At 48.5% G+C, this 71,293-nt stretch overlaps 1 protein-coding gene and 2 non-coding genes across 3 annotated transcripts; 1 reads left to right on the forward strand and 2 right to left on the reverse strand.

Moving 5' to 3' along the window:
* Positions 1-18,710: 18,710 nt before the first annotated feature.
* On the reverse strand, positions 18,711-51,097 carry SLC47A1 (solute carrier family 47 member 1). The gene is made up of 17 exons (XM_059878508.1): positions 50,524-51,097; positions 41,417-41,518; positions 39,782-39,850; positions 38,150-38,298; positions 36,759-36,801; positions 35,128-35,172; positions 32,222-32,319; positions 31,923-32,020; positions 31,703-31,816; positions 31,553-31,620; positions 30,625-30,733; positions 30,456-30,531; positions 26,834-26,903; positions 26,475-26,607; positions 23,233-23,327; positions 22,153-22,231; positions 18,711-21,214 (listed from the first exon to the last, which is right to left on the reverse strand). The coding sequence occupies exons 1-17, from the start codon at positions 50,656-50,658 to the stop codon at positions 20,988-20,990; spliced, it is 1,710 nt and encodes a 569-aa protein (XP_059734491.1). The 5' UTR covers positions 50,659-51,097; the 3' UTR covers positions 18,711-20,987.
* Positions 29,759-29,831, forward strand: TRNAG-CCC (transfer RNA glycine (anticodon CCC)). Its single transcript has one exon. It is a non-coding gene; the product is annotated as a tRNA-Gly (tRNA).
* Positions 51,098-63,210: 12,113 nt separating the features above from the next.
* On the reverse strand, positions 63,211-63,282 carry TRNAW-CCA (transfer RNA tryptophan (anticodon CCA)). The gene has a single exon. It is a non-coding gene; the product is annotated as a tRNA-Trp (tRNA).
* Positions 63,283-71,293: the final 8,011 nt, after the last annotated feature.

Raw genomic sequence — 71,293 nt, forward strand, 5'->3', positions numbered from 1 at the left:
GGAAAACCTACTGAATGGGAGACAATATTTACAAATGATGTGACTGATACAGGGTTAACATCCAACATATATAAATAGTTCATACAATTCAACATCAAAAAATGGGCAGAAATGAACAGAAATTTTTCCAGAGACGATCTGCAGATGGCCAACAGGCACAGAAAATAGGCTCAACATCTTTAACCATCAGGGAAACGCAAATCAAAACCACAATGAGATATCACCCATACCTATTAGGATGGCCATCATCAAAAAGAATTTAAGTGTTGGCGAGGATATGGAGAAAGGGAGCCCTCCTGCACTGTTGGGAATGTGAGTGAGTGCAGCTACTGTGGAAAGCAGTACAGAGGTTCCTCAGAAAAACTGAAAATAAGATTGCCCAGTGATCCTGCAATTCCACTGCTGGATATGTATTTGAACAAAACAGAAACATTAATTCAGTAGGATCCATGCACGCCAGTGTTCACAGCAGCAGCATTTACAACTGCCAAGATAAGGAAGCACCTAAGTATTGATCAAAAGATGAATAAAGGTTTGTGTATATATATATAATAGAATATTCCTCAGTGATAAAAAAATGAAGAAATTCTGCCATTTGCAGCAAAGTGGACGGACTTAGAGGGCATTACACTAAGTGAAGTAGAGCATTCAGAGAAAGACATACTATGTGATATTACTTATATGTTGAATCTAAAAAATATAGGCAGTGAATATAACAAAAAAGAAACTGGCTTACAGATAGAACAAACTAGTAGTTAACCCGTGGGGAGAGAAGTGGGGGGGGGGGGGGCAAGATAGGAGTAGGGGATTAAGAGGTACAAATTATTACATATAAAATAAGCTACAAGGATATATTGTACAACACAGAGAATATAGTAAATACTTAGTGTTCCATTTACAGCTATTATAATCTTTAAAAGTTGTGAACTACTATATTATACACCTGTAACACAATATTATACATCATCTACATACATTATATATCACCTAACAAGTAAAAAATTTTAAGAAATAAAAAAGGACTATTAGAGGAAAATATAGAAAAAAATGTTAAAATCCTATTGTAGACATTCTTGCCAGAGAAATGAGGCATAAAAATTAGGAAAGAGTAAAACCATTTCTATTTACATGACATGTAATACATTTGACAAAATGCTCAACCATTTTTGTTGGAAACTTTCAATAAAGCAGACTCCATGGATATTTCCTGAGCATCATTAAGAAGACATGCATACATGGATTTATTAATACGTGTTTACACTGTATGTGTGTTGTTGTTTAGTTGCTAAGTCATGTCCAACTCTTTGCAACCTATGGACTATAGCCCGCCAGGCTCCTCTGTCCATGGGATTTCCCAGGCAAGAATACTGGAGTGGGTTGCCATTTCTCCTCCAGGGGTTCTTCCCGTGTATATGTGTGTGTCAGGCCAAAATCCAGCATGCTACTTAGAACTAGGGCTTCTGATATTTCTCTACTAAAGTCCTGAACAAGACAAGCATTTCTACTAACACCACAACAATTTATTCTACTACAGGCATTAGGCAAGAAAAGAAATGCGTGGTATAACCTTTGATAAGGGGAATATAAAAGTATTATATGATTGTTTGCCTCAGTGGGGCTTCCCTGGCAGCTCAGTGGTAAGAATCCGCCTGTCAATGCAGGAGACACAGGTTCAATCCTTGGGTCTTTGATCCCTGGAAAAGGAAATGGCAACCCACTCCAGTGGGAAATCCCATGGACAGAGGAGCCTAGCCAGGCTGTAATCCATGGAGTCGCAAAGAGTCAGACAGGATTTAGCAACTAAACAACAATGCCTGTAATACCCAGGAGTCAACTGAAAACTACTTGAGTTCAGGATTTTAACAAGCTACATTCACATACAGTAGTTAACAGGCCTCATACATACAAACAACCGCCACTTAGATTATGTAATGGAAGGGAAGGCCTCCGTCTGCAATGACAACAAAAGGATTATATGTCTGGGCGTAAACAAGAAAAAGGAAGATGATGAAAAGTACACTGAGCAGAGCCTAACATTTCCATAATGCTCGTCAAATATTTTAAGAGCTGAGGTTGTCAGAGGGGCGGGGCGCCCATTTTATAAGAACACAGGTGTCTTCCAGGCCAAGGATCGCCGGGCAGCTGGACTTAGAGATCTCCTGGTGCTATCCTGAGATGAAACCCAGGAGGGGAGAATTTCCCTAAGGAAGAAATGAAGTGTCCGGAAAACAGAATCTGCCTCAAGCACCTCCCCTCTGCAGTCCCCCAACAGGAAACTGGGTACTGAGCAAGACCCCCTTAATGAGTGTAATGCATAGCACCTGAGTGGGTGCTGTGGTTACTGCAGATGACAAACGCTAAGGTAAATGCCACAGCCCTTACAAACTCTCACCTCCTTGCCTCTGAAAGTGCGATGAGATCTCACAGTCAGAGCTGGCTAAGACTTGGCAGCCTGACCTGGGCAGAGTTCCCGCCTGGGGGCCTGAACTAAGACGTCAGTGAGACCGCCTGCGGACATCTGGGCAGCCAGGAGCTTAGGTACCAGTTCTCACCTGGGGGTCTGAACTAAGACACCAGTGAGACCGCCTGCGAACATCTGGGCAGCCAGGAGCTTAGGTACCAAGTCGGGTCCAGAGCTGAGAGCCCCGGGCACCAGGCTGAACCCCACACCTTCCAAGGAGGAGAGTAGGGACAGGACAACAAGAGGATCATCTCAGCCCTCAGGGAATGCCTGCACCCTAAGAGCACAAGGTGGGGAAAGTGCCGAAGAACAGAGGAGTAAACACCAAGAGCCTGGGGTGAGCTCAGAGCAGACGGGGATCCTGCCTGCTTATCTTTGTGTTCCCTGGGTTCCAGCACTGCCCAGGCCGCCATGCACAGGTGTCAGTGAGTCTGCAGGGTGAATGAGGGACTCAAACCTCGGGGAGACCACGCACACCATGGTAACTAGAGCGGCTCTAGGGGCAACTGTCTGGGCTCAAATCTTGTCTCCTCACCTGCTGTCTGTGAGAAACTGCTTCACCTGTTCAGGCGCCAGCTTTTCCAGGTGTCAGATGGCACAAACGGGAGATGGTATCTGATATCTTCATAAATTTCATAAACAACATAATGTACATAAACAGCGTATTTCTGCAAAGGCCCTTCAGGAAAAATTATCTCACATCCTGTAAATTATAGCTGTACTTTTTTTTTTTTTTTTTTTTTACTGCACCACATGGCATGTGGGAATCTTAGTTCCCTGACTGGGGATCAAACTGGCACCCCTGCATTGGAAAAGCAGTGTCTTACACTGGACCACCAGGGAAGTCCCATTTTTTAATTAAAAATTAAAGTACTGCTGTGTAATGACCTATTGCAAAAAAAGAATATGTATGTGTGTAACTGATTCACTTTGCTGTACAGCAGAAGTCAACACAACATTGTAAATCAACTGCACTCCAATAAAAACTTTTTAAAAATAAGTAAATGAAACTGAAAATTAAAAATGTTAAAATCCTATTTTAGAACAATAAGGCTAGAAAAAATAAAGGGCATTGAAATTGGTAAAGAAGGAGTAAAACTATTTGTATGTGACATGACTGTATACATAGAAAATCCTGAAGAATTAATACACACAAAAATACTAGGACTAATTAATGAATTCAGCAAACTTACAAGATCAACAACAAAAATCACCTGTGTTTTAATACACCAGCAAAGAACAATTTGAAAATGAAATTAAGAAAATTTTAGGAGCATCCAAAAGAATAAAATATCTAGGAATAAATTTAACCAGGGAAGTCAAAGACATGTACATTGAAAACTACAAAACATTGATGTAAGAAAGGCCTAAATAAATGGAAAGACAGTCTCTGTTCATGGGTTGGAAGACTTAACATGGCAGTATTCTCTCCAAAGCAAACCAACAGATTCAATGCAATCCTAATAAAAACTTCAAAATTCTCCACAAAGCCATCTGAAGATTCAGTGCAACCCTGATAAAAATTCTAGAATTACCTGGAGGTCCAATGGGTAAGAAGGACTTGGCACTTTGACTGCTAAGGGTCCAGGTTCGATCCCTGGTTGGGGAACTAAGATCCCACAAGCTGTACGGCACAACCGAAAAAACAAACCAAAACCTTCCAGTGGCCTTTCAGGGAAAATGGAAAAGCTGATCTCGTATGGAACTGCAAGGGGCCCCGAATGGCCACAACAAAAAACTGAGAACAGATTGGGAAGATTGGAAGACTTCACTTTCTGATTTCAAAACTTACTGCCTAGGAATCTTAAATATGACAAAAGTGAAAGTGAAGTTGCTCAGTCATGTCCGACTCTGTGACCCCATGGAATGTAGCCAATCAGGCTCCTCTGTCCATGGGATTTTCCAGGCAAGAGTACTGGCATGGGTTGCCTTTTCCTTCTCCAGGGGATCTTCCCAACCCAGGGATCGAACCCTGGTCTCCTGCACTGTAAGCAGACGCTTTACCGTCTGAGCCACCAGGGAAGCTCCATGACACAAAAGAACTTTCCTACAAAACAGGAACAGAGACATAAAGAAGAGAGTTGGGGTTCCTAGGGGTGGGGGCCTCGGGAGTTTGGGATTAGCAGATGCGAACTATCACATACAGGATGGATGAACAACAAGGACCTATTGTATAGCACAGGCGACTATATCCAATATCCTGGGATAAATCATCATGGAAAAGAAAATGAAAAAGAATGTATATGTTTGTATAACTGAGTCACTCTGCTGTAGAGCAGAAATCACAGCATTGTAAATTAACTCTACTTCAATAAAAATTTTCATAGAAGCAACTTGCACAGCTACAGTAATCGAGTGTTGTACTGGCATGAGCCAGACAGAGACAAATAGAGCACAACAGAGGCCAGAAATAAACCCTCACATCTCTGGCCCACTGATTTTTGACAAGGGTGCCAAGACCATTCAACAGAGAATCTTTTCCAACAAATGGGGCTCACCTTGTCTAGTGATTCTAGACATGTCCTAGATCTGAGCTACTGAGTCATGACTGAGGGAGTTGTTCCCAGCCAGCTCCCTCCAGCCCATCACAGGTGCTCACAGTGTTCACATCACTTAACCCAAATGGAGTAAGTGTGTGATTACTTACTAGATCCTGGTCTCGTCCTGAGGGCAGGGTCATGTTTATTTTCCTCAAGTGGACATTTCTAGTGTTTTTGTGTGCTTAATACACAAACTGTTCTTGTATACCAAATATACAAAGTGTAAATGCTATATGCAAAATATTTAGGGAGGAAATAATTTTTCCTATTCCACACGGGTCACTTTGCAGATGACTGCTTTGTATCTCAGTTTACCTTAACGTGACAAGCAGGATCCGAGGCAAGTCACCTTGGACTCTGACGCATACCTGTCATCCCACGATTAGCAGCAGACATCAGAGATGTTCCAGGGAGAGAACCACACACATAGTAACCAGTGGCACTCAGGAAAGCACCCTGCTCCTCTCAGGACTCCACCAGAGGTGCCCCAAAGGGAAGGAAAACAGCTGATGTTGCAATCATTCATGTGTCACCAGGTCAAGTCAGAACACCACCTGGCACTTCACGCTCTGAGTACAGTCACACATCCTATCTCAAAACAGGGCCCCGCCTTAGAGACAAAGGAGAACATGTGCTTCTAAAGTTACATTATCAACAACTACAGCAGCTTTCATCAGAAGTCCGCCAGATAACAGCATTTAAATCTCTATAAATATAGTTCCTAAAGGGAACTCCCTGACAGTCTAGTGGTTAGGACTCTGCACTTTCACGACCAACAGCCAAGGTTCAATTCCTGGTCAGAGAACTAAGATCCCATGAACCTCATGGTTTGGTCAAAGAATAACCTATCAATTGACCAATTTAAAAAAACATAAGAATAGTTCATAAGTGTTTAAAAAATGTAGAGGTTTCATGGATGGAACTCTCAGCAAAAACTAGTCTGATATCATAGCTGGAAAATATTAATGCAGTTGGGCTTCTAGAACGCCCACAGCCAGTGGGATGATGACTATCTCACTCTGTCACATTCTTGCCGTAGCCAGTGTCCAGTCACGGGCACCAGGTCTCCAGAGTGACTGAGACACAGCAGAAAGATGGCAAGTGGACCCAGAAATCATGTCATGAGGACCCATTGGTAAACCAGGAATAAGCTTCACAGGATGACTCTAGGGTTCAGCAGAAGGGTCTTCAAATACCCCTAAGCCTACAGAAGATCAGGCGGGAGAAGGATCTTCTCATTGTCAGGACTGACTCCAAGGTAGCACGGCCTGCCTTGGAGGTGTCACCACATGGCCAGAGTTACAGAGTGTCCAGGCCCAGACACAGTAGGGGAGGCCGGCTAGCCCGGGACTCTCCTACCCCAGATGCCACACATCACATCACCCACCTGTCCCTCCAGTGGCTCCAACCATGTGAAGCTAGAGCTCCCTCTTTTTGAAAATTAAATCATAGGCATTTAATTAAAAACCAGAAACACAAAGTGTGCTAGTGTGGCAGACAGTAAAACCACCAGTACTCAGAGCAAGTGCATCAAATAGATGAAAAGCAGCAAAGATCAGCATTACCTGGCTCACTAGGGAAATAATGTCCCTGTTGGAGGAAAAGAAAGTAGTTGTGACCGGAAACCCATGGCTCTGTGCAGTCGTGGTTACCTGGCAGAGTGGCCAGTCCACCCAGGCCAAACACTTCTTTCCTATTTGAGAAAATGAGGGCATCATAAAACCTCACTGGGCTTCCCTCCCAGTCAAGTGGTTAAGAATCCGCCTTGCGATGCAGGGGACACGGGTTCAATCCCTGGTCCAGGGTGATGGCACATGCCTTGGGACAACTAAGGCCATGTGCTGCTACTGCTGAAGCCTGAGGGCCCCAGGGGCTGCTCTCCAAGACAAGCACCGCAGTGAGAAGCCGGCCCACACACCACAACTAGAGCAAGCCCCTGGCGCGCATCAACAAAGACAGCACAGCCAAAACAAACAGACACGGTAATAGTTCAGCCAAAGTCCATCAGGTAGGACGAGGCACAGTGGACACAGTCCTGCTCTAAGTGGAGCTGCGAGCACTGCCTCCAGGTCTGTATGAACTCAAGATGGTGGAGGCCCAAAATCACACAGCTTCCCCAACTCCCAGCTCCATTTCCTCAGCCCAAGCACATTCCCCCGTCTGCACTTTGTCCTGGAAACCGCTCCCCTGTGGTAAGCCAGGCAGCCACGGGCTCCCCTCCCTGCTGCGCCTTAGATCCACGTGTGCCACCTGTGGTCCAGAGTCTGAGAGCCATTTTTTACAAAATAGATTTTGTCTAGATTTTTAGCTGCTTAGGAGGGTAAATCTAGTTTCTGCTCCTCCAGCTGACCACCTCCTTAGTCCTGAGATTCTACGTTTTAAGCTCTGGTCTAAAATCAGTGACACGAGATGAGCACACTTTACAGCAGTAAAGCCAGATTTCTTCAAAAGCATAATCTGGGGCAACTGTGAAAATTACTGAGGTGTTTTCATGAAGATTTGGTTTATTCAGGACACTTATTAGTAACTATCTAAATAACTATGCAAACACATCATCACAGAAAATGTCGTGAAATTCAACCTAAGATTGAGTCAGTGGTCTGCGCAAACACCGCCCAGGTGATTCAGGAGGGCTTGCTGTCACAGCGTGCCCTGGACAGGAAACTGCCTGTCTGGGGGTGAGGTTTTTCCACACTCTGAGCACAAGAGAAACCCCACTTTGGTTTGATAAATGATTGATTGGAGGGATGGAGGGGGTTTCCTCAGGCTTCCTTCATTCAAACCTGTTCCAAGTTTAGCTCTGGTTCTCAGTCCTGGCTGCACTACAGATTTTCCTGTAGAGTGAAATGCCACTCACCTCTCAGAGTGAGAAAAGTACAGTGAAGAAAGCAGGCATAAAATCTACACTGTAGAAGATGTATGTACATCCAGAAGATGTACATACCTGTCCTTGTAAATGCAGAGGCAACCACATCCTTTAAAGCAGCAAGTAAGATCCCATTACAAGGGCACAGACACCTGGAAGATACTGAAGAACCAACAGGAAGTAAAAGTAATCCTAGTACTGACTTCTCACGGGACACCTCTGTCAATGACTTAAGAAATCTAAGTGTTTCTTCTGACTGTCCAGGAAAAGGCAGCTAAAGTAACCTTTAAATCACCTAAAATCACTGAAGTGATTCTAACTCCTTTTTCTCATAGAAAAGATGCTCAGTAAGATGACATCTTCTCTAATTGCTCAGACTCCAGAACATTCAGACTGCCCAGGGGTCGAAGTGCAGGGACCTGGAGGGCTGGGCACACATGCTCGTCAGAAAGGAGCCTGCACATGGTCACAACTGCCTTTGCAGTGATTCCCTTTAGGGCCCAGGAGAACAGTATTTAGTTGGCACCTGATAACAGAAAATCATAATCAGGAGTTTTATTTAACTGAGTAAACTGGAGACAACATGAATAAAATTTCAGTTGAGTTTACATATGTAAGCCAATTCCTGGAGAACTCGTGATACACAAATTTAACTCAGATAAAACTCAGAAGGCAGCCTCGAGCCGCATCACACTTACCATGCACGGGAGGGTGGTGACGCAGGAGTGTCGCTCCTGCACTTTGTTTCCCACCCCCAGGGCATTGCCCACCTGGACACTGGCCGCCACACTGAGGCCAGGGGGCACCTGGGAACGAACAACCACAAGTCACGAGAAGTCAGGTCTGAAAGTCAAAATACCAGCGCACTAGGGTCCACCTGCATGGAAACCTGAGGTGGAGTCAGAGGTCTGGGATCCAGACCTGGTCCAGTGTGTCCTTGCTGTGTGATGTAAACAAGCGGTTTGGCCTCACTGGCTGTTACAGGCAGGTAACAGGCAGTGCCCAGACCACTCCCCCGTCAAAGGCAGCCACGTAGGGGCTTCCCTGGTGATCCAGTGGTGGAATCCACCTTGCAGTGCAAGGGACACTGGTTTGATCTCTGGTCCAGGAAGATCCCACCTGCTGTGGAGCAACTAAGCCCCTGCACCACAGCAATTGAGCCCCTGTGCTGCAACTACGAAGCCCGTGCACCTACAGCCTGTGCTCTGCAACAAGAGAAGCCATAGCAGTGAGAAGCCCGAGCATTCAACAAAGGGTAGCCCTTGCTCACTGCAACTAGAGAATGCCCTCATACAGCAAGACCTACTACAGCCAAAAAATAATTAAAAAAAAAAAAAAAAAACGGGCAGCAGAATAGGAACCTCTTAAAGATGCTGGGTATGAGGGCAAAGCACCTCCCTTATTAGCTAAACACAGACTCTGAAAAGTCCATTCAACCTTGCTACATTCTACAAGATTTAGTGAACTGTAAATATAGAAATAATATGTAAAAATTAAATGAACCAGGAGTTCCCTCAAGTCCAGTGGTTAAGAATCTGCCTGCCAATGCAGGGAACACAGGTTTTATCCCTGGTCTGGCAAGATTCCACATGCTGTGGGGCAACTAAGTGCTACAGATGCTAAGCCCACACGCTGTAGAGGCTGTGCTCTGCAGGAAAAGAGCCGCTACAAGGAGAAGCCCAGGGACCACAGCTAGAGAACAGGCCCTGCTCACTGTAGGTGGAAAAAGTCTGTGTGCAGCAACAAAGACCTAGCACAGCCAAAAATAATTTTTTTAAAAAGAGGTTCAGTCCAGTCACTCAGTCATGTCTGACTCTCTGCAACCCCATGGACTGCAGCACGCCAGGCTTCCCTGTCCATCAGCAACTCCTGGAGCTTACTCAAACTCAAGTCCATCAAGTCAGTAATGCCATCCAACCATCTCATCCTTTGTTGTCCCCTTCTCCTGCCTTCAGTCTTCCCCAGGATCAGGGTCTTTGCCAGTGAGTCAGTTCTTCATATCACGTGGCCACAGTATTGGAGCTTCAGAAAAAGAAGTAAAGCCTTTTAAAAAATTAAATGACCCATGTGAAACAAGCACTCAGAACAAACCTGGCACTCTAGGAACATCACAAAAGCTGATGAAATCTGACCCCATCACACATTATGTGTCCAGCATTCCTTGTGTCTAATTACCCACTAAACTGAAGTATGGCCCTTCAGATGCCAAAATTTTTAATTGGTTATAGAAATCTGAAGCTCTAAGCTTGCCTGCTTTTTAAATAGACCATTACTCAACCTGCAGGATTATCTCTGTTGTCATTCCTGTGATATGGTTGCTGCCCTCAGGGGCTGTTAGTGAAACATGGATGGTAGAATAAACTGGCTTTAATCTCATGTCAGAGTTTTGCCAAGAGAACACACTGGTCATAACAAACACCTTCTTCCAACAACACAAGACTCTACACATGGACGTCACCAGATGGTCAATACCAAAATCATACTCATTATATTCTTTGCAGCCAAAGATGGAGAAGCTCTATACAGTCAGCAAAAACAAGATCAGGAGCTGAATGTGGCTCAGATCATGAACTCCTTATTGTCAAATTCAGACTGAAATTGAAGAAAGCAGGGGAAACCACTGGACCATTCCGGTATGACCTAAATCAAACCCCTTATGACTATACAGTGGAAGTCACAAATATATTCAAGGGGTTAGATCTGATAGACAGAGTGCCTGAAGAACTATGGATGGAGGTTTGTGACATTGTACAGGAGGCAGTGATCAAGACATTCCCCAAGAAAAACAAATGCAAAAAGGCAAAATGGTCATCTGAGGAGGCCTTACAAACAGCTGTGAAAAGAAGAGAAGTGAAAGGCAAAAGAGAGAAGGAAAGATACACCCATTTGAATGCAGAGTTCCAAAGAATAACGAGAGAAAAGAAAGCCTTCCTCAGTGATCAATGCAAAGAAATAAGAGGAAAACAATAGAATGAGAGACTAGAGATCTCTTCAAGAAAATTAGAGATACCAAGGGAACTTTTCATGCAAAGATGGGCACGATAAAGAACAAAAATGGTATGGACCTAACAGAAGCAGAAAATATTAAGAGATGGCAAGAATACACAGAAAAACTCTACAAAAAAGATCTTCACAACCCAGATAATCACGAGGATGTGATCACTCACTTAGAGCCAGACATCCTGGAATGCGAAGTCAAGTGGGTCTTAGGAAGCATCACTGCAAACAAAGCTAGTGGAGGTGATGGAATTCCAGTTGAGCCATTTCAAATCCAAAAAGATGATGCTGTGAAAGTGCTGCACTCAATATGCCAGCAAATTTGGAAAACTCAGCAGTGGCCACAGGACTGGAAAAGGTCAGTTTTCATTCCAACCCCAAAGAAAGGCAATGCCAAAGAATGTTCAAACTACCACACAACTGCACTCATCTCACATGCTAGCAAAGTAACGCTCAAAATTCTCCAGGCCAGGCTTCAACAGTATGTGAACCATGAACTTCCAGATATTCAAGCTGGATTTAGAAAAGGCAGAGGAGCCAGAGATCAAATTGCCAATATCTGTTGGATTGTTGAAAAAGCAAGAGAGTTCCAGAAAAACATCTGCTTTACTGACTATGCCAAAGCCTTTGACTGGATCACAACAAACTGGGAAATTCTTCAAGAGATGGGAATACCAACTACTTTACCTGCCTCCTCAGAAACCTGTATGAAGGTCAAGAAGCAACAGTTAGAACTGGACATGAAACAACAGACTGGTTCCAAATTGGAAAGGAGTACATCAAGGCTGTATGTTGTCACCCTGCTTATTTAACTTATATGCAGAGTACATCATGAGAAATGCTGGACTGGATGAAGCATAGGCTGGATCTAGATTGCTGGGAGAAATATCAATAACCTCACATATGCAGATGGCACCACCCTTATGGCAGAAAAGTGAAGAAGAACTAAAGAGCCTTTTGTTGAAAGTTAAAGAGGAGAGTGAAAAGTTGGCTTAAAACTCAACATTCAGAAAACTAAGATCATGGCATCTGGTCCCATCACTTCATGGCAAATAGATGGGGAAACAGTGGAAACAGAGACTTTATTTTCTTGGGCTCCAAAATCCCTGCAGATGGTGACTGCAGCCATGAAATTAAAAGACGCTTACTCCTTGGAAGAAAAGCTATGACCAACCTAGACAGCTTATTTAAAAGCAGAGACACTACTTTGCCATCTAGTCAAAGCTGTGGTTTTTCCAGTAGCCATGTATGGATTTGAGGGTTGGAAAGAAAGCTGAGCGCCAAAGAATTGATGCTTGTGAACTGTGATGTTGGAGAAGACTTTTGAGAGTCCCTTGGACTGCAAGGAGATCCAACCAGTCCACCCTAAAGGAAATCAGTTCTGAATATTCATTGGAAGGACTGATGCTGAAGCTGAAACTCTAATACTTTGGCCATCTGATGCAAAGAACTGACTCACTGGAAAAGACCCTGATGCTGGAAAAGATTGAAGGCAGGAGGAGAAGGGGACGACAGAGGATGAGATGGTGGGATGGCATCACTGACTCAATGGACATGAGTCTGAATAAACTCCGGGAGTTGGTGATGGACAGGGAGGCCTGGCGTGCTGCAGTCCATGGGGTTGCAAAGAGTCGGACACGACTGAGTGACTGAACTGAACTGAATCTCATGTCTGCTTGTAATTATTTACATGTCAGCTTTAACTTCTTGTTCCTACTAGAAGCAGCATCCTCCAAAGAACCGTCTAATTTGTTGCTATTGGAGAGCCAACTCAAGTGAAGTTGATAAAAACATATGTATTAAAAATCATTAAGAATCTGAGAAACAATGGACCTCATTATATAGAAATTTACAAGACTTGTGGGTCCAAAGTATATGTATTGGCTTCAGCTCATGATGAACGGCCAGCTCACATGCTTATCCCCCTTCCTTCCCAAAATGCCACAAAAATGTCAGTAAAGGTACTTAACAGAAACGAAATCCATTAACAACACTGAACATAAGTGAGCAGCCAAGCTTTAGCAAGAGAGAAGGACCACAGAAAAGAAGGCTAGGTCCCACCAGTCCTTCCCAGGGGAGCCCCAGGAGGCAGTGGTAGGTGGTGCTGGGGACTCACTTCTGGGTCACAGGCAGTTCAGCCAGACCTCACTGCTGACCACCCCTCCCTTGAGGTCACTGCACAGAGACTGGGCAAACAAAAGCAAAGTGCCAGAGCTCTCTGGTTCTGTGAGCACCTCAGAGCTAAGCCCTTCTCTTCTCAGGGGATAGGAGGTGGGGTGAGCTGGAGGGGGAGGGCAGGGCTGCTGCTCTCTGCCACCCTGCCCCCCACCTAAACCCTAAAGTAAAGATGTCATGGGACCAAGCCCATCTCTGTACTGAGCTGCCCACTGAGCCTTCCTATGTAGTGGAGAGGTCCGCTGGAGAAAAATCCACAAATAGGACAGGAAAGCCATGTCAGCCATTCAGTTTCTAAATCAACACATTTTCCTTTTCTTGCCTAATTGCACAGGTTAGAATCGCTAATACAGTGTTATTATTGCTGAATATAATATCATTACTATCACTTCAGTCTTCTTCTGGTCTCATCAGTGCCTGAATTCTGCATCCCCACCAGTAGAGCCTCTCCCTGTGGAATTCCTAGTATATGTAAAACAGGTCTCCATCTTTCACATATTCCAGTTCTACTACTTCTCATTTGTATTTATTGTGGCAAAATACATGTAATGTGAAACTCACCATGTTAGCCATTTCTCCGCTTCTTACTCCAGTCGTGACTATGTGGTGTATTGTTTTAACATCATAACCATTTTAAAGTTCACACTTCAAGACTTCCCTGGTAGCCCAGTGGCTAAGACGCCACACTCCCAATGCGGTGGGTGGGAGGTTCACAGTGTCAGGGCAAAAGCTCCGAGACACCTCTGCCTTCCAGGAAGAGAGAAAGATGAAGCATGTCAATCTCTCAGAGAGTTTTATATTGAATAAAAAGTCACACGTGAACCTTTTTTGGAAGTATTTTTTGTGTGTGTGTGAATGTTTAGTGGTTTATTTGTAATTATCCAAAACAACCAATGTCCCTCAGCTGTAAACAAGCTTATAGTTATTAAAAAGGAACAGGTTACTGATACATGCAAAACAGATCATCTCAAAGGCATCATGCTAAGTAAAGAAACCAGATTCAAAGGCTACATATGGTTATCAATTCAGGTATGTGACACTGCTAAAAATCGAAACGGGGAAAGAATATAGGTCAGTAGTTACCAAGAATAAGAGGTAGAGAAGAGTGATTGACCATACAGGGACGTGGGGAATTGGGGAAGGGGAAAAGTGACGGAAATATTCTATACCATGATTGTGGTAAATAAACTGTTTTTTGGTAAACTTTATCAAAACTTGCAAAATGCTTTTTACAGGGGAAATTTTAATGATAAGTTGTAAGAACTTTAAAATATTCCGCTAACTTTTCTATTATTGCTTACTTGAAATATTAACATGCTCTTTGTTGTCACTGAGCACTCAAGGCTTGGTGATCCATGGACCTGCTGAAGGTTGTCCAAGGTATATGACAAACTCACTAATCTCACTCATTTCTATTAACAGCAGGACTATGTAGCATAACCTGTTTAGAAAAGAAACCCATATGATCCTTTCCAAGTTTTCCATTGGATCAGAGGTCAATGACCTCTCAGAAGCCATGTGGCAGTTTCCAAAGTTTTTTCTAAATCACTATCACCTGAGCAAGCAATGCAACTTCAATTGTGATTTTAACTAGTCTAGGAAGTTCCCAGAGGCCTGCAAACAAAGGACTCTGATGCCACCTGGGTGAGAGAACCTCTAAGTTTGGAAGAAAAAAGGACAGAAGTCATGAAAACCAAAACCAGATCAGGAAAAGTTTCAGGAACGTTGCAAATAAAGGAAGATACATTTCATTCCACCTTCTCATATGGAAGAGCTTGCTCTTCTCATCACAAGATTGAGAACTCATGCTGCTCATTCCTTTTAAGATACAAGGGAATAACTAATATACCTTTAATAATTCCCAAGTGACTATACATCATCTTGCGCATTTCACAAGGACATCTAACACCTATCAACAGAAAACATAAAGGGACATCTTGACACACAAGTTTTCATCCCTTTTCTAGAGCTGCCCATTTCAATAATTGTATATAGAGCCAGAAACAGCCTGTTTTTGGCAGGAGCTCAGTGCTCAACCTAACAAAAGGTAACCAAGGTAAATACATTTTAATAAAAATATCTATAGTCCTGTCCTGGTATTTATATACCCCATTCTGCAAATTACTAATAATCAAGCTCTTTAGTATATGCAATCTGCTTTTGGGCAGACCAGAACCCAACCACATGAATTGTTCATGCTCTTGAAAAAACCCCTGAAGCATAGTTAATCTGGCCAAAACTCAACTATACTGCCTATTCTGGGAATAGGATTAAGAATCATTTTTTCAGAAATCATACTGCCTCTCATATTCTGAAACCACACAAGAATTCCTGGGGCCAAGTTTCAACAAGATTCCATTTCAACAGCTAGGCAATTTTAAAAATGGGGTTTAAGGTCAAGCACCAGTTTGTTTTATAAATCTTTTCAGTCAGTTCATATTCAGAAAGCAACTGTATAAAAAACTGAGCAAAACATTCATCCTGAATCTAGAAATTCATGTTTTAAACTAGTCTGTAGTGACCACCAGTAGGTGGCGCTCACAGCAATTCTGTACAGACAAATCTATGGCTCCAAGCATGCCAACTGTCCTGCTCTCCTTAAACTTCCACTTAAAAGCTATTTTCTGCAATGAAACCTTCCTTGTGAAGACAAGTCTTCACCAGCTATTTACTAGCTAGCAATCTTTATTCATATCTCCTTTAATCAGTTAACACCATATCTGTCAAAACATTAAGGAACAAGCTAGGGACCAAATCCTTTGTCATTTTAGAGTCCCTACCAATGGCCATATAAATTATTTTTATCCTGGAAGTATTTTTATAAACCAGCTCAAATGCTTTGTGGAACAAGGTGGGTATATAGAAATGTTCTCTTAAAACCAAATACTCTTGTGAATCCTGTCATAATATATTCAGAATTTTCTCACAAGGTAAAAAAATAAAAAATGTTAACTGTGTCTGGCTTTCATAAATAGTTTTCTCAAAATGAGCCTACTTCTCCCTAGCAATTCGCTATCTTGCCACTCATACAGAAACCCCTTATCTGAGACTGTGTCCACAGAAACGCCTGCCTTTGCAACATACCTGCTTCCCACATGCTCTTCTCAGGCCTATCTGTATAATTTTAGGTTTGTATTTATTGCATTACTGAGATGTAGTGTAGACTCTCTGGCAAGGGATGTAAGAGGACAGAGGCTAGAGAGGAGTGGACAAGAGACAAGTTTTTACAGAAAATGAGACCTGGATACCTTTATCATAATTCAGCAGGACTAGTTAAAGGGAAGGGGCTGGAGGAGAGAGGACAGTTCTGTGCCCAGGTGGCAGGCTGGTCTCAAAGAGGAGAGCGATGGTCCAGGTGGCAGTTCTTAAGGAAGAGGAAGGAGGGGTGGTCAGGCAATGACTGGCCCTGGGTTCTGGGAGGGGACCAAGCAGGGGGCTGCAGAGGAAAGAAGGGTGAAGGGATCAGGGCACAGAAGACCCCACGAGGGCAGAGGCCAGGAGACACAGGTATGAGGACTAGACAGGGCTCCAGGGATAAAAGGAGGTGAGTGGAGATGTAAAGTTCAAAGCTTCTACTGTGGGTGCAAGTGGAAGGCTGGGAATGTGCAGGGTGGGGGACCCAAACTGGATTCGGGGGTTCTGGAAGCCGGTGAAATGGAGAGAGGTGAACCAACACAGCCAAGGAGACAGGCACTCGGGTCCTGAGGGTGTCAGTGAACATAGAAGAGGCCACCCAGAGATCATCAATGAGGAAAAGTATAGGATGGTGCACTGGATGGACTGTCCAAAAATGGACACTGGGAAAGGGGAGTCCACGTGCAAAAGAATGAAACTGGACCCCTATGTCACACCACACACACAATCAACTTAAAATGGGTGAAAGAGCTGAAGCCATAAAACTGGAAGAAAACTTGGGCAGTAAGTTTTTTGGGATCTGACATCAAAATCAAAGGCACCAAGTAAAAGTAACCGAGACTCCATAAAACTAAAAGCTTCTGCACACCAAAGGAAACCATCAAAAAATGAAAAGGCAGCCCACCAAATGGGTTCACAATAACAGACGTGAAAAGAAGACGTCTGAGTCCATGTGCCAAGGTCGTCATGATTTAGGGCTGTACATCCATCTAGGTGGGGACAGAAGGGACATTTTCTGAGACTGGGAAAGACCACCTGCCATCACCAGCAGGAGTTTCTCACCTTTGAAGGCCTTGATGAAATGCAGGAGACAGGCAGCTGTCCACGACTTCACCAATAAAAAAGCAGGGATGTCATGGTGGTTTCTTGGTTTTGGCCATGCCACTTAGCTTGTGAGATTTTAGTTCCCCAACCAGGGATTGAACCCATGCTTCTGTAGTGAAAGGGCAGAGTCCTAATCACTGGACCATTAGGGAATTCTCCAAAATGCAGGTCTTCAAAGAAGGTATAATTTCAATCCATGGTGGATGGGAGACACTTTACTATGAGGCTGAAATAGGGACAACAGAGGATGAGATGGTTGGATGGCTTCACCGACTCAATGCACATGAGTTTGGGTAAACTCTGGGAGTTGGTGATGGACAGGGAGGCCTGGCATGCTGTGGTTCATGGGGTCTCAAAGAGTCCCACACGACTGAGTGACTGAACTGAGTAAACTAATTCTAACTAATGGCAGCCAGTCTAGATGTAGATAAGTTACCTAGTTTAACTTCATAATAAAGGGGGAAATGTAGTTCTTCATGTTCTACCTGCAGAGTTGTCTCATGGCTACAAATTTCTTGCGTAATTAGAGGTGGGGCCTCTTGGCAACCCACTCCAGGACTCTTGCCTGGAAAATTCCATGGACTGAGGAGCCTGGTGGGCTACAGTCCCTGGGGTCACAAAGAGTGGGACACGACTGAGCGACTTCACTTTCACCTTCCCCTGGGGCTGGTTTGAGAGTAAGGAAAACACCTTTCCTATGTAGGTAGGAACCCTATAGGATAAGGGAACCCTTGGGGCAAGCTCTGACCCCATAAAGGTGCAAGTGCCAGACAAGACCATTTAAATTCCAGGTTTTTCCTTCTTCTCAGTCCTAATGAAAGGAATGTAAAAACCTACCGAGACAGCTCGACCTTGCCCAGGTATCCGCAGAACACTGCACTCGCTGTGCGGCTCGGGGAACTGGTGGGCGAGGGCGGAGGCAGCGCGTTACACCGACCCCCGGGCCCAGACGGAGCCGGACACTGTCCACGGGCCGGACAACGGGGGCGGGAGGACATGGGGGTGCCGCGGGGGACAAGGGGTGTCCGCGGGGAGGGGCCATGGGACGAAGGACCACGTGTGACCGCGGAATAAGGGACAGCGGGGGACACAGGGTGAGCGCGAAGAGGGGAACCGCGGGGGTGGGGGCGGGCTGCACACTCACCACCGGCCCGGAGCGCCGCCAGCCCCGCCGTCTGGACCCCAAGTCGGGCGGCAGAGGTCCTTGCAGAGCCTGTAGGTGTTCGCGCCAGCGGGGGGCCGCAGGGGTCTGGGTGGCAGAGGGGGCAGGGGTGACCATGCTGGCGCCAGAGGAGCCTGAGCTCAGGCGCCTTCGTTAGCCCAGGGAGCACGTGGGAGGCGGGGCGGGGCAGGGGGTCGGGTGAGGAGGGGGCTCCACTTCCCGCCGCCCCCCCCCCCGCCCCGCCGCTGCCGACTGGGGCGGGGGGACCCCTCGCAGTTCCGTGACCCCCTGGGCTTGGTGGAGGGGTGGCCTTCGTGGGGGCGCGTGGGAAAAGTACTGGAAGAGGGGAGGCCTGGAGTCAGCATTCCCCCGCCCCGCACCGAGTCAAAGCATTTTCTCCTGGGCTTGCCCTCCCCAGGTGCCAGCAGTTTGCAGATCGTTGGACTTGGCGCCCGTGAGAAACCTCGGCGGCTAGGGTGCGGGGTGGGGAGGGCACGACAAACCGGGACGGGGACATCGCTGGGGCCCCATCGCGAGGGCCCCCTTGGGTGCAGCCTTCGTCTGGAAGATGGCCTTCCACTTACTGACCCAAGAGGAATGAGGGCCTTAATAAGAGAACTCCTCCACCCCACACCAACACACACCGAAAACCTGCCCCGCGGTGTCTTCACTCAAGAGGCGCTCACTTTTCTCCTTTCCTGGTTACCTGGTCTTTCCCAGCAAAGGCCAGGTCTGGTTGTTGGTCCCCACCCCGCAGGCAGCGAACTTAGTAGGTCCTGATGCTCGCTTGGCTGACAGCACACCTTCCCCCACCCCAACCCCAGGCTGCATCCAAGCTTCACCCCTTAATCCAAGGCCTCTGTCTGTCCTCCTGCCCACTAAGAGTTAGGAGTAATGGGGTTTTCATGACTCCAAGACTTTCCCAACGATCCCCAAAGTTAAGGAGAAGGGCATGTTCATTAGAATCTCATCTTTTTGAGATGGGTCCACCCGGAATCTTCTGGATATATGCAAGTAAGTGTTAGTTGCCCAGTCTTCCCTGACTCTTTGCTACCCCATGGACTGCAGCCCACCAGACTCTTCTGTCCATGAGATTTTCCAGGCAAGAGTACTGGAGTGGGTTGCCATTTCCTTCTCCAGACAATCTTCCCGACCCAGGGATCGAACCCAGGTTTCCTGCACTGCAGGCAGATTCTTTACCGACTGAGCTACAAGGGAAGCCAGCCAATAAAAGCCTGTGCCTTTTCTAAGATGAGAACCACCCAAACAAGATGAATAGGGCCTGTCCAAGATGTAGTGTAGTCACGTAGTCCTGTCAAACTCTTTGAGACCCCATGGGCTGTAGCCTGCCACGCTCCTCCGTCCATGGAATTCTTTAGGCAAGAATACTGGAGTGGGATTGCCATTTCCTTCTCCAAGGAATCAAACCCAGGTCTCCTGCATTTCGGACAGAGTCTTTACTGTCTGAGCCACAAAGGAAGCCCTCCTGGGATGTAACCTTCCCCTCTCCTGAACACTCTTCATTTTTGCTGCTTTTCAGCTTTTTCAGCCCTTCTTTCTGTCAACATAGGAAAAGGCCTGATTTCTCCCTCCAGTTTGCCTGAATTAGCTCTTTGAACCCTGTATTTCTGTCGATTGTCCACCATTTTAGAAAAACCAAGTGCTGGGACTACCCTGGTGGTCCAGTGGTTAAGAACCTACCTGCCAATGCAGGGGACACGGGTTCAATCCCTGGTCTGAGAGGACCCCACATGCCTTGGGGCAACTAACCCCAAGTACCTCAACTACTGAAGTCTGTGTGCCCTAGAGCCAGTGCTCCACAACAAGAGAAACTGGCGCAATGAGAGTAGCCCCGCAACTAGAGTAGCCCCCGTTCACTGCAGCTAAGCCTGAGCAGCAACGAAGACCCAGCACAGCTAATAAATAAATTAAAAAACACAGTACAGGTCCTTCATTTCCCTCCCTGCTGCCTTCCCCCACCCCCACCACAACATATTGGTCTAAACCAATGATCAGACAGGCCCTGAATACGAGGCAAGCTAACTGATGCCACCTGACTCCTTTCTTCTTGGTAATCTGTCTTCTCCCCTAGAAGTTTCTTAAGCACATCCACCACCCTCGGTACCTGAGATCTGGAATCCAAAGGAATGTTAACAAATATCGTTTTCTGCTGAATAATAATCTAAGGCATGAGGAAGACATATTGTAAAATATATTTTAAGTAATTCAAATAGTAAGAATCTTTAAGTGCTCAGTATATGGGTTTGTGGCTTAAAAAACAGTAAGCAGAAGAAACATCAAAGCCCTACATGATGCAGCCAGTACACAGTGGTCCTTGGTGGAAAGGATGGTGGATGTAATCTCCCAAATGTTGTCTTGGACTTGCACATACTTTTTACCTTCGTTCGTTTTCTTCATCAGAAATGTATTTTGGAACTCAGTTCTTGACATCCATGAGCACAGCTTAGTAACATTTGGGCCAATGAATTTCTGTTCGTTTAAGCTCAGAAGCATCCCTTGGCCTGACTTTCTCTCTCTCTTGCCATATCACGGAACTCTGACATAGACTTTCACTAAAATCCCCACCAGTAAGATGACAAGGACCGCCAGGAGCAGGAGCCCCCGCCGCAGCACCAGCTGTCTCCCGGACAACCTCCATGCGGCCCTGGGATGGACTTCGAGACACTCTTCTTGGCGCATCTGCTGATCCGACTGAGTCTCCTCTTTCTGTCCAACATCTCTTATCAACATTCCTCCACGGTTTTCAGGGCCCACTGGAGGGGAAAGTGAACTCAGCACTTTAAAAGGATATTTTTCATCTGTATAAAAGGAAAAGCACGTATGCAGTACCTGCTGGGAGAATGATAATTCAGGAAGCAGTTGCTTCCTGACCACGAATAAAGAAAATCCTGACTCAGGTGTTGTCCATGAATCCACAGACACTGACTAGATCCTGGTGGGGTCAGCATGGGCTCTGCCCCATTGTGTACAAAGCCAAGTAAGGTAGCTCTTTAGGTTAACAGTTTTGTTGTTTAGCTGCTAAGTCGTGTCTGGCTCTTTGCAACCCCATGGACTATAGCCTGCCAGGCTCCTCTGTCCATGGGATTTTCCAGGCAAGAATACTGGAGTGGGTTGCCATTTCCACCTCCAGGGTATCTTCCCAACCCAGGGATCAAACCTGCGTCTCCTGCACCAGCAGGTGGATTCTTTACCACTGAGCCACCAGGGAAGCCCTAGTTTAACAGGCTTAGGGGAAATGTTCAAGGGGGCCAGCACCACCAATTAGCATCTCAGAAAGAAAATAAGGTCAGTGGAGGAAAGGATGACCTAAGAGGTGATTCAAGAGCGTTCACAGCACGTTGGCAGGGGAGATGCAAGCCTTCCCGTTAGAGGACCCTCTAAAAACCGGGCAGGATAGTGACCCAGACCTAGGTTTAGTCTCATGGTACTTCAGAAGAGGAACAGTAAGGAAAACACCCTAAATGCTTGCACCTGTACTGAATTGATCACCTGCAACTCTTAATCATCTATGGCAGCATGTCTGAGTCAGCAATTAAAGCAAACAAACTTCAGCTGTTGACCTGAAGCTGGATGCTCCCTATCGTTTGTTTCGGAGGCATTATTTCCCTATTTAAATGGGAGCTCAGCACAGCAAATCTAGTTGTGAACACCTAGAGGGGCCTTTCCAAGAGCAGGGGCAGATGTATCATACCTGGGCAAAGTGGGTCCTGAGGGAGCGTGGCCATCCCATTGCCGGCCATTCTTCGCTTCAGATTGGCGTGTTCCTGAGCCTAGGAGAGGGGATGCATCAGTCCATAGGCTCCATCACAGTGCAGCCACACACCTGGCCGTACCCTTGCTGAGGAAAAACCCAGCCATTTTCTCTCACTGACAGGTAACACAGGAGCCTCTCCAGTTAACAAGCATGGAATCCTCTTTTCTAATGATTGACGCGAGGCCAGTGCATGGGAAAGGTTGGCTGTAAAAAAGACGAGGAAAGTTGGGGACCAACCGTAGGATTCTCCCTTCCTCTTCCTTCATTCATTTTCTCTGTCACCTACTTAACACACTGCCCTGACCCTAGAAAGTTCATAAAGAAAGATGCCCACAGGTATCTTAATGAAACTTTGTTGTTCGGTGGGTAAGTCATGTCTGACTTTGCAACCCCGTGAACTGCAGCCAGGCAAACAGGATATAGTTGCTGGCATCCCACCTTTCTCTCCACTTCTAAATCTTGTCCTGAAATGGGCTGTTCAGGAGCAAGGCAGACGTCTAACATAGGACCCAGGGGGGAAAAGACCTTCTGTTCTACTGAATGAATAAACAAAGGGGAACAGATGTCCTTCACACCTGAGTTAATAAGCCCAGTTAAAACAGCAATGATATATACTCAATATTTTGTATTAGGGAAAAGAATCTGAAAAAGAAAAGGGTCTTCCTTGGCGGTCATGGTTAGGATGTTGCACTTCCACTGCACAGGGTATGGGTTCAATCCCTGGTCAGGGAACTAAGATCCCACATGCCACGTGGTGCGGCCAAAAAATAAAAATATTTTTAAGATTTAAAGAGTATATATATATATATATATCTGTGTGTGTATAAATGAGTCACTGTGCTGTACACCTGAAACTCACATGACATTGTAAATCAATTACACATCAATAAAATAAAACAATGATAAAAAAGGTAGCATTTATAATAATAATAATAATAAACCTTCCAAAATAAGGCAAAGAAAGGCAAAGCTGGTTCTGTGTGTTTTCCAGGGCAGGACGGCAGTGTCCATAGTTACCTGCTGGCAGGCTTTTTTCCAGTTTAGCCGGGCAATGAAGCCGAGGAAACACGCAGCCTGAGAGATGGTACAGATGGTGATTCCTGACCACAGACCTGGAGGTGGGGATAATTAACAGAAGTTAACTCGGTGGAAAGCCAGCTGCCCTGGGGAGTGTGTTTCTCCTAAATCACTTCTGAGAATCTGTTCTTATAGCAAAGGAGGGGCCCACAGTGAGCCAGAAACCTCCACCCTGCTCACTCTTGGTTTCCAGGAGGTTCCAGGGAGCCCAGAACCCTGAGGCCACTCTTGGGTTTGTGGATCTCAGAACAAATATCTGCAGGCTGTTTTTGGCCTTTGCAACCATAATGCTTGGCTATTAGGAAAAGTGAATATTCCAGGACAAACTGCTTTCTAGCAGCACCTGCAGACTCCCAATACCTTGTATCATCTTCCTCAACCAAGCAGACTCTACAAACTCTGCCACTCTACAAACGCAGACGTCGAGAATTCCCTGGCAGTTCAGGTGCTAAGACTCCACACTTTGACCTAAAAACCCTGCCCCAGACACTCACACAGGACCCAGAGGGGGACCTGAGTGACGAGGGTTCTGCCCAAGAGTGAACCCACAGCAGAGTCAGAAACTCCAAACTGAGAGACTGAATATCCAAGCTGACAGTAGTCTCAGTTGTCAGGTCTTACACAAAAATAGACCTCTGACCCACAATCTAAAGCAACCTGTCTAGGAAGCCAATCCCTTACCTGTAACTGACAGGCGAGAAGCCAGTCTGCTTCACATCAGACTCCTGAGAGGCCAGATCATTCTTTAGGGATAAGCTAAACAATTTCTGCAATAACTGATGCAAAATGTCCAAGCTTTGACTTGTAACTGACAGCCTCCCTAATTTCTGTCCTGGTTTCCCACTTAAGACCACCCAGAGAAAAGCAAACGTGCCCCCTGACCAGGCACACAGGATGCCCCACTTCTGGGCCTCCCCTTTGTCCCACCGTGGCTCCCTCCCCTGCCCCTGCCATGTAGCCGGCTAGATCTGGGTAAGGTGACAGGGGCTGGATGGGACTCATGCTTTAAGGCTTGGGTGGCCAGATCTCATGCACATTTTTCAACTCTGCTCCTTGGTACCCATCAGCCCATATTGTACTTTACAGGTGTGATCAGCCTGATCTTTAGAACAGTCAACCTGTCACTCCTACAGTGGACCCAGTGAAAGCAAAGCCTTCCTCTTCTGAAAATTCCCATTACACAGAAACCACAAGCTCCTCCACCCATCTTAAACATCAGATAACCACCTACGTGTGTGTGTGCATGCTAAGTCGCTTCTGACTGTGTGACTCCATGGACTGTAGCCCACCAGGCTCCTCTGTCCATGGGATTCTTCAGGCAAGAATACTGGAGTGGGTTGTCATGCCCTCCTCGAGGGGATCTTCCTGACCCAGGGACTGAACTCGTTTCTCTTGCATCTCCTGCTTTGGCAGGTGGGTTCTTTACCACCAACATTACCTGGGAAGCCCATAACCAGCTACCTCCAGCTGTATTTTGAAAGCTAGGAGTTAAATTTCCAAGGATTTCACTATACTATTGAAAAGATACCTGTTTGACTCAAGGAGGAATGCTGAAACGGGATGGTTATCAGGATTCCCTGGACAGGACCCAAAAAATCAATGTTGGGAAAGCCTCAGGGATTTAGGATGGCCATTGTGATTTTCTGGCCTTGCCCGTGAGAACCTGTAGCTCCTGACACTTCTCAGGGCTCCTGGTGTAGGTGGACAGCACGTCCTGCCAGAAGGGATACGAGTTTCAACACCAGTTGGTACAGGGAGTGTCCACTGTCTTCTCACAGAGCCCTCACTTCCTCAGAGTCCCCAGCTTTTTTTAAAAAAATTATTAATTTTTATTTGGCTACACTGGGTCTTAATTGCAGCATGTGGGATCTAGTTCCCCAACCAGAAATCAAACCCAGGCCCCCTGCATTGGGAGCAAGGAGTCCTATCCACTGGACCCCCAGGGAAGTTCCCCCCAACATCTTTTATATATGAATCAATATATAACATTATATTATTTCCAGTGTATAACACCATGATTCAATATCTGTGAAATGACCACCTCCATAAATTCAGTTAACACCCATCACCTCACATAGCTACACAATTTTTTTTGCTTATGATGAGAACTTTTAAGATCTACTCTCAGCAATTTTCAAATATACAATATGGTATTATTAACTACAGGCTTCCCAGGTGGCACAGTGGTGAAGAATCCACCAGCAAAGCAGGAGACGCAGGTTCAATCCCTGGGTTGGGAAGATCCCCTGGAGGAGGAAATAGCAACCCACCCAGTATTCTTGCCTGGGAAATCCCATGGACAGAGGAGCCTGGTGGGCTGCAGTCCATGGGGTTGCAGAGAGTTGGACAAGAGAGTGATGGAGCGGCTGTCACCATGCTGTAGATCACACCCCCACACCCCCAGGACTTATTTTCCAACTGCAAGTTTGCACCCTAACATTTTTTTAAGGTGATCCTTACCTATGCCTATGCTGTACACTCTGTAGGTGAGCTTTTGTTAAACAGCAGAGCGGGCCTAGTACAGCTCTTGGGACATAGATCTATACTTCAAAGTGAATTTCTATAATATTAATATTTTCCTTAGCTATGTCACTGGCAAACCCCAAAATATGAATAATGCCAGGAATTCTCTGGAGGTCCAGTGATTAGCACTTGGCACTTTGACTGCCAAGAACCCAGGTTCAATCCCTGGTCGGGAAACTAAGATCTCACAAACTGCCAGAAAATAAGATTTAAAATGACTTTCAAAAATATGAATAAGGCCAGAAACTCAGAATAAATAATTTTCCACACCAATGAAGTTTGCCTTGGCAACTCCATTCTTTGGACATCTCCCATATTTTTCATTAAAATATTATTGAACGAGAAAAATGTGCAACATACAAGACACATTGATCTGAAAGCTGAGTCTCCTTATCAGATGACGCCTCTGCCTCTGAGCTAGCCAAGAGCTGAGGGATACAGATGAGCACTGTCTCCACTGAACCCAGCTAGTGTGCTCAGGTTTTAATGTAATCACGTATTAACGCTGATGTACACCCAAGTATTATTTTAGAAATCAAAGCTGGGCAGTCACCCGTTTCTCTGTTCTTTTAAAGCGGCGTCTCAAAATCTGTCTCCGAGCTCTGACAGCCACCTCCCAGGCCGTGATCCCGGCTCTTCCTGCTCTGGGGGAGGCTTACCCAGCAGTCCAAGCCCAGCAGCAAACATGAGGGAGATCCCGATGGGAAGACCGAGCACGTAGTACCCGACAGCGTTGATGATGGCGCCCGCCTTCTGGTTCCCGGTGCCTCGCAGGATGCCTCCACAGGTGCACTGCAGGCAGACGCCAGTCCTGTGAACACGGCTCATGCTGCCCCACGACGCCCACCCCGGCACCCCCCACCTCAGGGGACTCTGCCTCAAGTCCAGGGCCTCGTGAAGTGGACGTGAGAGGAATATCCCACCTCCCCGCCGCTCTTCTCTGTTAAAATCTACCATCGTCAGCAGAAACTCGTGGATCGTAAAGGCGGCTGAGGTGGTACCACCGCTCAGTACTCACAGCCAGCCCTTCGAAGAGATGCGAAACCGCGTAAATCGGGACCACCTGGGCCACCAGGGAGACGATCTCTCTGTCGGGAGAACAAAGCAGAGCATGACTGGGAGGCGGACGTGGGCAGAGAGCAGGGCAGTGTGGCTCCTGGTGACCGTATTCTGACCGCCAGGCAGGGCTCCGCGTCTGTGTGGAGCCAACAGGCTCAGGTGTCCCGCCAACAACCTTTTCAGGGACAGTCCTACCTTGTTTTGGTCTGCAGTGGAAACTACTGTATCTCAAGACTTTTAGAAAACATATAGTCCCTGTGGTCAACATAAACAGTTCAGCCATATGATTTCACTAAAAAAGAATGCATATAATGTATACATGTAGCTGATTCACTTAGCTGTACACCTGAAATTTAACACAACACTACAAATCAACTAGACTCCCAATAAAGTTAAAATGAAAGTCAATCAAATGATTCTGTACTCCTCTCCTGCACCCCCCAAAATAAAATGGGGGTTATAGAGCCATCCTCCTTTTCACACAATTCCATGCACGTCCCCTCCAAGTGTCTGAGTGACGCACAACAGGATCAGGGTCAGGCTCCCTCCAGGGAACCAGGCTGGCAAGTTCTAAAGGCCACAGATAGAGTTTACAGAGCTGGCCTTGACCCTCACCTCTACAGCTAGAGACAGAAAGACACTGCCAGGGGCCGAAACGGCCGAGTATTCCCAATTCCTTCAAGTGGTTAACGAAGAAATGGCTGTCTGGCAGTAAATGTTGGTTGAATGAATAAATAATTAAGACATCCAGCACAGAACAGGATGGTCCCCCCTCCCTGCCAAACAAGGACAGAAGTACAGTTCTTTTATTCAAATGTTATTTTGCTTTTAATAGGTAACATATGCCAATGGTTAAAAGAAATTAAACAACATGAAAAGCATATGGAGGAAAATCTTATTTCCATTCCTTCCCCACTCCTCCCGTGACCTGCCCCCAAACCAAGGAACAGTTCTGGGCACTGTCTTTGTCCAGTGTTCATGAAAATAAAAGCAAGCACAAATATATATTCTTCTTTCCCCTTCTGGACCTGGTGTATGATTTCATGTTCTGACATTCTCTTCATGATGTTCTGTACCTTGACTTTTCTGCCTCGTGTATTACATTCACTTTTTAAAAATCTTATATATTTATTTTTGGCTGTGCTGTGTCTTCGTTGCTGTGTGGTATTTTCTCTAGTTGTGGTGAGCAGGGGCTACCCTTCCTTACAATGGGGGAGCTTCTCATTGCAGTGGCTTCTGTTGCAGAGCACGGGCTCTAGGTCTCGTGGGCTGGTAGTCGTGGCTCCCGGGCTCCAGAGCACAGGCTCAGTAATCGTGGTGCATGGGCTTACTTGCTCCATGGCAAGTGGGATCTTCCCGGACCAGGGTTCAAACTTGTGTCTCCTGATGTGGCAGATGGACTTTCCACCACTGAGCCACTAGGGAAGCCCCTATATTCACATTCCATCAGGATATATTATTATGCTGCTGAATCCTATCTACTCATATTTTATTTTGGATTTTAAAATTGACATTAATTAGGAAGATTGGCCTGTGGATTGCTTTCTTTTTTTATGTGAATACTTTGTCAGCTTCGGTACCGACATACTTGCTTCCTAAACAGAATGAGGAAATTTTCTTTTTTCTGGAACAGTTAAGGCAGCATTGGGATTATCTACGTCTTAAAGATTTCATAGAATTCTCCTTTGAAACGCTCCGGAGCTGGTGCTTTTATTTTCATTTTTGGCTGTACTGCGAGGCATGTGGGATCTAGTTCCCCAACCAGGGACTGAACCCGGGACCCTTTCAGTGGAAGCACAGTCGTAACCACTGGACCACCAGGGAAGCCGCTGGAGTTGGTGTTTTTTAATACATATGTATATATATTTTTTATTTGGCTGCACTGGGTCTTAGTTGTGGCATTCGGGATCTCTTAGTCACAGCATGTGAGATCTAGTTCCCTGACCAGGGATAGCACTCAGGCCCCCTGCATTGGGAGCTTGGAGTCTTAGCCACCGGACTACCAGGGAAGTCCCCTGGTACTTTAAAAATAACTATTTCTTATTTCATCTAAACAAATTGATCTATTTAGACCTATGTTTTCTAGAATAATTTTTTAATTAAAAATTTTTTGTAATTTGTATTGAAGCAAAGTTGATTTACAATGTGTTAGTTTTAGGTGTTAGCACAGGGATTCAGTTATACAGATACATGTGCATATACTTTTTCAGTATATACTGAAAAAGTCTTTGTTGGTAGCATAAGTTTTGAGAAGTTATTTCCCCACGTTTTAAATGTACTTGCAAAAGTTGTGCAAACTAGTCTCTTCCACTTTAAGAAAACTACGGTTTTTCAGTCATTTCCCCGTTTCTGACTGCATAGAGGTGCACACTGCCTTTCTGCCCTTTGTTTGGGTCAGGCATCTGTGTCATCCTCAGAATGTGTCATTAGTTCTGCCAGTTTCAGCTGAGCTTGGCCGTATCACAAATAATTTGATTTTGTGAGTTTTCTATGTCTCCTAATTCCATAAAAAATCCCATTGGTGGGACTCTTGTTTTTCACTCTATTCCCTGCTCTATTTGATTTTCCAAAAGTGCACAGATTGAGAATCAAACTTCCTACCAGGTTCTGCTGAAGCCATCCTGCAAGACAGACTTCTGATCAAGTGAAGAAGCTGAGCATGATCTCTGGCTACATCTGACTCACTCTGATGTGAGGGATATTCAAACATTTCACAGCAAAACGGCAAAGGCTGAAAGGTGACAACCCACCACCAGAAGTCAAAAGACAGATTCCCGAGGCATAGTCTGAGGGTCAGTTCCATCCACACCACCTGCTTTGTGAATCTAGGAGGGACAAGTCAATTCTGCATTTTGTAACTGCTGACGAATCCCAGTTACGGACTTCCCCGGTGGTCCAGTGGTTAAGACTCTGCACTCCCAATGCAGGGGGCGTGGGTTCGATCCCAGGTTGGGGAACTAAGATCCCACATGTCACATGGTTCAGCAAAAATAAATAAATAAATAAAAAGAAGCCCAAGGAAGGGGTAACAGCACAATATAGCTACCGAGTCAGCATACACTGTGGCCTCGTGGATGAAAGCTATCAAACCAACCTAACGGGATCTGCAGAGCACGGGGGACTTTGCTGGTGCAAGAATTCTTCAGTGATTGATCGATAATGTGATGTGTGGAGACAGCTCAGGGGTGAGAGTTCCACTTCAGTTCAGATGGACAAACACATTACAAGACTACTGCCAGCCAGGCACTTGGGCAGCTTCTGGGCCACCAAGATGACTCATGTTGTTGGGAAGGAAGTACTTTAGTGAAGATGGAGGCAGTGGTACCCAAAAGGAGTTACCATCTTTAAAAGATGTGAGTACTCCACTAGCAGAAACATACACCCACCACCCATGCCCACTGAGTCGGCTTCTAGATTATAAATTAGTTCCTACATCCTATCCGTTCTTGCCAGGTAACAACTGCATCTCTGATCTTGGAGGTGACTCAGGCTCCCCACCAAGATGCAACCATCCAGGAGGCCCAGTGTGAAAGCAGCTCCCACCGACCAGATTTACATCCCAGGAAAACCTCCACACTCACTGGTCCTTGGTGAAAACGTAGCCCACGACATCCTTGCAGCCTAACAACAGGACACAAAAGATGACAGCAAAGAGCCCTGGAGATCAGATGGCAGGAGAAGCACACGGTGAGAGAGGGGGTCTGCAGGGAAGGGCGTGGGGGCTGTGGGCGCATCCCCGAGTCTAGGCACCTGTGACCAGCAGGGCGACGGCGGAGGACGTCTTGGCCTGCTCGATGTCCCTGGCCCCCAGTGCATTCCCCACCCGGACGCTGGCGGCCACGCTGAAGCCTGTGGGGACCTGAAATGAGGACGGTGATGCTGAGACTCAGTCCTCCAGTTAGTCCTACATGCACATGCACACCTGTGCGTACCCTGGTCCTTCCCACACCACAGGCCCTTCTGTTCCCACGTCCCAGGTGCATTTCTAAGGCGACACTTGGGGAGGACAAAGCCCTTCAGAATATCCAGCTGATGCTTTCAGTAAAAGAGAGTCAAAGGGAAGCCTTTGATGACCAGGGTTCTCCTCCAGAGCTTCAGCACCCTCTTCCTTCCTCTAGCTGAACAACATCCTGCCCACGCATGGGGTCCACTCAGCCATCCTCGGGCACGTGCCTGGGCACGTGGGACACTGCCATCTCTTGGCAGTCGTGAGCAGCGCTGCTAGGAACTTCAGTACAAACATCTGTTTTCATGCCTTGGGGGTCTAACCTACAAATGTCACCGAGTATCCACAGGCAACAGAGACAGGCGGGAGTGGAGCTCAGCCCTGCCTGCAGCACCGTCAGCTTTATCCCCCACCTGTCCCCACCGCATCTGTGTCATGAAACAGGAAAAGAGTTGGCATGTTTGACAAGCGTGTCATCAAACCGAGTCCTTCGGATTGGGGCCGCGTTAGGAGTCAGAGGACCGGGAGCAACCCAGTCCTCTGGACCGTCTCCCCAAAGCCCTCCAGCTCACAGGGAACACCGCCTGCCATACCAAAAGGACCCTCCCAGGATCCAGGGTGAAATGTGCCCTTCAGGAATCATTTTACAACCTGTACGCGCTGACCGCCTGTGCTCAGCAGTCTTTGGAGGGAAGCACACAGCCCCGCCCCAGGATGGGCTCATACACTCACCATGTACACGATGACGGCCAGCTCATACGCAATGGACTGGGCTCCCAGCTCAACCATGCCAAGGACACCTGTGGGAGAGGGGTGGGTGACTGCGTGCTTCCCACGGGCCCTGGCTGTCCCCCAGCCGCCACCGGCCGGCCCCATGCTGACCGCTCAGGAAGCTCCCGATCTCGTAGGCCCACCACTCGATGCACAGCATCAGCATGCTGGGGACGGCCAGGCGGAAGAAGGGGCCCCAGTCCTGCAGGCACTCCCAGGACCAGCCTGCAGGCGGGACACAGATGCGGTCGGTTGCGACATGAATGGCCACCGGGCAGGGGCTCGAGCCGAGACAGGAGTCGTGTCCAGGCAGGAGAAAGGCGGCCTTTACCTCCCCAGGTGTCCTGGTGCAGCCTCTTGGCGAGGATGTACAGGAAGAGGAGGAGAGCCAGGGTGAACTGGGAGACCGTGTTCGCCAGCGCCGAGCCCCTGGGCAGAAGAGAACATGCTGACGGGTACCCCACCTCTCCTGCTGGTGACACAGCAGCCCCGGTCACCTCCTCCAGAGCAGCATCCCCCCGCAGGGTCCAGAGCGGCCCAAGGAGGAGGGTCAGCGTGGACACCCCACCCCGCCCTGGAAATCCACAGGAGGCCACCCTGCTCCCTGACCCAGGACTCCCTGGGACTCACATAACCCCAAGATGCATCTGATAGAGGAACAGGTAGTTGGCGAGGGCGTTGACCAGGTTGGCAGCCACACCAGTCACCATCTGGGGCAGAATGATTCCCTGAAACGAGAGGCCGTGCTGGAGACCCATAGGGACCGCGACTGCCACCCAAACAGGCGCCCTCATGGCCAGCAGGGTGGCTGCCACAGCTGCCGCTCCCGTCCACTGGGCATTCCCTCCTCTGGGTCGGCCGGAAGGGCATCTTTCTGGCCACGGACACGCGGCAGGAGAGAGGGAAGCGGCAGAGAGGGAGGACGAGAGGTGGCTCGTGCACAGGAGCAGCGTGAGCACATCACCTTCCCCGGACACCTGGACCAATGCTGAAGGTCGGGAACTAAGGGGACGCTATGACCCTGGGATGGGCGACAGACCCGAGCAGGTCCAGGCCTCCCACATTTCTGACCGACTGAAGGCATGAGAGTGAAGCGACATGGGACCAGGGCTGACGTCTCTCCTTGCAGCATCAGGACAGAAAATGGACGCAGAGAAAGCCGGCTGTGATGAAGGCAGAAGCACTGCTTCCCCCGACTGGAAGGGGCCGCCCACCGCAAGGGGGTCACCTCACTGTACAACGTCACCTTTCAGATGAGCAGAGAGAGAAGATGTGGTGTGTATATACAATGGACGATGACTCGGCCATGGAAAAGAATGACATTTTGCCATTTGCAGTGCACGTGGAAGGCATTATGCTCAGTGAATTAAGTCAGAGAAAGACAAATACTATATGCTTTCACTTATGTATGGAATTTTAAAAATAAAACAGACTCACAAGCCCAGAGACCAAACCAGTGGTTACCAGTGGGAAGAGGGAAGGGGGAGGGGCAATATAGGAGGAGGGAATTAGGAGGTAGAACCCGCTATTAATATGTGAGTTAAATAATCTACAAGGACATACTGCACAACACAGGGAATGTAGCCAGTATGTTATAACAACGATACATGGGAATTAAAAATTATGAATCACTATATTGTATATCTGTAACTTATAGAATATTGTACATCAACTATACCCCAATTTTTAAAAAGTGCTACCTCCTTGTAAAGCATCATGCCCAAAATCATAGGCTGTTTGAAATTCTGCTCTTTGAAACCACAGTATAAATCAAACATCTTAGGACTCCCCTGGTGGTCCAGTGGTTAAGTATCCGCCTGTCAATGCAGGGCACACAAGTTCAATCCCTGGTCTCGGAAGATCCCACATGCTGCAGGTTAACTGAGCCCGGCCACCACAGCTGCTGAGCCTGGGTGCTAGGGCCCCCTCCCCACAACTAGAGGAAGCCCTCGAGCAGCAATGAAGACCCAGTGCAGCCGTCATTCATTAATTAATTTTAAAAAGCAGTCTGGATTTCCCACAGGAGCCACAGTGTCTCTGGACACAGCAATTGGGGAGGGAGGGCTTGGTCACTCTGCAGGGCAGGCGGACACTGGCCACTTGCTTATGGCTCCTCTGCTCCGCCCTCCCTTCACACCGTCCTTCAGATCTCCCACCCCACCTCCACCCCCGCTCTGTGCCTGAGACCCATGCTCCCCTGGCTGCTCTGCATCCTGCGGGCTCATGGCTGCAGGCTCAGAGGCCAGACCAGGACCTTGCCAAGCACTCTGTTTACCGGGAGCCCTGGTCTGTTTCAGCAGGAGAGGCAGGTGACCCGATGGTTAGGTAGAGGCTGTGGGACCACCTGGCAGAGGGGGCCTGGGTGGGATCCCACTGAGGGAAAAGAGGAGAAACAGCGGAGGCACTGAGGAGGGACTGAGGCTAAGGCCCGTTGCACAGCTCCCTCTGCATCCCCACAAGCCTGCCCCTCACCTTTCTGCATCCTCCGCCCTTTAGTGACCCCAGTAACCTGTCCTCCACGTGTCACATAGGCAGCGGCTCCATCCTTTCCTTTTCTCCTGCATCTAGTCAGCCTGGGCAACCCCCTTCCATGTCCAGGCTCCCACTGCACCCCCCCAGTCTGGGTTGCACCCCCCTCTCCTTCCCACCTTGGGAAACTCACGTGTTCTCCACCACTCGAGTCCCCTTCCTGACCCCATGGCTCAGGACTCCTTCTTCTAGGTCGTCTCCCCTGCCTCAGGGCCTTCAGGGAGGGGTCCTCATACCCACTCCTCACTCAAGCACTAAGGAGCCCCACGTTTGTTGGGGGGCTGACAGGGCAAAGGCCCTCAAACAGGGTAACAAACTATGAGGGGACAGCCCAGAGTCCAGGGCACACGCTGGTTTCTGCCTCTTTACAGGCATTTCAAGTATACAATTCTGATACTAATAAAAACGTGGAACTTGTGGAAATCTTGTTCTGTTACGAGGATAGCACCTTAACTTTAAGGATGTTAAATAGGTAAAAAGCTTCCTTCTCCATCATCCTGCCCCTGTCACACAAGCCCGGGAGAGCCTGCCCTCATGGGCTGGTACCCTACCACCACCTGGCACCCTATTTATCTGGTCCTTCTGGAAGGAAGTCGACGGTCCCACACATGACTCCACACCTACAGAGCCAGGCTCTGGCCACTGCTGTTAGTCACCCACCAAGAGTCCTGATGACAGGAGGCACTTTCGTGGGGAAGCGGGTGCTTTCACATCCCCAGATGGCGGGAGCTGAAAGGTCGCCCCCAACCCCTCTGGAGCCAGGTGATGGTGCAGGGCCAAGAATCCTCCCTGCTGGCCCACCAATAACAATATTTCCAAATGGGAACCGGATCCAACTTTTCCAGTGCCAATAACAACCTATCCTTTCCTTGACTCCTCAGCCCTGCGAGCACCCCTCGGGGAAACACCCCACAGGGGCTCCGGATAGGCGAGCCTCTCCACCCGGTCTCCCTGACCCCTGAAAGGAGAGATGTGCTCACCCCCACAGGACAGGAGAGTCGAGTTACCTGGTTGAGCAGGTACTTCACTTGTAACGTGTAGAGGAAGGTCGCCTGCAAGACAACATGGGACAGAGGTCAGCACCCTGGCCAGCCTCACAGTGGAGAGCTGGGACCTCGGCCGGCCTGCCCTCTGCTCTCACAGGAGGCCCAGGCTGGGGCCCTCTTGGGAGGCTCGGGGGCAGGACAGGAACCCCAAGTCCGGACATCTCTCTTATGGGTGAACATGATCTAAGCACCCCTGGGGGAGCTGGGAGAGTGGTTTCCTTGGGTGCTTGGTTGGGACTCTCCTGGGGGCACTGGGCTTTGCAGGAGGCCCATGCAAACTCTGGATGGGTGCCCCCTTCTATAGATTAGGCTGCAGTCCTATTTGGTGGAATAAACTCAAGAATATTCAGTTCAGGGACTTCCCTGGTAGTTCAGTGGTTAAGACTTCACCTTCCAATGTATGGGGTGCCAACTTGGTCCCTGGTCAGAGTGCTACAATCCCACATGTCTCAGGGTACCCCCCTCCAAAAAAAAAAAAAAAAACCCAAAACATAAAACAGAAGCAATACTGTAACAAATTCAATAAAGATGTTAAGTAAAAATCTTAGAATATTCAGTTTAAAAGGAAAAAATAAAGACCACGATCTCAATTATGAGGGCAAATGAGTGCTTCTGAGGTCTGAATTACATCCCCTCCCAGTTCATATGCTGAAGCCCTCATGCCCAATGTGACCATATTTGATAAAGTCTTTAAAAGTGAAAATGTTAGTCGTTTCTGACTCTTTGCAACCCCATGGACTGTAGCCTGCCAGGCTCCTCTATCCATGGAATTCTTCAGGCAAGAATATTGGAGTGGCTTGCCATTTCCTTCTCCAGGAGATCGTCCCAACCCAGGGATTGAACCTAGGTTTGGTCCTCCAATCTACATTGGAGGCAGATTCTTTACCATCTGAGCCACCAGGGAAGCCCAAAGTCAATTAAGTTTAAATGAGGCCACTGGGGGGGCCCTGATCCAGCAGGACTGGTGCCCTTTCTGGGCAGACAAGCAACACTGGGGGTGGGCCTCCATGCCAAGGAGAGAGGCCTTGGAGGAAACCAGCCCCGACACCTTGACCTTGGACCTGCCAGCCCCCGAGACTGAGAAATCGGTTTCTGTTGTCTAAGCCTGTGATATTTTGTTACAGCAGCTCAGCAAACTAATCCAGCCACGTGTTTAACTGAATGAAATAGCTGTGCTTATTCACCAAGCAGGTAGGCCCCCCCCCGCCGAACACTAACACACGTGGGTTCCATGCCTCAGGCTTAGCAAGCAAGAGCCTCAAAGTTCCGGGCGGGGCCCCTGGGGGTCCGTGGTGGCAAGGATTCACCGTCTACAGGAGAAGTCTGAGCTCCTCCCTGCGGGTGAGCAGAGGCCCCTTCTGCTACAGGAGCGGGGACCCCGGCCTCTGCAGCCCTCTTGACCCTGGTGTTTCTTGAGGGATAAAGGTTTGTGTCTTTCCTGAGTGTGATGAAAACTACGCTTCCTTGAAGGAGCCAACTCCTCATGTGGGCATCATCGCAGGGCTGAACCAGATCCCTGAGCTCAAGGCATCTCCGCTGCCTTTTTACCCATGAACCTCAAGGAGGGACCCCCTTACCCCGTGGACACTTACAGGAAGAGCTGGAATGAAGATCATGACGTAGGTCTGGGTAAGCCTGTACAAGGAAGAGGGAAAAGTGACAGAGTGCTCCGTTTCCAGGGGAAGGTAGGCAGGACACAGCAACACTACCTTCACGTGCTTGGCTCTTCCTAAACGTACAGGCTGAAGCTGCTGGAGCACTGTCAGAATCTACACAGAACATGTCATCCTATGACCCGAGTGGCCATTCTTGGTTCTCCCAAGTCTCTCCAGGTCCAGGACACGGGGTTCAAACTGGGCACCCTGGCTGGGTAATTCTTGCCGTGGAGGCAGTCCTGTGTATCCCAAGATGGAGCATCTCTGGTTTCTACCAGCAGCGACACCCCCATACCAGTTCTGACGTCCAGAAACGTCTTGTAACATTCCAAGTGTCCCCTGGGTTCAGAGCCACTGGTTGAGCAGAAAGTCATAAAAGGTCTTTATCAACTAAACCAGCGGCTCTCAAACCTTGCGTCACATTTTAGAATCATCTAGGAGAGCTTTGAAAGACATGGACACCCAGGCTGCACCCCAGGCCAATTAAACCAGAATGCTAGGGACTTCCTGGTGATCCAGTAGCTAAGACTCTGTGTTCCCAATGCAGGGGGCCCAGGTTCGATCCCTGGTCAGGGAACTAGATGCTGCAACTAAAGATCCCCCAACTAAAGATCCCACAGGTGGCAACCAAGATCAAAGATCTCGTATGCAGCCAAATAACTAAATATTTTAACAAACAAATGAAAAGAACAACATGCTGGGGGAGGGCACCAGAGGAGGGGAGGGCGTTGTTTTTTTGTTTTTCTGCCACACCATGCTGCTGCTCCTGTTAAGTCACGTCAGTCGTGTCCGACTCTGTGTGACCCCACAGACAACAGCCCACCAAGCTCCCCCATCCCTGGGATTCTCCAGGCAAGAATACTGGAGTGGGTTGCCATTTCCTTCTCCAATGCCACACCATGCGGCTTTCAGGATCTCAGTTCCCCAACCAGGAATCGAACCTGGGCCCTTGGCAGTGAAAGCACAGAGTCCTAACTGCTGCACCACCAGGGAATTCCCCAGCGGTGGGCTTTAAAAGCATTCAGGTGATTTTAATATTGACCAGGGCCAAGAATCACAGAACCGGGAATCAACACCATGAACCACCATTTCATGTGGAGGGTGTTTGCAGATCATATTTCACCCAGAACTATTTACCTGAAAGTTACCCAAATGAGGACCAGGTATGTTATCCCATGGGCCAGGTATGGAGAGTCAGCTGAGGACAGCTTAACCTGCTCCTCATGCATGGCCTGTCCCTGGCCTTGTGAACCCCCAGAGTCTGAACCTGGCTGGCACCATCTTTCTGCCGGGATGGACCCATCCTGCCAGGGGGTGGCCCATCTCACCTGGACACGGCCGGGTCCTGCCTGAAGAGCAGCAAGATGAGCTGGGTGTTGAGGAAGAGCGCCCAGCAGGGCAGACAGCAGAGCAGCAGCACCAGCACGCCTCGCTGCAGGATGACGCCCACGTGCTTCTTGTTCTGGCTCCCAAACGTCTGCGTGCACAGTCAAACCAACACATTAACACAGAAACGGCACCCTCACTGTCCCCCAGAGGCCTCCAATCACGCCCCACAGAGAGACAGATGGCCCCAGAAACTGCTACATTTTAGGTATCAGTGGTTCTCAAACGTCGCTGCTCATCAGAATCACCTAAGGAACATTTCTTATATCTCTGATATTTCATTGTTAGGGTATAGAAACACAACAGGTTTCTGCATATTAATTTTGTGTCCTAGAACTTTACCAAATTCATTGATGAGCTCCAGGTGCTTTCTGGTGGCGTCTTTAGGATTTTCTATAGCATCATGTCATCTGTAAACAGTGACAGTTTTACTTCTTCCTTTCCATTGGGATTTCTTGTATTTCTTTTTCTTCTCTGATTTCTATGGCTGAGACTTCCAATACTATGTTGAATAAAAGTGGAGCAAGAGGGCATCCTTGTCTGATTCCTGATCTTAGAGGAAAAGGTTTCAGCTTTTCACCATTGAGTATGTTAGCTGTGACCTAATCATTGTTTGGTCACTCGGTCATGTCTGACTCTCTGCAACCCCATGGACTGCAGCACACCAGGCTTTCCTGTCCTTCACCATCTCCTGGAGTTTGTGCAAACTCATGCCATTGAGTCAGTGATGTTATCTAACCATCTCATCCTCTGCTGCCCCCTTCTCTTGACTTTAATCTTTCCCAGCACCAGGGTCTTTTTCTGTATGGTCTTTATTATATTGAGGTACGTTCTTTCTGTGCCTATTTTCTGAAGAGTTTTTATCATAAATGGATGTTTAATTTGGGGAACATTTTTAAATCATTGATGACAGGGGCTTGATAAAGATAAGTCTGGACTTAACTGGTCCACAGTAGGTCCCAGACACCAATAATTTGTAAAATCTCCCCATGTTCATGTAATCCTAATGTGCAGTCAGGGTGGCCTCACCTGGAAACTGATTAGAAATATGATGTCCTGGGCCTCCCCCTCCCCAGACCTACTGATGCAGAAACTTGGGGATGGGGGGGGCACTGGAGCCAGCCCCTATTGCTTACAAAACCCACCATGCACAGCCCTCCCCAGCCAGCTCAGTGACATCTTGGGCAGCTTGAAATTAGCCACTGGGACCGGCATACACAACCAGTCAGGACATTCCCCACCCCAAACCCAAGACCTGGTTCTTCAGGCTTATGGTTGGTGGGGGGCCCCCAAGTGACTCTGACACACATGCCCGTTTGAGGACCCCTGGACATACCAAGCTCCACAATGTTGGAAGTGATAAAAGGGACTTTTACAAAACATCCCCTATCTGTCAAGACGTAGCAGTAGGGCAGTCATGCAGAAAAACGCCACTTCCCAGAACAGAGAGACCTGTGGCCACACTTTGGAGCCAGCAGGAGAGCTGAGAAATGTGGCAAGGGTTTGCCCTGGGGGACTCCACCCTCCAACTGGTGCTGGGCGGGGGAGTGACCTGACCTGGGGCTGCCACTCACCTGGGAGATGAGAGTGTCACAAGCAGAAGACAAGCCGAACCCCACTGAGACACCAGTAACGTTGACCACCTGGGAACAAACCAGGGAGGAGGCTGGGGGCAGGTTCCCCCTCTGCCCGTCAGAGCCCCGGAGCCCTCAGCACTCCGCCCAGAGCCTGTGCACAGACCTCCCCGTGCCCTGAATTAAAGGACAGACACAGTGTTGGGAGGAAAGGACATTCAAGGCCGTGGTGACAACACTGCATTAGTCTTTCTTAGACATTTGTTCCCCAGGTCTTGGGCACCTTTTTCCGAGGTTCTGAGGACCATGAACCCTTCTTAAGGGGCCTGCGGCATGGCACAGAGCAGTCCTGGGTGAGCCCACTTGCTAGTGACCAAGGATGACCCACACAACACCCTGAAGGACTCTGCGAGAGCAGGAACAAGTCTCAGAGCCAAGACTCATGCCTTCCAGCATCCACAGCATCCCCAAACCAGGGAAGTCTGAGGCCCTGCCTGCCTCCACCCGCTGCCCCCTGAGTCTGCAGGAAGCACCAGGGACAGCAGTCCCCGCCAGGCCCAGCCCGGAAGCACCAGCTTTCCTGCACTTCCGTGGCCAAGAAGGATCTGTGGGAAGCTTGCTGAGTTCCCCAAATATCCAAACATCAGAGACCAAAAAGGATAATTAAACCAGGGTTGTCCACGCTGCTCCCTGAAAGCAAAGCAATCCACGAGCCCCTGGGGATGGTTCAGAGCACCTTGCAGGCTCAGAGGTGGCAAGTTCAAATGCCCGATGGACCAGGTGTGGGAGGCCGATGCGGGCATTTCAGAGGACACACCTGAGGCAAGAACTTGAGCGAAACATCTGCTGGCCCAAGTGAACAGGCTGGCAGGGCCCCCAAGCCAGCAACCACGGCTGAGGGCAATGACACCTCTCTGTGGCTGTGGGGCTCACGTCTGGGGTACAGAGAGGACTGGTGCCTCCTGATTTTTTTAATTTTTATTATTTAAATTTTTTAAAGTTTTATTATTATTTGGGGTTGGGGGGGGCGCGGTAGGCTGAGCTGGGTCTTTGTTGTGGAACAACAAGGGATCCCCACCAGGGATCCAGCCCATGTCCCCTGCCCTGAAAGGCAGATTCTTAACCACTGGACTACCAGGGAAGTCCCTCCTCCCAGTTTCAGGTTTGGACCCGGGCACCCAGGGTTTCATATTCTGGCATCTCGGGATAAGAGACAAATCCAGAGCTGGGGGAGGGGGGAGGGTTTCTACTGGTGAACAATTCCCTACTTCCAGATGTGGGGTCAGGGTGGGAGCCAGAGCTCCAGGGATGGCAGACTAGCTGGCGTGGCAGACAGAATTCTGGCCCTCCAAAGACGCCCCCTCCGGAGCCTGGCACCTGAGGAGACACATACCTGGGGCGGCTCCCTGGGGAAGGAGAGGTAGGCTGAGGACGGAAACACGGTCCCAGCCCTGCCCACACCTGGAGGTTAGTCCAGTGAAACCCCTTTCAGACCAGTGGCCTCCAACAGTGAGAGATTCAGGCACGTATGTGTCTTCCCTGAAGCCCCAAAACTCTGATCATCTGTAAGAGCCACAGGAGCAAATGAACACACAGACGGCTTCCTATCTCTCAGCTGGCCAGCCCTGTACGTACAGCAATTGCCAGTGTGACAGCGTCCAGCTCCAGCTTCCCCAGGTGCCCGCAGAACACAGAGCTCACAAAACCGATGAGGAACACCATCAACTGGGCCAGGAACTGGGAAGAGACAGAAAACACGAAGCTGCAGGTGAGGGCCGCCATGGCAGTGGAAGGAAGGCGGCGGGGGGTGGGGGCTCCCAGGTGACCCCGCCCTCCCCGGTGGGCTTGGACCAGAGGTAAGGAGGTCTGGCTTGCACGGAGCCTCCGCCAGCTCTCACAGGCAAACGAGCAGCCTCGGGTGGACTTCTTGAAAAATATGCAAGTTCATTTGCTGCCTCCAGTATCATGTTTCTGAGAACTTCCAACTTTTAAAATTTATTTTTCACTGTAGATTCTCATACCGTAGACTGCATGCCTATTTTCCCTGAAATTTCTAGAGGCTGCCTCCTGGGATGACCCCGTTGTTATTTCAGATTCCTCCTGAGGGCTGAAGAGAACAGCTTTCAACGGCCAGCAGAACAGTCCACGGAGAGGAACTCCTGAGGCGGACCTGAGGCTACCTCAATGGAAGGCCAGTGGGGTCTGGAACGATGGAGTGAATCATCACCAGTCTGCCAAGCATCTCAGATTCCACAAAGCCTCCAATATGAGGGCAAATGCAGCTTGAGGAACACGGACTCATTCTCCCTCACCATTCCAGAACTTCCAGCCTCACCTCTGGACACTGACTTATCTCCTCAGGTTAATTTAAAACCACCTTCTGTGACCTGCCAGACCCGGGAGGTGCAGGACTTCCCGGGAAGCCCATCGGCCCCACACGCCCCTCTCAAAGTGCACACCCGGGGCTCAGGGAGCTTGTGCAGGTCCAGCCAGCACTGCTGCCGTTCAGTCCTTCGAGGGCGAAAGCTCCTCCGGTGATCTCAGGCGAGGCTCCCAGTGACCCTCGTCCTCACCTCTGTCGACCCACACTGCCATCGGCTAGCGCCGCAACCACCCAAGATTGCCATGTGGGCATCGGACCTGGCCCTGCTGGTGACGGTACAGGTGACCGCCTGCTTTCCCTCCCTGCACCTGGAGACAGACAGGTACATCTCCACAGGTGGACCCAGATCGACAGACCTTGAGAGGCCTGCTCTCAGCCGTGTGTGCACGTGTGCATGCGTGTGCGGCGGCGAGGGTGCATACATCTCCACATCGAATTCCAAACCTCAACCCAGTTCCTGCTTCCCCCACTGCAGAGACCAAAGTTTCACACTGCAACTAGAGAGAAGCCCCCACCCAGAATGCTAGAGAAAAGCCCACACAGCAATGAAGACCCAGCACAGCCAAAAATAAATAGAAATTTTGAAAAAGGTTGATATGAAAACCCCAATTCTGTAGACCCTAAAGTCAGAACCAGGGGCCCCCGTAGGCCTGTTCCCAGGAAGTGGCCATGACTAAATGCTGTCCCCACCCCACAGATATTCTGTGGTTTCATTCACAGAGTTGGTGTCTCTTTGATTGTGAATTTATATTAACTTTAAAGGGCACAGGGCCCTTATTTGGGTATATTCAGCATCACTATCAATCTTTTCAGTTTTTTTTAAGCCTTTTTGTGCATAAACTACATCTACTTCTGCTTTATTGACTATGCCAAAGCCTTTGACTGTGTGGATCACCACAAACTGTGGAAAATTCTTCGAGAGATGGGAATACTAGACCACCTTACCTGCCTCCTGAGAAATCTATATGCAGGTCAAGAAGCAACAGTTAGAACTGGACATGGAAAAATGGACTGGTTGCAAATCGCGAAAGGAGTATGTCAAGGCTGTATACAGTCACTTGCTTTTTTAACTTCTATGCAGAGTACATCATGAGAAATGCTGGACTGGATGAAGCACAAGCTGGAATCAAGATTGCCAGGAGAAATATCAATAACCTCAAATATGCAGATGACACCACCCTTATGGCAGAAAGTGAAGAGGAACTAAAAAGCCTCTTGATTAAAGTGAAAGAGGAGAGTGAAAAAGTTGGCTTAAAGCTCAACATTCAGAAAACTAAGATCATAGCATCTGGTCCCATCACTTCATGGCAAATAGATGGGGAAACAATAGAAATAGTGAGAAACTTTATTTTGGGGGGCTCCAAAATCACTACAGATGGTGACTGCAGCCATGAAATTAAAGGACACTTGCTCCTTGGAAGAAAAGCTATGACCAACCTAAACAGCATATTAAAAAGCAGAGACATTACTTTGCCAACAAAGGTCCATCTAGTCAAAGCTATGGTTTTTCCAGTAGTCATGCATGGATGTGAGAGTTGGACCATAAAGAAAGCTGAGCGCTGAAGAACTGATGCTTTTGAACCGTGGTTGGAGAAGACTCTTGAGAGTCCCTTGGACAGCAAGGAGATCAAACCAGTCCATCCTAAAGGAAATCAGTCCTGAATATTCATTGGAAGGACTGATGCTGAAGCTGACACTCCAATCCTTTGGCCACCTGATGTGAAGAACTGACTCATTGGAAAATACCCTGATGCTGGGAAAGATTGAAGGAGGGAGGAAGGGGACAACAGAGGATGAGATGGTGGGATGGCATCACTGACTCAACAATGGACAGGAGTTTGAGCAAGCTCTGGGAGTTGGTGATGGACAGGGAAGCCTGGCGTGCTGGGGTCACAAAGAGTTCATGGGGTCGCAAAGAGTCGGACACGACTGAGTGACTGAACTGAACTGAACTGTCATAAACTGTTGCAAATGATAGTCATAGATCTGTTTTCCCCTTTTTCATCAGACTTCAATATTTCCGTAACACAATGTCCGGTCACTCCGCAGGCCACATGTAAGCTGTTTCTGTGGCTTCACAGGAAAATGCACTTGCCTCCTCCATGGTCAGGTCTCTGGGCTGCTTCCCAGGTTTTGCTGATACAAATCACACTGCACAGAATGTCTTTCTTACTTGGGTGGGGCCAGACATTTTCTTAGGGTGAATGCCTAGTGCACGGGTGGGATCTCTCAGAGCAGAGGCTGGGAAATCTAGCTGAGATAATCCATGAGTGCATGTGTGTGTGTCTGTGCGTGTATGTGTGTGTGTGTGTGCTCAGTAGTGTCTGACTCTTTGTGATCCTATAGACTGTAGCCTGCCAGGCTCCTCTGTCCATGGGATTTCCCAGGCAAGAATACTGGAATGCGTTGCCATTTCCTCCTCTAGGGGATCTTCCTGACCCAGGAATCAAACCCACGTCTTGTGCAGAGCTAATCCACTCAACCGTTGGGTTGAAGGTGGGTCATCCCAGTGGTGCAGTCCTTGGATGGCCAGACTTGCCACACCCCAGCCTCAGGGGCGGAGGGGGTCCTGGCTCCAGAGTTCACGTTTGCTAACCACACACCTGAGATCACCCAAGGGTCTTGGTCAGAAGACTCATGCCCAGTCCCACTTCAAGCGACAGAGTCCAGATGTCCATGGGCTGAGGGATCTGTTTTTCAGCATACTCCCCCCCGCACCCCACTATACTTGTCCAATCAAGTGGGGGCCGTCAAGGACCAGACCTACAGAACCTACAGGGCTTGCTTTTGGGCCCACAGGTTGTTCCCCCAGCACCTCAAGGACTCCTGCCTGGGGTTCAGACAGGGGTAAGTGGACAACAGAGATGGCCGGGCTGTCTGTGCATGTCTCTGCCTCCTGTCATGGAGACCCTCGTTTTCTGGCCAGGAGGCTTTGGGAGAGTGCCCTCTGGGGCTGGATGCCAGAAGGACAGAGGGTGTGAGCCTGCCTGGTGTGCTGTACCAGCCCAGTCCCCAAGGGTCCATCCTCGCCCCATCCAGAGATGCCAGGAAGGTCAGCATCAGCAGCAAAGGTCAGCCTGGCAGGATGCCAGGTCACTGGGTGCACATACCTGAGGTAAGTGCAGGCAGGGGGGCAAGCTGGACACCCAGCCCTCAGTCACGCAGCCAGGTCAGAAGCGCAGTCAGGACCCAATCACCTGACTCTCAGAAGGTCGATTCTCCAGTATAGTGAAAATGAGTATACTACCCAAAGCAATCTATAGATTTAATGCACTCCCTATCAAGCTACCAATGGTATTTTTCACAGAGCTAGAACAAATACTTTCACAATTTGTATGGAAATACAAAAAAAAAAATCTTGAATAACCAAAGCAATCTTGAGAAAGAAGAATGGAACTGGAGGAATCATCCTGCCTGACTTCAGGCTCTACTACAAAGCCACAGTCATCAAGACAGTATGGTACTGGCACAAAGACAGAAATATAGATCAACGGAACAAAATAGAAAGCCCAGAGATAAATCCATGCACCTATGGACACCTTATCTTTGACAAAAGAGGCAAGAATATACAATGGAGAAAAGACAATCTCTTTAACAAGTGGTGCTGGGAAAACTGGTCAACCACTTGTAAAAGAATGAAACTAGAACACTTTCTAACACCATACACAAAAATAAACTCAAAATGGATTAAAGATCTAAACATAAGACTAGAAACTATAAAACTCCTAGAGGAGAACATAGGCAAAACACTCTCCAACATAAACCACAGCAGGATCCTCTATGACCCACCTCCCAGAATACTGGAAATAAAAGCAAAATTAAACAAACAAATTAAAATTAAAAGCTTCTGCACAACAAAGGAAACTATTAGCAAGGTGAAAAGACAGCCTTCAAAATGGGAGAAAATAATAGCAAACAAAGCAACTGACAAAGAATTAATCTCAAAAATATACAAGCAACTCCTACAGCTCAATTCCAGAAAAATAAACTACCCAATCAAAAAATGGGCTAAAGAACTAAACAGACATTTCTCCAAAGAAGACATACAGATGGCTAACAAACACATGAAAAGATGCTCAACATCACTCATTATCAGAGAAATGCAAATCAAAACTACAATGAGGTACCATCTCATGCCAGTCAGAATGGCTGCTATCCAAAAGTCTACAAGCAATAAATGCTGGAGAGGGCGTGGAGAAAAGGGAACCCTCTTACACTGTTGGTGGGAATGCAAACTAGTACAGCCACTATGGAGAACAGTGTGGAGATTCCTTAAAAAACTGGAAATAGAACTGCCATACGACCCAGAAATCCCACTGCTGGGCATACACACTGAGGAAACCAGAATTGAAAGAGACACGTGTACCCCCATGTTCATCGCAGCACTGTTTATAGTAGCCAGGACATGGAAGCAACCTAGATGTCCATCAGCAGACAAATGGGTAAGAAAGCTGTGGTACATATACACAAGAGAGTATTATTCAGCCATTAAGAAGAATACATTTGAATCAGTTCTAATGAGGTGGATGAAACTGGAGCCTACTATACACAGTGAAGCCAGAAAGAAAAATACCAATACAGTATAATACATATATATGGAATTTAGAAAGATGGTAACGATAACCCTGTATGCGAGACAGCAAAAGAGACACAGATGTATAGAACAGTCTTTTGGACTCTGTGGGAGAGGGAGAGGGTGGGATGATTTGGGAGAATGGCATTGAAACATGTATATTATCATATGTGAAACGAATCGCCAGTCCAGATTCGATGCATGATACAGGGTGCTCGGGGCTGGTGCACTGCGATGACCCAGAGGGATGGGATGGGGAGAGAGGTGGGAGGGGGGTTCAGGATGGGGAACACATGTACACCCGTGGTGGATTCATGTTGATGTATGGCAAAACCAATACAATATTGTAAAGCAATTAGCCTCCAATTAAAATTAATAAATTTATATTAAATAAATTTGAAATTGAAAAAAAAAAGAAGGTCAATTCTTGTCCACTCCTTCGGAGCACAGAGTACAGGCCAAGCACGGGAGCATGGATCTGAGTAAGGGGAACACCATGGCTCCAGCCCCACCCCAGGGAACCCAGGGCATCACAGGGAAAGATGTTCAACACGGAGCAACACAGAGGATCACACAAGACGGGCACTGCAGACAACACAGGAACCCAGGAGTCACAGAAGTTTCTGCCGCAACCTGGCTGTGAGCGGGCAAGTGAAGGGGGCCTGTCTGGGAGAACGTTCCAGGCAGGATGGGGTGGGGTGTGAGGGATGGCTGGGGCTGGGAAAAGGTGAGGGCAGGAGGCAGTTGGATTTGTGGGATCTTAGTTCCCTGACCAGGGACTGAAACTGGGCCCTTGGCAGTGAAAGCTCAGAGTCCTAACCACTGGACTGCCCAGGAGCTACCACCTTCGGCCAAGGTTATTTTCTGCCTCCAGCAAGTCTGGTCCTGCGACATCTTACATAAGGTCACTGAACACCCCTGGCTCCTCATTCCCCACCTACAGGGTAACAGTCAGAGATCAGCCTGCAGGTTCGTGGGCAGGAAGCCAGTCTCTCAGATGCCCTTCTGCTTGGGGGGCGTTGTCACTAGTCTTTGTCCTTCAGCCTTAGACCCTCTCAACTCTCTCCTGGGTGAGCCTGTTTCCATGGAGATGGAAACCAGTGCCCTCTGTCTGGACCTGGCTACCGCAGATCTTTTCTATCCTCACCAATGCACTGCACAGCCTGTGTCCCTGAGGAGCACGCAATCCCTCTTTGAGATTATTCTTCAGGACTGACAGTTCAGTCTGGTGAAGAGAAGCTAATGACGAGGAGAAAGTTCAGCTGAAATGCCTAAGGCCAGGTAACTTCAACAACTGCCTTCCTGCCCCAACAAACGCACAGTTTACCTAAATCTTTAAAGGAAAATGTGGCCCAGCCTCTGTTCAGATGTGCACAGCTCATCTCACATGCTTGCCTTTGTGTTCTGCATTATTCTCTCTTTACAGCCCTCATTTAAAGCTCACTGCAGGTGTGGTAAATCCTAATCCCTCAACCTGATTCCTACATTGGATCCTCATGGGTCAGTGTTGATATGAGAGGCCTGGAAGGGATAGGGTGAACGGGAGACAGAAAAGCAGAGAGAGGAACCTCAGACCAAGGTCCTACCTAATGGATGGTGGACCCTCAGAAAGCGAAGAGGGGGACCCTGAGCAGGCAATGAGGGGCACCTCTCCCCTCCCTCATGCCCCCAGGAAACAGAAAACCCAGAGGAGAGGGGAACAGAGACAGAGAGGGACCAAGAGGGGCCCATATACAACCCATGACCAATTAAACAGGTGTCAGAACTCTATGACCCGACTGCATAAAGTAGTCAAACAGAAACTCCCACAAACGGCTGCAAGGAACATTTCCCAACTCTCCGGTTATCTCAGATCATTTCAGAGATTTTTCCTTTCATTTGTCTCGGTTTTATTTTTTCTACAAGGAACATAGATTACGCTTATAATTAACATCGTCACAGGCACACACACACAGGTGTACAGAGAGAAAGGGCGGGGGGCTGCATGTCAGCCATGTGCTAACCATCCCTGCAGACCGACAGGTCCATCAAGGGGACTGGGTGATTCTGGGGGCCAGCAGAGACAGGGGCCTGCCCTGGGAGGGCTGCATCTCAGAGGCTACCTTGTTTAGTTATTCATTTTGGGGGGGCTTCCCAGGTGGTGTTAGTGATAAAGAACTCACCTGCCAATGTAGGAGACATAAGAGATAAGGTTTCGATCCCTGGTCAGGAAGATCCTCTGGGGAAGGAAATGGCAACCCACTCCAGTGTTCTTGCCTGGGAAATCCCGGGGACAGAGGAGCCTGGCAGCCTATGGTCCATGGGGTGGCAAGCTGGACACAACTGAAGTGACTTAGCAGAGCAATAGCAGCTTTGCATGTTTAGTTGCTCAAGTCATGTCCTATTCTGTGACCTCATGGACCCAGGCTCCTCTGTCCATGGGATTTCCCAGGCAAGAATACTGGAGTGGCTTGCCATTTCCTCCTCTAGGGAATCTTCCCAACCCAGGGATTGAACCCACGTCTCCTGCATTGGCAGGCAGATTCTTTACTGCTGAGCCACTTGGGAAGCCTTACAGAGACCTTTCTCACAGTAACCTGTGAGATAATGTTGGGCCAAGCATGGTATTATTATCCGCATTTTATGGATGGATTAACAGAAGCTAGAAGAGGTTACCAGACGACTCAGGTTCACATAGCCGTTTCCTAACCTCCCTTCTGAGGCCAAAGCAGAGAACTGGACCCACAAGAAAGATTCCTAACCAGGTGTTCTTTTCCCTCTGGCTGCCAACAGCTCCCCGCTACATGGATTTTCAAGCCATGGCTTTCTCCCGGTCTCATCCATGCCACCCGGTACAACACAATGGGCATCTCAGGATCCCACAAACAGCAGGGTCACCATCAGGTCACTCCTGTCTGCCTCAGCCTCTGCAGGTGCAGAATGTCTCATCACCCCAGAGCCCAACAGCTTGTGTGTTAGTTGCTCAGTTGTGTCTGACTCTCTGTGACCCTGTGGACTGTAGCCCACCAGGCTCCTCTGTCCATGGGAATCTCCAGGCAATAATACTGGAGTGGGGAACCATTCCCTTCTCCAGTCCAAAAGCTTATTCTCCCCTTAGAACCATCCCAGGTTCTTCTTGTCTGAAGAAAGGGCTCCCCTACCCTGTTGATTTGAAAATCACCCAAACTGGCAGAACAATGATGAGATTCTGTTTTGTGGGTGTTGTGGTTTCAAAATTCTAATTACCTTTAAATAGAAAACACAGAAAGAGTCCTAAACTGACAATGATAATGGAGAAAAAAAAACCTCAGCCCCAAAGAGAACCACATCAAAAACGTTTTAAGCACAAGAATTGGGGGAGGGCGTGTGGGGCAGGATGCCGCTAGTTTCCTTGGGCAGAGGCTGATTTATGCAACGAAGAAATGGTCCTGAAGATGTGGGTCTAAAAGACACCGCTCCCCACCTGGAGTTACTCCAGAGACGCACGTTCACGGCCAGAATCGACGGCTAGTTTTCGGTGTTCTCCGCAGTGTTTTGCGGTTCTGGTGGCTTCTGCCTGTTCCTCGGGAGCCCTCATCCAGAGAAGGCTCCGGAGCGGGAGATTGGACGCGGCCGGTTCCGTTCCCTAGCTGTCCAGCCGCGCAGGGCGGCCAGCGCGGCCCGGGCGCACGCGGAGGCGCCGGGACCTGCCCGCCTCCAGGCTCCCAGGACCGTGGCCCCGCGCGCGCCCGCCCGCCGCCTCCCGCTAGCTCTGCGCCCGGGGACCCCCGCCCCCGGGACCAGCCCCCGGTGAGGCCCCCTACTCACCGCGGGGCCCGCCAGGAACAGGAGCGCCCGTAGCTCCCGCCGGAGGTCGGCCAGCCGCAGACAGCGCGGCGCGCGGCGCTCCGGGCTGAGCGCCCGGGCTCCCGGCCCGGGTGTAAGCTCTTCGGACGCCTCCATGTACCGGGCGCCGGCCACGGGGAGCGCGCAGGAAGCCGAGGGGAGGCCCGGCCGGGCCAGCCGCGCTCCAGTCCCCGCCCCGGGCCGCCCGCCGCCCACCTTGGACGCGCCCCCGCCGCCCGGCCCAGGTCGCCCGCTTAGCTGGCCAAGGCCTGCCAACTCCGGGACTCCGAATACACAGTTGAAGGAAGCTCCGGAAAGAAGCAGAAAGTGGAAAGCGCGGCGGGGGCTGGGTCCTCCGGCCCTCGCCGGCTCCACACCTCCCAGGGCTGGGGGTCTGAAAGCCGCGTGGAAGCGCTGGCGGGCTGGCCACTGAGAGCCCGCGCCCGCAGCCAGAAACCTCCGGCTCCCGGAGCGCCTGCTCTGCACGCAGGCTGGGAGACCGCACAGGACTTGACTGTGCGGACGCTCTTCTTCCCGCCCCACCCAGCCCGCGTGCGCCCGTTCTTTAATTTAGACTCTGCCAGGATAGCGCACGAGGCCACATTTTCAAGCGTCAGGACTCAGGTTCTCTGGTCTTGGATGTTTATCCAACAGCTGGATAAGGGTATTGATTTTTAAAATGCTCCGTGAGAGAGTTGTGAGTTAAGTTTTAGTGTGGGCAAAATGAGGACTATAGCCTGGAAGGTGACATTTCAGAGAGCTCTGAGGAACTGCTCCGAAAATGGGAGTGGGGGTAGAGGGGGGTCAGTATTATGCACTATTTTAGTGAAGGGGGCAGTGTGCAGTCAAGCACACTCTTTAGCAAAGGTTTCCTGCTGGTCAGGAGCAGATGTCCCCCTTCATGATTTTAGTGTTTTTCTAGACATGAGGAGATGCAAGAATTAGGCTCATAAAATCTTCTCCTGAGAATATCTTCTGCAGGCTTGTTCTGCCAGGATTTTCCCAGAGCAGACAGCCTCATTCCTGATCTCCACTCTGAAATCCTTTCAGGGTGTGATGAAGGTTGGGGCTGCAGTGGCCAGTGACTGCATCCTGGTAGAGGCAGATGGCCAGTGCCAAGTGTTTGTTGGCAAAGGGACCAAGAGGCTGTGTGTCAGCAAACCTGGGCTCAGGAGACACCACCAGGGTCTATGGGGAGAGCGCCAGCAACTTGCTGGTCCCTCAGAGCCTCAGTTTTCCCATCTGTGAACTCGAAACCATATCTACAGCTGCCCTTTGTGGTGAGGATTAAATGAGATGGTGTGGTCCAGTGGTTGGAACTCTGCACTTTCGCTGCCAGTGACAAGGGTTCAGTCCTCCCCTGGGGAACTAACGTCCCTCAAGTCAGGTGGCCAAAAGAAAGAACGTTGAGATGGACTAAGAGCTCTCAGCCTGGTTGGTATAGGGTAATTGCCTAAGAAAAGTTAGCCACCAAGACGAGAGTGATTTCAGTAACAGTCAAAGTTCCCTTTGTTTTAAGAGGCCCAATTCTAGAAAAAGGAAAACATAAATCCTGAGAGGGTCACACAGCTAGAAGTCTGGCTTCAGGGATTTACAACAAGGTCATGAGTGTTCTGCCTCCCCATCTGTCTTCCCCACCCTCTTCTCTCAACCATTTAAAAAATTAATTAATTAAATTTAATTTTATTGGGTGTATGGAGTCTTGCCTTCATTGAGGCATGTGGGATCTTAGTTCCACGAGTCTTTCATCATGGTGTGGAGGCTTCTCTCTAGTTACAGAGCTCGGCTTAGTTGCCCGGCAGTGGCATGCGGTATCTTAGTTCCCCCACCAGGGATCGAACCTGAGTCCCTTGCACTGGAAGGCAGATTCTTAACCTGGACCACTACGGAAGTCCCCTCCCCACTATTTGCTCTTCACTCCTCAGCCTCGTCTTTCTCTGTAGGCAGCCCCTCTTTGCTTATTCGGGAGGCTAGCCTCCCCTAATCCTCATTCCCATCTTTCCTACCTTGTGATCCAGATAATAAGACCCTCCCCACTTCTCTTCAGGACCAAACAAACCAAAAACGGAGAAAATTGGTTGGCCCTGTTTACGTTTCCTGCCTGCCTTTGCCACCCTGGCCGGGGAAATAGGGTCTTGTTTGGCTGGACCCAAAACCTTTGGCTCAACTCTATACCAGAAAGGTTGGGTGCTGTCTGTCACTGGCAAGAGTCCCACCAGAGTTACACAGAGGGAGGGTCCCGCCAGACAAAAATGCTAGGATCTATGCTACATCTCCAAGCCCAGCTCTTTAATGGTCTTCTGGTATCCTGGCCAACGTTAGAAGTCATGAAACAGACATGTGATGTATGACTACTGAGAAGATACCAAAACATTGTTCATGGTTATAATTCCAAATGGCCCAAAGAAATTACATGGGGATAAAGCTAATAGGATTAATTAAAGGAATTTAAAAGTTGCTACACTTAAGTCCTTCAACATATATGATCAGTCCTTTATCTTGGTAACAACATATATGAGAATACTGGAAGGAGAAAAGCCTCTTTCACGATTGTTGTTGTTTAGTTGCTTAGTTGTATCCGACTCTTTGTGACCCCATGGACTGCAGCATGCCAGGCTTCCCTGACCTTCACCATCTCCTGGAGTTTGCTCAAACTCATGTCCATTGAGTCGGTGATGCCATCCAACCATCTCATCCTCTGTCATCCCCTTCTCCTCCCGCCTTCAATCTTTCCCAGCATCAGGGTCTTTTCCAATGACTCAGTTCTTCACATCAGGTGCCCAAAGTATTGGAACTTCAGCTTCAGCATCAGTCCTTCCAATGAATATTCAGAGTTGATTTCCTTTAGGATGGACTGGTTTGATCTCCTTGCTGTCCAAAGGACTCTCACGAGCCTTCAAATAAACCCTCCTGTGACATGGAGCATTCCCAACTCTTTAAAGGACTGTGGGGACTTCCCTGGTGGTCCACTGGTTAAGAATCCTCCTGCCAACCCAGGAGACACAGGTTCAATCCCTGGTCTGGGACATTTCCACATGTAGCAGAGCAACCGAGCCCACTCACCACAGCTACCGAGCTCTCACTCTAGAGCCCGGGAGCCACAGCAACAAAGATCCAGGGCAGGCAAAAATTAATTAGTCAGTTAATTTTTAAAAATAAAGTGCAACGGGACTGTGTCCAGGGACTTCCTTCCAAAGAGCACACCATGGAAGGGTGTGTGTGTGGAGGGGGAGACAGTGACTTAAGAGCAGAGAAACCTGGCAAAGATGACCTCAGCCCCATGACCAAGGTTAACATCAACAGTGATAAATCAGGCTCATAGTATGTGCTTAAGTATGTATCTAGGGGTGCTGTAGCTGGTGGCTTAACCCAACAGCAGTGTATTCTCTCATAGTGCTGAAGGCCAGAAGTCTAAAATGCAGGAGCTGACAGGGCTGGTTCCTTCTCTGGGGCTCGGGGAGCATCTGCTCCAGGGCTCTCTCCTGGCTTCTGGAGTTGTTGGCATCTCTCGGCCTCTGGCAGCATAATTCCAACCTCTGCCTCTGTGTCTGTTTTCTCTCCTTAAAGGACACCAGTCACTGGATCAGAGCCCACCCTAACCCATGTGACCTCATATTAACCTCATCACATCTGCAAAGACCCCAGTTCCAAATCAGGTCACATCCTGAGGTTCTGGGGGACAGGGATTTGCGGGGAGGAGGGCATCTTGATAGGATGTAATGAAAATGGCACTTTATCTCTATGGTCTTCCTCCCCAAAACCCATAACCCTCCAGTCTAATCATCTGAAAAACATCAGGCAAATCCCAATGGAGAAATATTCTATGAAAACACCTGATAAGCACTCTTCAAATCTGTCAATGTCAACCCAAACAAGAACATTCAGAGAAACTGTCACAGCCAAGGGGAGCCTAAGATAAACGAGGACAGAATGCGCCCTGGTGATTGAGTGGGACCCTGGAACAGAAAAGGGACCTTAAGCAAGAACTAAGGAATCTGAGTTAAGTATGGACTTTGGTTAGTAATAATATATCCATAGCAATTCAGCTCCCGGAAGCTATTGTTTACACAGACCCATAGCAACCCCCCACTGCTAGAGCCAATACCTAGAAAACACCCTCCAAAGACTCACCTCTGACAGCAGGTAAAACCACTGTGTAGTTGTGGGGGATTTGGGGAACACTTTGAAGTTGTCTACTTGCAAAGCCACCCTTGTAGCTTTCACCTGTCTTCTGTGGGTTACATTTCATAGGGAATAACATGCCTACAAAACTGTTTACCTGTCTCTGTCTTGGTGTCTTCCATTTTTCATCCACTGGGATTAAAAGAATCAAAGTGAAAGGCTCTCTGGCCAGAGCACAGGCATTTCCGTGCTGTGTGTGCATGCGTGCTAAGTCACTTCAGTTGTGCTGTGGCAGAGCTTCAGAAACAATGTCTGAAGGCTTCCCTGCCGGTTCAGAGGTTAAGAATCTACCAGCCAATGCATGGGACACGGGTTCAGTCCCCGGTCCGGGAAGGTTCTGTGTGCCCAAGAAGCAACTGAACCCCTGTGCCACAGAGCCCTCGAGCCACACCCACTGAAACGTGTGCTCTACAGGAGAAGCCACTGCGATGAGAATCCCATGCACGGCAACTAGAGAGTAGCCCCTGCTCACTGAAATTAGAGAAAGACCACATGCAGCAACAAAGATCCAGTGCACCTAAAAATAAATAAATACATATCTGTTTTAATTCATAACAAGAATCTTATCATGAAATATGCCGTGCCGAGTCGCTTCAGTTGTATCCGACTTTTTGTGACCCCGTGGACTGTAGCCCGCCAGACTCCTCTGTCCATGGGATTCTCAAGGCAAGAATACTGGAGTGGGTTGCCATTTCCTTCTCCAGGGGATATTCCCAATGCAGGAATTGAACCTGAGTCTCCCGCATTGTGGGCAGATTCTTTACCATCTGAACCACCAGAGAAGCTCTAGGAGAGGAGGTAATTTGGAGGTAATTAACGTGCCATGAGGTCACGAGGGTGGAACCTGACGAGAGTGGTGGCTCTAACAGGGGAAGAGAGATCTCCGGGCCCACGCGCGACCGAGAAAGGCCCTGCAAGGACTCAGCAAAATGGCGGCTATCCACACACCAGGAAGAGAGTCCTCACCGGGAACTGGGTCAGCTGGCACCTTCTCTGCAAATTTCAGCCTCCAGAACCACGACAATGGTAATTTCTGTTAAGACACTTCGTCTTTGATGTGTTTTGTAATGGCAGCCCAAGCTGACTAATACAACAGCCATAAGCACGTCACACCACTGCCTGTGGTTTTATGTAACAACGTTCTCTTTCCATCACATCGCCAACCCCCACCTTAATCCAGGACTCTGGCAAGTGCATTCCTCTGGGAGTTCATAATCCTCGAAACAACCCTGGATGGATCACTAACCTATTTCTTCGGGGTAGTTTACAGAGTCTGTCAGCTGAGCGACTTGCCCAGGGCTAAGTGGCTAATGTGGCAGAGAGGAGTCTGCAAATTACTTCTGCCTGGTTCCAGAGAAGGTGGAATAAAAGCTCATAATTTTACATCAGGTGATGAGGAGATAGGACTATCCAACTCTGCTCATCTGCTCACCTGTCACCCAGAAAATGGGTTGTGAGTATCTGTTGTTTCTAGGAACAAAACATTGAACTTGAAGAAATTCCATGGAGTCAGATGAGAGAAATGGCTCAGAAATGAAGACGTCGTTTCTCTACTGCCAGGGGGCATCCTAGCCCCCCGAGTCTATAAAATGTATGTATTTATATTCATGTGGGTTGTTTCATTCTTCCCTCTGAGGAGCCTCAAGTTTATGTAGGAGAGCATCTGCAGATCACCAGGAGATGTTTTTAAAAAGCATCTCACATGTACAGATGTGAGAGTTGGATCACAAAGAAGGCTGAGTGCTGAAGAATCAGTGCTTTCGAACTGTGGTGCTGAAGAAGGCTCCTGAGAATCCCTTGGACAGCAAGGAGATCAAACCAGTCAATCCTAAAGGAAATCAGTCCTGAATATTCATTGGAAGGACTGACGCTGAAGCTGAAGCTCTACTACTTTGGCTACCTGATGCAAAGAGCTGACATATTGGAAAAGACCCTGATGCTGGGAAAGATTGAGGGCAGGAGGAGAAGTGGGTGACAGAATGAGATGACTGGATAGCATCATCGAATCAATGGACATGAGTCTAAGCAACAAACTCCACGAGATAGTGAAGGACAGGGAAGCCCGACGTGTTGCAGTCCCTGGGGTCACAGAGAGTCAAACACAACTGAATGATGAACAAGGGGTCAGTGGCACTGGGGTGGGGTCTGGGTCTGCATTTCTCCTCCCAGGCAGTCTCTGCTGCAGGTTTTAGGACAACACTCAGAGTAACAAGGCTGAAGAGAAGACTAGAGTGTTAATGCTGGATGGGCCTTAAAGAGTATCCATTGTGTCCTATTTATTTATTTGGTTGTGCCGGGTCTTAGTTGTGGCATGTGCGATCTAGTTCCCTGACAAGGAATGGAATCCAGGCCCCCTGCATTGGGAACCCAAAGTCCTAGCTACTGGACCCCCAGGAAGTCCCTGATATTGAAACAGGAGGGAAGGAGCAGGGCACAACCTAGACCACTCAGAGGCCTAGACCTTGATCCTCAGTATACGCTCACTGTAACACATCAGCAAGCTAAATGACACACCCAGAGGCACCATGAGAGTTCTAAAGTCAACCAGCAAAGATCAAAAAGTCTGTGTATGAAGCAGGGGACCCAAAGCCGGTGCTCTGGGACAACCTAGAGGGACAGAGTAGAAAGGAAGGTGGGAGGGGGGTTCAGGATTGGGGGGGCACATATATACCTATGGCCGGTTTGTGTTGATGCATGGCAGAAAACAATCACAATATTGCCGAGTATCCTCCAATTAAAATAAATAAATAAATTTAATTATTTTTAAAAAAACAGAATAGTGAAGAACTTAGGGAAAAAAACAAAAACAAAAAGTGAGCAGTAGGCCAATCCCTGGAAATCTCTGCCCCTTCCTCAGAACAATTGGAATAATCTTCCCCTAATTAGCCTGTGGTTTAGCCTGTGAAACCACGCAGCCCTTGAAAGCTCACCACACGACATCTCAAGGCCATACTCACCCTCTGACACAGTCCATACTCTGTGGAGTGTGTTTCTGTCTGAAGAAATCCACTTCTTATCTATCATTTTGTCTCTCACTGAATGCTTTCTGCGATGAGACATCAAGGACCTGAGCTCCATTAGATCCTGAAACCAGGTCTGTGATCTTAGTTGGAAGACCGTGGGTTTTGGCCGAGTTCAAGTCCCTATCTGAGGTAAATGGTTTCAACATTAAACTGTACTTGATTTTCTCGTGTTACTCTGTCTCTCTTAGACCAGCCAGAAGAACTTAGAAGGGCAGAGGAAAACATTTTTCTCCCTGACAGAGTCTTTTGTCAAGAAAAAGCCACTTCTCACCCAGCCATCTCCTCCCTAGAGATGCCATCCCAGCGTGTAAACACTTCTGAAGTGCCAAAGAGACAATTCGTTAACACAACTTTGTTAATCAGCTATACTCTGGTATAAAATTTAAGATTTGTTTAAAGAGGCAATTTGATCATTTCTAATTTTACTATCAAAACTCATATTTGTACAGTTTGTATCAGTACTATGCTAACATTATTATACTGTTAATTCAATTCCAAAGAAAAATGAACACTTCAGATCTCTAAGGTCTCAGGAAATAAGATATTTTTTTAAGTTTTTCAGCCTTGCTGTGCGGCCCATGGGATCTTAATTCCCTAACCACGGATTAAACCCACAGTCCCTCAATTGGAAGTGCAGAGTCTTAACCAGTGAACCACCAGGGAAGCCCAACACATTTTAATTTTATGAAATTATGTTTTATAATTTATATTTGCATCTTGGTAGAGAGAAGTATACTTTTTAAAGTATATCATGTTATTATAAATTTATGGCAGGAGGGGACTGAAAATACAAAGAGAAAGAGGAAACATGCAAACTGTCTAATAAAGAAGAGCTTGTTCTTATATTTTTTAATTCATCCTAGTATCAAATCCTGACGGTATTAATATTTCCTGGGTTATAGTTAAACTAATGATGTAGCCCTTTCATTTTAACACGTTACTATTTACAATATGCCAACCCCTGCAACGATCACATAACGGCGAAAGTGTTAGATGACTACTTGAAAAGAGGCGAGGCTCACGTCGCTTTCCAGAAATTCTCCCAGAGGCGCTCTAACAGGAAGGCTCCGCGTTCGCTTCGCTGGAGGGAAAAAGATGCTCTCGGTTAACGGCCCGCTTCGGCGGGGTTCGCCTCTGGCGCCCTCTGTTGGCCGATGCAGTCCTGCTTCCTCCTTGATTGGTTCCCACCTGTGGTCGGAATCCCCACCTGGGGGCCAGTTGGGAGGCCCAGGTGGGGGACCTCCGGCAGGGTTTTGCAGGGCCCTGTCCCAGCACATAGCGCACAGAGTGTCTGGGTCAGAGGGGAGGCAGGACACACTGTGGTTCCGCTGATGCAATCCTCTTACTGAGAAGAGGGTTTGGCCTTGGAAATAGCAATAACCTTAGAAAAGTCATTCTGATCACAGCAGGAGGGTCTGTAGTGTCTGAAGCTCCCTGCGTAAATCCACCCCCTCAGTTCTCTCGTTCGTCCTCCGAGCCAGGAGCCCTGGTGGCTCCCACTTTACAGACAAGGACATCAGGCACTGAGTGTCTGTGTTAGTTGCTTAGTCGTGTCTGACTCTTTGTGACCCCATGGCCTGTGGCCTGCCAGGCTCCTCTGTCCATGGAATTCTCTAGGCAAGAATACTGGATTGGGTAGCCATTTCCTTCTCCAAGGGATCTTCCCAACCCAGGGATTGAACCCGAGTCTTGTGTCTTCTGCATTGCAGGCAGATTCTTTACTGCCTGCACCAGGCACTGAGAGGTGGCAGTAATTGTCCAGGTCATACTGAGGCAGGGCCAGGCTCCAGACTGGCATAGTGAATTCCAGATTCTTTACTGTTGATGAAAAGTGAGAAAATGCAGGCAAATATCTCACCACCCTAGAGAAGCAGTGCTGACAATCCAGTGTGTTCTTCTCCAGCCTTGTGGAGCAGGGTGTGTTTTGTACAAATGAGATCTCCTTCTGCTGTCTGCTCAGGGCACTTGAAGGTATGTCCAGGTTTCCCTTGGCCGCTTTCATCTCCCTTCTCCGCCACGGTCAGTTCAGTGTGTCCCCTGGAGCACAGAGTCGGCAGACCTCACGCTGTTTCTTTCAGCTTTCTAGAGTCGTCTTCACAAAGGGCAGCTCTAGTGAGCCGGGTCTCAGGTACCCCTCTGTCCTGGTCGTGTCTCCCAGGGCTGAGGTCACCCCTTGAGCCAGGCTGCCCCCCACAAGGTGGGGAGTGGCACTGACACCTGAAGATTGGGGTAACGAGTTTCAAGTTCAAGTGGGCATGGGGAGGAAAGAGGAAGCAGGTCAAAGACCTTGGTTTGTGCTGCTAAGACCTTGCAGGGCCTTCCTGGAACAGACCCCCTCCCCCTCTGCTGTGAAGTTCCCAGATCACAGCATCTCAGGAATACTTCTTGAGTTTGCAGATGTTAAAACCACCACCAAATGGGAGAAACTCACACATGATTGATTGCCCCAGATCTACAGGGCCTAAGGACTGATACTGTGAACCCCTGTGACCCCACCTTGTGACCTCACCATCAACCAATCAGAGAATTGCAAACGAGCTGACCACAGACCACAGACCCTGGGAATGCCCTCCCTCCCTGGGCCTTTCAAAATGCTTTGCTGGGACTTCCCTGATGGTCCAGTGGCTAAGACTCCATGCTCCCAACGCAGGGGGCCTTGGTTCATTTCCTGGTCAGGGAACTAGATCCCCCATGCTGCAACTGCAACTTAAGATCACGCATACCGCAGTGAAGATTCCGCAGGTCCTGCATGCCACCACTAAGACATGGTACTGCTAAATAAATGAATTTTTTTTAAGATGTTTGCTGAAACCCTTCAGGGAGTTCAGTGTTTGAGGCCGACACAAGCCACACATCCCCGTGGCTCAATCCTGCAATAAACCTTTCTCTGCCCCAAATGCCTACATTTTAGTTTGTTTGGCCTCGGGCACACAGACTCACACGACTTATGCTCAGCCTACTTACTGGGGGGCAGGTTCTGATGCCCAAAACCATTGCATCTCCTGCAGCCAAGGATGCCAGGGAGCATCCCGAGTCCTCTGGAGAGTGCCAGTCTCCTGAGTCCAGCAGCAGCGGCCCCCAGGGACTCATCCTTCCCAGGAGCCCCAGACCTGGAGTCCTGAACAGCACAGTCGCCTGAGGCTGGGAGAAGTGGGGTGCCTTGTCCACCCTGGGTGTGCAGATCTGAGGGAAAGCGTGGGTCCCAGCACTTGGGGACAGAGAGGGCCTGTGGCAGGATCATTCCACAGGAACCATGGACATTTGTCCAGGCCGAGGTTTCCAGGGACCCTGCAGGGAGACAGCTGGGGAATAAACACCCTCTGAGAGACTGAATATACACACAGATAATAGCCAAACCAGTATAAAAACAGAGCCCTACTCACAGTGGGCAAGCAGCACGCCCAGGAAACCAACCTCTTATCGACAGTGACCAGCCCAGGAAGGCAACCTGTCGTCTCCTATAAAAACCTGGAAGCTAAACAACCCCAGTAACTGGGTCTCAAACACCCCACCTTTGATCAGTAACTGGCAGCTTTTCCAACTTTTGTCCCTGTTGCCAACTCAGGACAAGCCAGTGGTTACCGCTCTCCCAGAGCTGGTGTGTCTCCCACCCACAGTCCTACATGTTAACATACAGAGTATGTGTTTACATATTTTGTGTGTTTAAAGTTTTTGTGCAACTTGCTTTATTTTTCCAGAAAGAAAAAATTTTTTCTTTGACTTAGTAATTCATTTTCTGATGTTTTTCATTTATGAAAATTTTTAAACAAAATAAATACAATATTGCTGCATATATTTGATATTCTATTAAAATTTAGGTCATGTTAATTCTATTAAAGTTAATTAAAATCTATTAATTCTGTTTCATGTACATCTCCTTTACTCAAACTGTACAGTAAAAACATACATAAATTTCACCGACAATATGCAAGAAGAGTTATTCAAAGTGGTATAAAAAGCCATTTTTGAGAATCACCTTCACCGTGTGTTCTGGTAATGTCCACAGATTATTAGCTCCTGCGACCAGGTCATTCTGTCTGTCTTTCCATGTTCCTTTCTCTTCTGGTCATGAGGGTAAGGGAAACTGAACAGCTGTAGGTGAAGTGTGGGTCCTGTGGGTTTTATTCTTTTGTCAGGAACCCAGAGGAGTCTTTTTACACTGTCATTCGTGAAAATAAGGGCTACTCCCTTTGGATCTAATCTCTCAATTCTTCCAACCAGGTGCACAAGCTGCCCTGAACCCAGGCACGGGGAAATCTCCCCTGTACTCCCTTGGTCCCTCATCATCTCCTGTGAAGAACCCCTTGACATGTTTTTCCTTTCCACGTGTGATGTGCAGATGTACAGATGTGCTCCTGGTGGCCTGCAAGACTACCAGCCTTGTGCTTGCCTAGTTTCAAGGCAGAAGAGAGAGCCAGAGTCAGCAACAGAGACATGGATGATTGAACATGGAGGAACTTTCGCCTCTGAAGAAAGTCCTGGAGCTACAGCCCACCGTGTGCAGTGGACAGAGAGGTGGACAGGACGGCTGCCTTCTCCCTGGGAAGGGGAGACTGCAGTTATAGGGGAAACTGACCTCACGTGGGCTCATTAGTTACCAGGGAGACCAGCAGAGGGCAGCCCTTCACTGCCCCTGTGATAAGCTGGGTCCTGGGGCCACTAGGTAGGAAGGTCAGTCCTGAGCGTAGAGTGTAGGGGAAGCGGGCCCTGGTCCAGCAGCGGATGGACAGAGAGTAAGAGAACAGCCACCCTGAGCTGCCTGAGCCTACAGCTCCTCAGGCCCTGCAGCTCTGCACCCGTCTGCAGGCACAGATCTAATCCTGGGGATATTTTCGTCATTTGAGATTTGAAACGCTGGCTCTTTATGGCTGGTTTTCCGCCCACTCCAGGGCAGGGCCAGTCCTGGTCTCCCTCAGGATCGCGCTCGCCACCCGCTACCGGGTCCCAGCACCTCCGTGGAAGCCGGGCTCCACCTGCCCGGGCATCTCTGGGCATCCGAGCTGCGCAGAGTTCGGCCGTCAGTCCCCAGGTCCGGGGCGGGGGGGTTGGGAGGCGGGTGCGTAGAGGGGAGCACGAGCAGCCCCCGCCGCGGGTTCCAAGGCCACCAGACCTGCGGACTGGACCTTCCAGCCGAGCCCGCTGAGGGATCAGACACCTGCGGAGTCCGGGGGGACACCTCCCGCCGGGAGACCCTCCGGGTAGCCGGGTTGGGGAGGGGAGACGTGAGTCGGGCGGGAGGGGCTGACTTCGGGAAGGGGTGACTCAAGAGGCCCGGCGCGCAGCCCACGGCGGGTCCCGGGAGGGACCGTGAGCATCAGCTCTGTCTTCGCGACGAGAGGAAAAACGGTCGACGAGCCGTCAGGCGGGTATGGTAATACACCTGCGCGAGGTCAAATCTCTTAAGATGGAACTCGACTCCACTCCTTCTGCCGCCCCTGTACTTTGGGAGGAAAAAAAGCCAACCTGACCCCGACGTGACTTGAACACGCAACCTTCTGATCTGGAGTCAGACGCGCTACCATTGCGCCACGAGGTCACAGAAAACGGGAGCTGCCCGGGAGTTAAAGGCCTCGCTGAGGCTGCGCCTCCGCACGGCAGAACATTGGCGCTTCGTTCATCCCGCCCCCACTCAGGGGGCGGAGCCGAGTCCGTGCGCATGCGCGTTCCGGGGACGCGGTGCCGCGAGCGAGTCCCGGGCGGAGCGAATTTCTGGAGGGCGGGGCTCCTTTCAGAGACACCCCCGCCACCCCCCGCCCCCTCCGACTCCAAACAAGGAAAGAAAGCGGGTGGGTAGCCTGAGAGTCAGAACTTGATAAACGAGCTTGAAAAGCGCAACAACTTTACTATTATTTTTTACTTTGCAAGTTAGTTCATTGAATTTGCCAATTTTTAATTGAAGTACAATTGGTTTTAGAGTTTTGCTGGTGGCTGGCTTAGCGGTCAAGAACCCGCTTCCCAACGCAGGAGACCGAGGTTCGATTCCTGGGTGGGGAAAATCCCCTGGAGGAGGACCGGGCAACCTGCTCCGGTATTCTTGCCTGGGAAATCTCATGGCCAGAGGAGCCTGGAGGGATACAAGTCCATGGGGTCACAAAAGAGTTGGACACGACTTAACAGTTAAACAACAACATAGTTGATATATAATTATTGTTTCTAAACCATAGAAGTAAACTTTGAGGAAAATCAGAACAGTGCCTGGAAGAAAATTGGAGTCTCTGACCATCCACCACCCAGAGGTATTGATTGGGGTTTTTTTGCAGATTTTTATCAGCTACCTCTACTTCCCAAATCCGTTATTGAACTTTCCAGTAATGAGTCGTATACACCCAGAAGGGCTTCCCTGATGGCTGAGTGGGTAAAGAATCCGCCTGCAATGCAAGAGACACAGGTTCAATCCCTGGGTCAGGGAAGATCCCCTGGAGAAGGAAATGGCAACCCACTCCAGTATTCTCGCCTGAAAAATCCCTTGGACAGAGGAGCCTGATAGGCTTATACAGTCCAAAGGGTCGCAAAGAGTTCAACAAGACTGAGCAACTAACACACACCCGGAAAAGCAACTGTGAATTTTCACAAAGCCAGCAGCAGCAGCAAACATGCTTCTAAGTTAAAAAGGTAGAAGTAAGAAAGAACGCTCTCCTGGCCTGATGAAGAACAAGCTGCTGCTGCTGCTAAGTCACTTCAGTCGTGTCCGACTCTGTGTGACCCCATAGCCCACTAGGCTCCTCTGTCCCTGGGATTCTCCAGACAAGAACACTGGAGTGGGTTGCCATTTCCTTCTCCAATGCATGAAAGTGAAAAGTGAAAGTAAAGTCCCTCAGTCGTGCCCTTAGCGACCCCATGGACTGCAGCCTACCAGGCTCCTCGGTCCATGAGATTTTCCAGGCAAGAGTACTGGAGTGGGTTGCCATTGCCTTCTCCGGATTAAGAACAAGAGGCATCAGTTAATTCAATAACTAGGACATCCGAAGGTCCTGGCATTCTTTAGAGAAGGAGAGGGGAAGCCTTTGTGGGAGGAAGGAAAACTGTGTCTGGTGCTCCCGGGTGAAGCTGGGGGTGGGGGGTGGGGGGCAGTGTGAGTTGGAGGGAGCAGCTGAGACCACCAGAGCTTCTACTTGTCAATGGAAAGGGATTGCAGCAGTCTCTGTGTTTGTGGCCACGTATGACATTGGAAGCATTTGGGGTGGACCCAAGGCCATCAGGGCATCAGAGACTGGAGGCTCTGTTCCCGATCTTCCAGGAAAAAGGCCTGCTAGCCCGCAGCACCGTTGCTGGTTCCGTGTCCAGATGCCAGGGAGCCAGAGCCCCGAGTCACCTCCTTATCGATTTTGATGGCCCAGGGGTGAAGTGTACCCTGCTTGGGGTCGTGGGGGGATGGGGGGCCGAGAGAAGGGAGGGAGTGAAGGAGATCTGGTCGCAGCTTCGGGCTGGTCACTCCCTCGCGGCCCTCCTCCCCGCAAGCCTCCAACCCTGGCTGCACAGCAAGGTCACTGTGAGGAGGAGCCAGTGCCTTTCCCACGGATGTCGAGGGCCCAGAATCTCCTGGAAAGAATGCCTCAACACAAGGAAAGGTCAGAGACATTCTTGAAACCCGGCTCAGAGTTCTGGATACTCAGGCCCCTCCTCCTGGGATGTGGACGCAAACCTGAAGTGTGATTGTGCTGTGCGTGCGCCCCTACAGGCCAGTGCGGTGATGCACTCGCATGGAGGGATGGCCGAGGTTTGTACGGATGGCATCCGGGGGCCCTTTTAAAAGTGAGCGCCGTCTCCGCCAGGGCAGACCAGAGCGAAGGAGTGAGGCAGGCGTGCAGTTGTGCAGCATCGGTCAGGTCCTCTTTTACCCCTGGTCCCGCCTGGGGGTTATCGGACCCACGCCCGCTGCAATGGGAGCACGGAGCCTTAACCACTGGCGGGCTAGGGAAATCCTCCAGGGTCAACTCCTCTTAAAACTTTGCTTGTTTGTTCATCATGGGTTTTTTGCATCTATTGGTATTTTTTGACCACGCCTGAGGCATGGGGGATCTTAATTCCCCCACTAGGGATTGAACTCGCAGCCCATGCTGTGGAGGCTGAGGGGCTTAGCCCCTGGACCCCCAGGGAAGTCCAACAATTTTTATTTTTCAAAAGACTGCATTTTTAAAATTTATCTTATTTAAAAACATTTTTTAAACTTAAAAAATTTAACTGTGGAGATAAGCCCTCACCCCTCGGAGAATGCCTCACTTGCCTCACCCTAGTTCCAGCCCTGCTGTTCACCAAAATTCTGCTGATGCCCAGAAATCAAAAAGAACTGCTTCCTTATTTTAGAACTAAACTCTATTATGCTGAAAAAAAAAAAAAAAAAGAGAGAGAGAGAGAACAACAACAACAACAAAAAAAAACTCCTGCAAAATATAGAAATTTTCAAAATGACAAAACAGTCAATGTCCAATAAAATTCAAAAAAAAGGGATAACTGCCATCAGTGACAAAGGTGTGTGGGGAAATAGATATTCTCACTCAGGACTGGAAAAGAACATGAACCAGCTGTTTGGATTGTAACGTGGCACATGTTTTAAAAATGCTTCTGTCCAAACATCTGCTCTTCTAGAGAATCGGTACTAAAGAACCAGTTAAGGATGGATGCAAAGATGTACCGTCCAGATTGTTCTCATCAGAGCTGTGTTGGTGACAGTGAAACTCAAGATCCACAGCTCAGTCTAATTTCCAAGGGAGTGAGCACAATGGCTGGCCTTGGCAAATGCTTGTGTTTATGAGCTCCCTGAATAAAGAGACATTGTATTGAGACTCCAGGGGTAACTGTTATGGAGGAAGAATGCAGGGATGGGACATTTGATTGTTCATTACAAGGACTTCCCTGGCAACCCAGTGGTTAAACTTTGCCTTCTAATGCAGCGTGTTGTTCTGCCAAAAGTTTTAACTTTCATCTCAGGTTCAAGGGGTTTGTTAACAAAATTAATCACTTGTTGCAAACAAATGAACAATACCCGTATTTGTTAGAGAATTATCTAGCTTACCCTCAATATATTAACATTAAAAGAGAAATAGAAACAGCAGAGGATACATCATCAGACTGGGTTTTAACCAACATCCAGACTTAAACAGCACTGGGAAATCCCATGTCACAGCAAGTCCAGAGTCTGAACTGGGAAAATGTCCCAGGCAGTGAGCCCACTTTGTGGATGAGGCTTCAAAACTTCAGTTCTGAGATTCCCACTTAAAATCTCAGGCCACAAATTGATATAGCCATCAATCTGTGAGCAAACTTCAGCTCTGGTTTCATGTTAATGCTGTCTGTTTTATCTTATGAGCACTGATACACTCCAGGCCTGGGAGACTGGTTGGATCTCCAGGGCTCAGGAGAATTCCAAGACTGACTCCCTATCTTATCTATGATGCTGCCCAGCTAGCTGGTAAAAGTCAGTGCAAGTGCAGGCAGGCATGTAGCCAGGGTGGCATCCAGGCAGATTAGGGACAAGTCAGAAGCCTGCTCTGCTTTCTTTGTCTCTGAAGCCTTAACAAGACTTCAATCTTAATTCCCCTAACAGTGGTGCAGGTTCGATCCCTGGTCCAGGAGCTAAGATCCCAGGTGCCTTGCAGCCAAAAAAACCAAAACATAAAACAACAGAAGCAATGTTGTAACAAATTCAAGAAAGGCTTTTACAATGGTCAAAAAAAAAAAAACCTTAAAAAAATTTTTCATTAGAAATATTAGAAACCAATGTTGGGTAATCTGGAGGCCCAGGCCAAGGACAGGACTTCTCCAAGCTATGGCCTCCTGATTAATTGAGAAGAAAAGCCATTACATCCCATGATGGGAGAGGGATGCCTCTGGCCATGGCACAGAGGTAAAAAAAAAAAAAAAAATTAAAGTTTTAAAAATGCAGATTTGGGGAGGAAGAAGTTTTCACATACTGAGGTATGAGAAAGTCATTCTGGTTTATACAGGAGTTAACTTGAATTTGATGCTAACCAGAACAGCCTGTTTATGGCCTATCAAATGTACATTGTACATCTGCTTTGATCATTAATGGGTTCACAGACCAGAAGCAAAGAATGCCCATGTTAAAAATATATAAATATTAAAAGACTCCCCGCCTGGGACGTGTGTTGGTTTCTCCTTCTGTGGTAAGACTCCCTTCCCAGGCACCGAGGCCGTTCTGACTCGCTGTATATTGGCTCATCTGTTTTTTGAAACCTTGAAGGAATGTACCCCAGACTTGTTTGATGTCCTTTGTTCTGACAAGATATAAAACTGAGCTGAAAACCATGCTTCTCCGAAGCAGCTCCTCCGAGGCTGTCTCCCAGGCTACAGTCCTGTTTGACTCAAATAAAACTCTTGTCATTCCTGTTATACTCTGGTTATTATTTGTGTTGACAGGGAGTCTTGAATTTCAGGCATTTCTATTTTCATGATGACTTTGTATTATGCCAGGTTTTCCTTCTTTGCTCTGTGCCTCGAAAACCTTGGTTAGGAAAAAAAAGCCCTCCCTCAGCACAGGAAAATTCAAGAGGATTATAGGTGAAACCAGTCTGCACCTCCCTGCCTGTCCTTTCCGTTTAAAGTTTCTGTGACCCTCTTAGGTTTTGGTTTTGCTGAGGATGTGGTTCTGTATAAACCCAAGTAAGTCTGGCTGATCTGTCAGGGCTCAAACGTCTTCACGGATCTAATGAGAAGGTTGCCATGCTTGTTTGTGGTCAGGGGAGACTGGGGCAGTGTGGATGTCCTTTACCTTGGAGACGGAGAGCTGAAAGCACAAAGTTCTGTCTATGGGTCATCAGTCGTGGGTACAGCTAGTGAGGACCACGGTCCTGTCCAGTTACTCCATGTGACAGTAAGTGTGACTTTCTCAACTTTGCCCCATGTGACAGTGCTGACTGTACTTGTTTCTGGAGATGTTCTTCAGTCTGGAGATCTTTTTTTTTTTTTTTTAATTTATTTGGTTTTAGTTGTGGCGTTTGGGATCATCAATCTTCTACTACTACTTAAAAATTTTTTTAAGTAATTTATTTATTTTGTCTGTGCTGGGTCTTCATTGCTGCCTGGACTTTTCTCTAGTTGAAGCAAGTGGGGGCTGCTCTCTAGCTGTGATGCATGGGCTTCTCATTGTGGGGATTTCTCTTGTCGTGGAGCACAGGCTCTAGGGTACATGGGCTCAGTAGTTATGGATCCCAGACCGGGGATTGAACCTGTGTTGGCAGGTGGATTCTTTGCCACTGAGCCACCAGGGAAGCCCTTCTTTTCCTTTAAAAAAAATATATTTATTTGTTTATTTGGCTGCATCGGTCTTAGTTGTGGAATGTGGGATCTAGTTCCCCAAGCAGGAATCAAACACAGGGCCCCCTGCATTGGGAGGGCAAAGTCTTAGCCACTGGATTACCAGGGAAGTCCCCAGCCTAGAGAGAGCCTTGGCATTTTACTAAATCAAAGATCCTCCTGGCTGTCACTCAGCAGATGCAGCTGATGGCAACTGGGTGCTGCACACACAGAGAGGCCTTGATGACAGACAGGGCCCTGAAATTCCATCAGCAGTCAAATGGAGACAGTGCCATCCTCTGGGAACTAAAACACCTGTCTTCCAACATGGAAGAACGATAAAAGGAAGAGCCTGTCCCTATTCATCAGGATTTAAATCTGGGTTTAAACTTAGACAAAGAACATCACTGTGGAAGGTTCCCTCTACCAAGGGGATGGCAAGTGTACCAGTCCTGTCTTTGCCACCTACTATCTGTGTGACACCAGACAAGTCACCCAACTTTTCTTTGCCATGGAGTCCTTCAATTCTAAGAGCTTCCCAGATGGCTTAGTGGTAAAGAACCTGCCTACCAATGCAAGAAACACAGGAGATGCAGGTTCCATCCCTGGGTCTGGAAGATTCCCTGGAGGAGGAAACGGCAACCCACTCCCAGTATTCTTGCCTGGGAAATCCCATGGACAGAGGAGCCTGGCGGGCTACATACAGTCCATGTGTTGCAACATGCCTCAATCTAAACTGTGATATAACCGGAGTAAAAGGATTGTAAGCCAAGTAATGCTTTGAAAATGAGCTCCAAAGAGCACAATGTTTCTAAAAAAATTTTTTTTAGTTGCAGCAGGGGGATATCTAGTTTCCTGACCAGAGATCGAATCTGTTCATCCCACCCCCTGTATTGGGAGCTCAGAGTCAACCTACGGGACCACCGGGACATCCCTGTTTCCTGCTTCTTGGCGTGTCTACTAGGCTTCCACGGACTTGTCAGAGCTCATGACTGTGGGGCTGTCAGGACTGCCCAGGGCTGTGGGGCAAGATGTGATTTAACCTAATGCTGGGCTCTCTCCAAGCACAAGCAGTAAGCAAGCCTGCTGTCAGTACTTACTCAGAGTCATGTAAGCTGGAAGATGGCTACCGCACAGCCCCTATTCCACCTTACATTCTTGTGTTATTTCTCTCCCTCTCAAAAATGTATTGTTCTTCTCTGATTAGGCATTAATGGAGTCCAACCAAATCACCCTATTTGGGTCCCCAGGATAGCCAGTGACCTTGTATCATCTGACGGATATGTAAATCAGGGAATCATCATCACAAAATGATTCATAAACCTACTCTGAGTCATCTGGAAACTCAGATCTTTGCAATTTTATCACTTTTATGAGGACCTACCACGTCCCTGGCACCATGGTACACATTTTACTCTTTGGCTGCATTGGGTCTTTATTGTGGCTGGTAGGCTTCTCTCGTTGTGGAGCATGGGCTTAGCTGCCCTGTGGCAATGTGGGATCTTAGTTCTGGGACCAGAGATTCAACCCTCTCCCCTGCGTTTCAAGGGCGAAATGTTAACCCCTGGAGCACCAGGGAGGTCCCAGTAGGTATTTTATATGTTACCTCATTTTGTCTTCACAACCAATACGCTCCTGAATTCTTCATGGAACTCTGACTTTTCCTATGGTTGTATGGTCTGTCGGTCCCCATAAATGGCTGCTCTCTTGCTCTTGGTACATCCCATGCCCCACTGGCCCTGCCTCACCCTTATGCTATGCAAAAGATTGCTTCCCGTCTATTTTTTTAATATTTATTTATTTAGCTGCAGCATACAGGCTCTTCATTTCACACAGGGACTCTATCTGTGGCTCATGGGCTTAGTTGCTTCGTGGCATGTGGGCTCTTAGGTCCCTGACCATAGATCGCACCCGAGTCCCCTGCATTCTTAACAACTGGACTACCAGGGAAGTCCCTGCATCCCCGTCTTAATCTGCAAGTTTAATCAGGAATCGCCAGCATGATCAGCCTGTGTGTGTGTAAGTCTCTCAGTCGTGTCCGACTCTGCAACCCCATGGACTGTAGCTTGCCAGGTTCTGCTGTCCATGGGATTCTCCAGGCAAGAATACTGGAGTGGGTTGCCACCGCCTTCTCCAGTGATCAGCCTGACCCCCAGCTAAAATTTGTTCCAGCCCAAGGACCAGAATGGCTCCATTATGTTTGGTCATCATCAGGAGACATCAGCCTTCATTACTGTTGCTAACCCAGAGCTGTGTGGGAGCCCCCCTGTTGACCAAGGGGGCTTCTAACATCA

This window comes from Bos taurus, chromosome 19 (assembly GCF_002263795.3).
Source record: "Bos taurus isolate L1 Dominette 01449 registration number 42190680 breed Hereford chromosome 19, ARS-UCD2.0, whole genome shotgun sequence".
Lineage (NCBI taxonomy): Eukaryota > Metazoa > Chordata > Mammalia > Artiodactyla > Bovidae > Bos > Bos taurus.

Excerpts from the sequence above, each read along its gene's own strand:
- SLC47A1 (XM_059878508.1), bottom strand. The coding sequence starts at position 50,658 with ATGGAGGCGTCCGAAGAGCTTACACCCGGGCCGGGAGCCCGGGCGCTC. Across the intron at positions 39,851-41,416 it reads CTGTCACACTGGCAATTGCT|GTGGTCAACGTTACTGGTGT; the intron begins GTACGTACAGGG and ends GTTTGTTCCCAG. Across the intron at positions 21,215-22,152 it reads TCAGGACCCACTTTGCCCAG|TGGGCCCTGAAAACCGTGGA; the intron begins GTATGATACATC and ends TTTCCCCTCCAG.